Source organism: Bactrocera tryoni, chromosome 1 (genome assembly GCF_016617805.1).
Source record: "Bactrocera tryoni isolate S06 chromosome 1, CSIRO_BtryS06_freeze2, whole genome shotgun sequence".
Classification (NCBI taxonomy): domain Eukaryota; kingdom Metazoa; phylum Arthropoda; class Insecta; order Diptera; family Tephritidae; genus Bactrocera; species Bactrocera tryoni.
Genome location: NC_052499.1, coordinates 84,150,720 through 84,222,808, shown reverse-complemented (window position 1 = coordinate 84,222,808; position 72,089 = coordinate 84,150,720). Strand labels below are relative to the sequence as shown.

Genomic DNA, 72,089 nt, shown 5'->3' with positions numbered 1-72,089 from the left:
GAACTTGCCACTCGCTGCTTGTATGGATGGGAGAAGAAAAATAAAATTGGCAAAAACTACAAGAACAATTGCTAAACACATAAAACCGTAAGAGAAGTAACGGGCTCGAAAGTGCGCAGAGAGTGGAGAAGAGTGGAGAGCGACATAGTTGGTAAGTACTTGCAGCGCAAAGTACGAACACTTGAGGGAGTAACTTCGACAACTTGGACCGCAACTGTCAACACAACACAATGGGCATGGGCGAATGCAAACGGAAATGGGAAAAAGGCAATAAATAAAATCGGTGAAACAAAATTGCGACAACAAGCGGCAGAAACTTTTACTCTGGTAGCTATTTTTGTAGTAGTTGTTGTCGCTATTCTTGTAACTTGGTGGCTTTTGTTGAATTAAACTGCAAATAAAGTAGAAAAGTGAAGAGGCAAGTAGGCGAGGCAAATTATGTAATGAGTCGGCAGGTAACTAGGTAGCATGCTAAAGCCTTGGGTGCAAGAGTCAAAGTAAAGTTAAGCCAAAGAAGCTCAGAAGTTTTCATACTGTTGCTTCATTCACAAGAAAGTATATTCTGGTTTTTGTATCTAAATATGTAAGAAAAGTAGCATAAAGAGAGGGAATTACAAAATTATGTTAAACAATACAATCCAATTTCCGAAAAATAGATGCACCTCTATCCTATTGGCTCTCTATTCGCGCAGACTTTTTCAACCGCTAAAGCTAAACCATTAATCAAATCAGTACATCCATTCCTTAGGTGAGAAATTGTAGCCGTGAGGAGAAGTAGCGTCTTTGGTATACTTCACATGAGTATTACACTACGATCATAAGTAACTGCCTACATTTTGATATTAATCGACAGGATATACTATATGACTATTTTCAGTCCAAAATTAAGACGTACATTATCTCCTAAGATATAATCCTAACAGGTCAAAATTTCAGCCAGGTATAATCCGGAACAGCTATTCTATGAATTTTACCGAAATTAAATATTACCAAAACAAAATACCATTAAAAACTTGGCGACAAAATAGAGAAAAAGGCGTACTGTGTATTGAATTTTCTTATAGAATACGTCTGTTTGTTACCTAGAATTTTTTAAGATTTTGTCTATTTTTTAACTTGAATTTTGTAATCTATTAAAGCAATGTGTGGTTTGGATTTTAATTATTAAAACTTCATAGGTTTTGTATGTAGAATAACTTTGGACAATTTAAAATTAGTTATTGGCGTGTGTCTCAGCTAAGTAAAGACGCGCACCACTCCACTTAATAATGCCTGAAATTGAGTCTGGTGTTCTCGGTGACATTTGGTTTCAACAAAAGGCGCCACTTTCCACACATCGCATCAATCTATGGATTTATTGGGAGAACACTTCGAGGTAATGAACAGATTAATTCACGTTTTGCGCCGGTCGATTTGCCAACAATATCGCGTAGACTTTTAGAGACTAGACTTTTTCCTGAGGGGATATGTAAAGTCTAAAGTCTATGCGGACAATCCCGCTTCGATTCAGGCATTGGAGCAAAACATGTCATTCGCCAGTTACCAGTCGATTTGCTCGAACCAGGCATCGAAAAGTGGACTCAACGAATGGACCGTCTGAGACGTAGCCGCGATCAACATTTGAAAGAGATAATCTTCTAAAAAATAAATGCCAAAGAAAATTCTTTCGAATGATAATAAACATTCGCCATTATACTTGAAGATTCTGATTTTTTTCTTTAAAAAAGTAGGGGACCTCGGAATGGATCATCCTTTGTTTCTAGACTAGAATACCCTCTTAAGAAACTAATATAAAAGTTGTCCTTAATAGAAAGATATTTTACAAAGTCGATCAAAAGGTACCGTTTTAATTTTAATAACAGAGAAAATATTTCAAACTGAGCGAAAATGTGCTTTCTTTAAAAAAAAAGCAAAATTTCTGTGGAATATCGACAAAAATCAGATTTGGTCATAACAACCAGGGATTTTAGTTCAGCTTTCCCTTGGTTGCTTAAAAAACGACTAATGATGAAATTTCAACTGAAAGTGAATGTCTCCAACCCAAATTATATGTGTATGTGTATGTAGGAAGTAAAGTTCAACAAAGGTCAGCCGGTAATGGTGGTCATCGCTGAAAAAAGAATGAACTGTAGAAACATGAAAACGCAAAAAACTCATTAGTTTATGTACATAAATTTATTGTAGTATATTGTAGTGAAAGCACAGTCTACCAAAATCCACCAGCTGACCGCCACATTTCGAAGTTGACGCTTGACTTCTACTATCCAAATTCAAACTAAAACAATGAGTTCTTTGCCATTAAATTGTCTATATTTAGAAGGACTCTATTTCAGCACTGTTGTTGATGATGGGCTCTTAGCAAAATTTATGGCATTTTAATTAAGTAAGCTAACTTTTGACATATGCGGAGCAGAGGGCATGTCAGGAAAGAATATTTATATTTTTAATCACAAAAAATCATGAAATAAAAGGAAAACCTTTAGAGGGGAAAAGCCTAAAAATTTTCAGCCACAAAAATGTTTCGCTTTAACCGTTATAAGCGCACATACAACAACAAACATGAACCCAAATTTGGATGCTTAAGTAATGATATATAGGCAGCTGACGCACGCAACAACAACAAACGTGCATATGCGTCGATTTAGGAAAATAATAATGCCACACAATAAAAGCGAGGCGACACGAAAAGGGGTTGTTCACGGCGAAGGAAAAACGAGGGCCGAAAGGGAAAACATTGCTCAAAGCGGCATTTAACATATCCGTCTGACACATCCGCAAACTGGCAACCCTTGAGGACGAGACAAATAGAGACTACAGCCAAATAAGCGGTCGTGTGCGACGGCAAAGAGTGGCCGACAACTGCGTTTGTATGTACATATGTATGTATTATTTGTAGCCACAAGCATAGATATGCTAATGTGCATGAAAGAACGCACACTTGCGGGTCTATATTTTTGAGAGTGTGTGTATTTTTGGTGCCAAGAGTAATTGTGGAAACGAGGGAATCGCGTAGGCGACTGGCAGACCTCGACACATACACATGCGTACGAATAACGCTTGTCGTGGTGGTAAATTAATAGCTTTGATTACTGCAGATATATACGAAAATATACAACTATATTCTAACACTGACCCCACAGCATATATAAATTATAGCACGCTTTTAGGCGCTTCAACTATTATTTCGCTTTTAATGGCTTTGGTTTGCGTTTTTCTTGCAGTTATTACGCCGAAAACATGTTGTAGGCGGTCAAGGGGCGTGATCGTGCTTTTTCGTTAGTCTTTTTTATATTCACTTTAGTGCCACATTAGTGGTTATATAATTTAGCTGCAAGCGTTTCATAGCGAAATGTCGCGCATATGCTCATCTGATTAGAAGGTTTTAGTAGCAAACAAAAAAACACAAAAACAAAGAAACAGGAAATAGTTTTTCTTATATAAATATATATTATTTGCTTTAGCTTTCTTGGGTCAACGCCATGCCGGCAGTGAAAACTATACAATTTTTATGGCGCTACAAAGAAGCAGTAATGCTCATTGGCGCCGCCCTTTTCACGTCATAAGATTTCATAAATAAAGTGTTTATGATTTGTAAAATATTGTAATATTACACACAAGTTTCCGCCTTTATTATTGGCACTTTAAGCTTATAGATTGGACTTGAATGCATCTGAATCCATCAAGTAGTAGAAATATGAACGAATTAGATGATATTTTAAGTGAGCAAGTGGACTGGAAAATCAACAACTGACCAGATATCATCAAATCTTGGAAAATACCCGTGAAAAGAGGATCGACACACGCCACCTTTTTGTCGATTTCAAAGCTGCTTTTGACTGCTAGAAAAACATCAGCCTTTGCGCCACTATGCTTGAATTTGGTATCCCGGCAAAACTAATATGGCTGTGTAAACTGACGTTGAGCAATACCAAAAGCTCTGTCAAGATCGGGAAGGACCTTTTCGAGCCGTTCGATACCAAGCGAGGAAAATAATGCGAGCTGCACAGCTGCATAAAGAGGTACAATCTTCTATAAGAGTTTACAACTGCTGGCGTACGCCGATTACATCAATATCATTGACCTCAACAACCGCGTCGTTAGTTCTGCTTTCTCCAGGTTGAACAAAGAAGCGAAGCAAATGGGTAAAAGGCAAAATAAAACATCTTCCGTCATCAAACAAACATTCGTCCAAATCGCGACAGTCATAACTTCAAGGATAGATAATTAGACTTGGAATCAACATTAACAACAACAACCACGAAATCCAACGCAGAATAACCCCTGCCATCTGGTGCTACTTCTTACTAAGTAGGCAATTGATAAGTAAGGTCCTCTCTCGACGAACAAAGACCAAGTTCCACAAGTCACTCATCATCCTCCATATATATATCAGGGTGCAAGGGCATGAACGATGACAACATCTGATGAGCCGACATTGCGAGTTTTCGAGAGAAAGGTTCTGCGGAAGATTTATGATGCTATGCGCATTGTCAATGGCGAATACGGCAGTTGATGGAAAGATTAGCTGTATGAGTTATACAATCACATTGAAATAGTTCAGCGAGTTAAGAGAGAGCGGCTACGCTGGCTAGGTCATGTCGCCCGAATGGTTGAGAACACACCAGCGCTGAGAATATTCGACGCAGTATCCACCGGGGGAAGCAGTGGAAGAGGAAGGCCCCCACCCCATTGGTACGACCAACCGCGTAAGCGATGTCTACGCCAATAATGAAGAAAAATGTCTCAAATTTTGCACACGTTTTTTTCTGCTCAAGAAGGCGCTTATTTGTTGAAAATCTCGAAATCGTTTTGTATTTTCCTTGATTTCATTGAACATTTAGTAAATTGCAGGATTGTTGTTAGTGAGCTATGTAATTATCAGATCTGTGTAAGTCTTGAAGGATCTATAAGTGAAAATTCTGCTTGGGTGAACTAAAAGCTACGTTGGTCGTGTGACTGAAAATAAAACTCTCTAGCTCTAAGTTTTAGATGAGAAGGAAAGCTCATGAGATCTACGATTGAGAATAAAAACATTAAGCATCACTTGAACTTGAAACTGGTGGCGCAAAAGAATAGATAAGATGAATTCTATCAAGATTTTAAGTAAGATGGTAACAAGGCTAATTAAGAAGAGGAAGAATAAATTTAAAAAAATTATTTAATTTGGTTCAGATGCAGAAAATTATAATAAAACAAGTAAGGAAGGGCTAAGTTCGGGTGTCACCGAACATTTTATACTCTTGCATGATAAAGTGATAATCGAGATTTCATTATCCGTCATTTATATATTTTTCAAATACCATATTTGTGTAAAGTTTTATTCCGATATCATCATTGGTTCCTAATGTATATACTCGTATTATACAGAGAATGCATCAGATGGAATTCAAAATAGCGTTATATTGGAAGAAGGTGTGGTTGTTAACCGATTTCATCCATATTTCGTAAATGTCATCAGGGTGTTAAGAAAATATTATATACCGAATTTCATTGAAATCGGTCTAGTAGTTCCTGAGATATGGTTTTTGGTCCATAAGTGGGCGACGCCACGCCCATTTTCAATTTTTAAAAAAAGCCTGGGTGCGGCTTCCTTCTGCAATTTCTTTCGTAAAATTTAGTGATTCTGACGTTTTTCGTTAGTCGGTTAACGTACTTTAAGTGATTTTCAACATAACCTTTGTATGGGAGGTAGGCGTGGTTATTATCCGATTTCTTCCATTTTTGAACTCTATATGGAAGTGCCTGAAGGAAACGACTCTACAGAGTTTGGTTGACATAGCTATAGTAGTTTCCGAGATATGTACAAAAAACTTAGTAGGTGGCGGGGCCACGCCCACTTTTCCAAAAAAAAATTACGCTCAAATATGCCCCTCCTTAATGCTATCCTTTGTGCCAAATTTCACTTTAACATCTTTATTTATGGCTTAGTTATGACAGTTTATAGGTTTTCGGTTTTTGCCATTTCGTGGACGTGGACTTTGCTATATATAACCCTATATCTGACTCTTTTAGTTTTAGGACTTACAAACAAACGTTATGTGAACAAAACTATAATACTCTCCTTAGCAACTTTGTTGCGAGAGTATATAAAAGAAATAATTGCGGCAACTGAAAAACGCAGCTGGAAATGAAGTTTTGTTTCTAGCTAACCATAAATCGGAATATTACAAAGACTTAGTAAATGAACTTATTATAACGTTTAAAGGTTTGGGGTGTAATATGTTTTTAAAATTACAACAAGACATTTTAGTCGCATTAGATCAACTAGAAGGTGCTGCAGGCTTTCATGAGCACTATCAATTACCCACTTATCACAAGCATGGGCGTGTAAATCAAAAGCAGCTATCAGTTTTACATGTCAACCTGTGGCTACCTTTAGCGTCTAAACAGGTAACACTAGATAATGAAAGCTATTTGGTTTTTATAGACGAACATCTGTGATTTAATTAGAGATATTTTGCATGGGTCCGTGGTAATCATTGAAAAACCCAAACTTTCAATTTGGCTGACAAAATCCGTTTTCGCTGACCCTACTAAAAGGTGTGTGTGAGAAAAAGGGGGTTGACACGTAACGCATCACTTAGAGGACAATATAACTTCCATAACTATCATATGCCAACATCAAAGGAGGCGCAAACTTCTAGAGTTCTCGTCTGGATTTTTCCTGCAAATGTGGAGGTCCACTTAATGGGATAGCGCTATCAAGGGAAATGGAGCGCAAAAATGCTAGCATATTATTGGTCGACACTTTCCGAAGTCAAATTTTGCCGAAAATCATAAATACTTTTAATTTTCTAAAAATGTAGCTGATGCTTATACTTTTTGAGAAAATGTATAGTCTAGTGTTAAAAAAAACCTGAATTATCAATTTTTCATTCAAATATTACTGTTTAGTGGCCCTAGCACAGTCGAATTTTGATATGAGCGTTCATGCGACAAAAAAAGTTAAAGTTTGTAATCCAGTGTAATTTTTTTCTATTTTCCATAAAGAAATTTGAGCGCTACAATATCGCTTTCAACCTCGTATTTATCGATTGCAATCAAGTTTTGAGCGAGTTACGTCATTTATTTTGTATTCGACAGCTATTGAAAACAGTCGACTACCTAAAGTTCAACATAAAAGAGAATTACAAAAACTAAGAAAAGGGTACTTCTAAGGGTAATTTTAATTGAAAATGGTTCATAGAATTTTTTTTAATTCACGCCTTTGAAAGTTACAATGGCTTTTCAAGTCGTTTGGGAAGAGAGAATAAGTAAACTCGTAAAGCCGATAAGGTATGGCTGAGATTATTGCTCTTCAAGCTAAAAAACTCATCGTTGTTCTGAAAATAGAAACAAAAATATCAGGTAAAAACTTCTAAAATTTATTTTTATAGCTTTACTTTTTGTTACTACTTATTTTCCAAAGTAAAGCCACCGTTTTTGAATAATTCTTGGTTTCTGGAGTTAAGTAATGCTTATTTGAATAGATATCTAAAATTGTGTATTATTAGACGTCTGTGTGTCATCAATCAACTGCGACAACATTTTTGACCCGCCACTTGACGAGGTGAAAGCAGTTTTAAGAACAACAAAGCCCTAGAAGCCGATGGTTTACCGGCTGAGCTGTTTAAAGCCGGCAGCAAGGAGCTGGGAAGTTGTGTGTTCCAGCTGCTAAGCATGATTTGCTCGGATAAATGAGCGTCCAATAATTTGAATATGAGAGACTCCGCAGTCTGCGTTAATAATCGCGGTATTAGCTTTCTAAACATTGCATATATGGTTCTTTCGACAGTATTGTGTGGAAGACTTATTGGATCTTATATGTATGGCTTTAGATTTGGATTCAATATAGACTTTAGATTTTCACAAAACGTCTAATCGTGGAGAAGACCTTGACAAACAAATCGACACTCATAAACTTTTTGTCAATTTCAAAGTAGCTTTCGACAGCGCTGACAGGAGCTTCCTATTCGACGTCATGTCTAAATTTGGTATCACTGCGAAACTCGTTTGGTTATGCAGAATGACGTTGAGCACAACCACAGCTTCATCGGGAAGTACTTTTCCGAGTCGTGCGATACCAGTCGACATTTTAGACCGGGTGCTTATCTCTGCTCCGTGTTTTTCAATATAATGCAGTGGCAAAGTCCATTCCAAAAGTATAATGCGACTGGGTTACGCAGATGACATTAGTAACAGAGCCGTTAATGCAACCTGTTCCACTCTAGAAAAAGAAACGAAAGATGTTGTTGAACGGGTCTAGACTAAATAAACAAGACCACATACAAATATTCCTCGCATCTTGGGACCTGCATCATTGTTGGCAGCTACGCAATTGAAAAAGTCAAGAAATTTGTATTTCTCGGAACCAGCATATATTTCACCAATATAATATTACTATTCGGGGTAGAAACATGGGCAATGATAATCTGAGCTGAGAAAGCACTTTGAGTATTCGGGAGAACTGCTCTTCGCAAGATCTTTGGAATCGTCCGCGTGAGCTATGAATTCAGAGAAGATGGAATCTCGAACTGTATGAGCTCTATGGCGACATGGATAAAGTTAAACACATAGAAATTCAACGAATGCCCTGGTTAGACCGAACATGAAAGATGACATTTCAGCGAAATGGTCCCTCGACTCGAGGCTCGTGGTGAACAACGACCCAAGCCTCCAATGGAAAGACCAAGTGCATAGCAATCTGTCTGCACTTTGGATGTACGAGTACAATTGCGCGACCTCACAAAGGATAGAAGCAACTGAATTGTGACCAAAAAGAAGAAGAAGATATAACGTTTGCACTAGTGGCTTAGATAAGTATTCGCAAGGTGTGTAAAATTTTTTAATTCACCACCTTTTTTACAAAACCTTTAATTTGATTGGGAGACCACTTCCTACATAGAGCTCATAGAGTATAGTATTATGCCAATTGAAAGTAGTCAAAGTCTTACCATTATAGAATTATGGAAATATATAAGTATATACCAAAGACCAGTAAGATTTATCAAAAGCAAGAACAAATTTGATTTAGAGTCTTAAATGGAGTAAATAAAATGACAGAAAAAAACATTCACACCATTCTAAGAAAGATTAGAAAAAAGTAAGGCCAGGTATATAGTCTTTTCTTTTTCTTCAACTTCTTGCGGCGTGTATATGCAATTGCTTATTGATTGCTTTCTTATCCACACATCAACACATTATGCAAAAAAGCGGTCCGTGTCTATTAATCTAAGCAGCTGTGTGAAATATTCATAGCCTCTTCTTGAGTGCTACCCTCGTACATATAATTGGGTGCGCTTATTGTTTTGTCTGTGCTGCCACCTTCATCAAATATTCACAATACAACATTTGGCCTCATTCCGAAATTGCTTGTCTGATGAAATGCAAACACATATGCACATATTTACCAAACACATGCCAAAACAATGTTGGTACAGATGCCTGTAAATATGCATATTTATTCATCAATAATTTCGAAATGATAAACGTGAGAACTGCTTGGTTACCCATTAATTTTCAGTATGCGCAAAAGAATCCAATGACATGTGAGGATGTCTGTGAATTTTTGTTTTGAAGATTGTATGTTGCAACATAATTCCCCATTTTCTCAAAAATAATAAAGTGTTTACACTCAAATTCGGTCTTTAAGAGCGACAATCTGTTGAAGATTTATGCAATTTATGACATAGTATTGGTGAATTTGCGTGTTAGGTGACTTAAATAGGCTTGGTGCAGTCTACTGTGTGAAAGTGGGTAACTTAGTTTAGATGGCTGATTTAGAGAGAACGTACGTGGATGATGAGATGAACTCTTGTATTCGAACTTATAAATTAGCAAAACGCTTAGTAGCCAGTAAGTTTGTATGTGAGCAGTCGTTTAATCTCCTTTCCCGTTAGTTCGGTGGGTCTGAAGATATGCGCTCCTAAGTGTTTCTGTCCTGACCTCCCAAACGCAGGACAGTCAAAATGGAAGTGTTGATTTGTTTCCATTTCAACTTCTTTCCTACAGCATCTGTAGATGGCGTCTGGTAAGATCACCAGCATTACAACATGGACGCCAATAGGGCAATGACCTGTTAAAAGCCCCAAAACTAGGAAGAGGTCAGTCTTACTGAGGACAAAGAGGTTACTAAATCGCTTGCGATTGATCTTGTGTCAAAAGGCTGTTGCGACCGCACAAGAACCGATGGTGGCCCAGCGCTGGCCAATCTCCCGCGAAGCTCAGCTATGCAGTTGTAGACTACATAAGGAATCTATAGAACATAATAGGCTTGATTATGGTGTCGTAGACCCAGAGGACCACTTTCGGTGCGGGACTCCACGTTTTGCTAATGGCTTCTCTACAGCAGTGTAAGGCAATCGATGCGCTCTCTTCGATCTTCGGCTTCCAGGAAATAATTTTGGATGACCATAAAGTGAAGTTGTTCGAGAACGTGTACATCATATCATTTACGAAGCTCTGTTCAAAGTGATTGCTCACTTTTCACCAAAAACAACGACAAATTGATGATTCGGAGCAGTGTTTGGAGATGTTGAAGCGTAAAAAACCGGAGTCTTCGCGTCGATATGTGACAATGGATGAAATATGGCTTCATCATTTTACTCTAAAGTCCAATTGATAGTCATCTCAGTGGACTCACAAGATAAACACGCTGCAAAGCATGAAAAACGGCTCCACTTTGGAAGAACTTTAGTCGAATGAAGAGATGATCGCCGAAACCTGAAGTTTGCAAATTACATATTAGGTATATAGAACTATTGATCCCATTTTGCTTACTTTTGAAACAAGGGACCATTATTATCAAGAAAAGCCGCTTGCTGAATTTAATTAATACATACTTTAGACTGGCTGATATTTTCTTCTTCATCTTGTTTGACAGACAAAGACTTAGCTCCACATATTCCATATTTGCGGGCTTGAAAGTTTAGTATCCGATTTCGACCATTATGGGATAAGAGATGGCATTTCTTGAAGGCACTATTTGTGCAAAGTTTTGTTGAAAGACATACCTACAGAAATCAATCCGTCTGTATGGGTGCCAGGTAAACTAAATAATTATTTTGAAAGACCTGTTTTCACAGCTGTCGGGTCTACGTAACCGCAGCGCAGCCGATTTTTTATCAAAAAAAGCAATGTCATTAGAACAACAAACAAACAAACAGCTTCAGGCATGTTTTCTGTAGCGTAGGTTGCTATATATATTTCTGGCCTAATAATGTAAATAGGCATATTTATCAACGAAAATGTTTTTTTTTTTGTTTTTTTTTTTTTTTTCGATTGCTGTTTTGTTTCCGGCTCATACGCATAGATCCATGATTCGTCACCTGTGACGATCTTATAAAGGTCGTTTGAAGCACAGCGATCGTATTTTTTCAGCATTTCTTTACACCAATCCACACGAGCCTTTTTTTGAGCGATTGTCACATTGTGCGGGATCCAACGAGAACAAACCTGTTTTACGGCCAGGTGTTCATGCAATATCGAATGTATGCTGGTGGCAGAAATGCATAGGCATGCCTCTATCTGAAGGTATGTTACATGACGGTCTTGCATTATCAGTTCACTTACGGCATCGATGTTTTCTGGCACAACGGCTGTTTTTGGACGACCTTCACGGAATTCGTTCCTTGAGCGAGCGTCAGCCACGATTGAATTTGTTGTACCAGTTTTTCACAGTGCTATAGGATGGTGCTTCATAGCCATACAAAATTTTAGTTCATCGATGCACTCTTGTCGTGATAATCCACGTCGAAAGTTGTGAAAAATGATCGCACGAAAATGTTCACGAGTTAATTCCATTTTTTGGCCGAGATGAATTTTTTAATTCCCTGTAAATAAAACAATTCACGATTAAATGAAAAAACGTTCTGAGTGATGTTATGCTAAAAAATGTCAAACTTTCCAATGGAAATGTCAGATTGCACCTGGCAACACTTAGTGTTGCCCTAGGCTAGAATATATATAGCAGCCCTCGTATAACACACAAATTATTATTATGTAATCTTTTCAAATCAAATCTGTAAAAATGTGTATCTGATTAGAAAGATATGTAAGTAGTTTGGGTGACATCAGTTTTGGTATCTTGACAAAACTCTATAAAAAAGAAGTTTCAGCTTGTCAATGAACAACAATTCTGTGGTGTTATGACTTGTTGTAGCAATTTCCTCATCCCAGTATATAGTAAAAGTTTCATAGTCGCTTCTAAAGTCATGTATACATGAATCACAGGCTCAAGGCACTGGCATTGTTTAATGCTCCCAGTCATTTTTGCAGCGAGGTAAAAGAATAGAGTTATCAAGTTTTTAAAATTATTGTTGTGCTGTTTTAATGTCGTTTATTTTTTCTTCTGCACACAGCTAATGACTCGCTTTTGCCTTTCCGTCGACTTTATTATTTGTGTCTGTGCACTTGTTCGCTTCCTGTGCGGCGCTCCAAATCGAATTAAATATTCTCCGCTAAGATGTTTTGCATTGAAAATGTGAGGAATAAATGTGCATTAAATTTAATTAAGTATTCCATTGCCGACCAATAACAGCATTATCATTTTCCTAGAGTACTCACACACACACACACACACACACAAATTTAAATTTTTTGCTTTTTGGTACAGTTTTTATTTCATTGTTTGTTGTTGAGTTTAAACACAACGAGTAGCGGTTGTTTGTTCGGTTCACCGCTCGCTTGTTGCCGCAAAATAAATGAAATCAAAACAAAAGCGGTTCCGGCAAAGGCTCACTCAATAAAAGCCGTAATTGTGCATCCCTTTTCTTCGATGGCAAATGTTGCCGAACTGTCGGTGGCATCTGGTATTTCAACAACAACAAAGAAAGCAAACATTCTTGTAGAAAAATAAATGCTCGCATTCAAAAGTGAAAGAAGCGGATAAAATGCAGCATTGCTACGGTTTTTCCTTCCTTTAACTGGTGAAGACACAAGCGACTTCACGAAATACTCGCGACTTAAGTGCTTACGCCTTCATTTTATACTTTCCTGATGAGTTTTCCAGGGTATCGCAAGACAAAAGGTGAAATATCTCAAGTTAATGACACATTCGTACATTGCTTTGCATAACCGATTTACTCGCGACAGTGCACAAGGGAGGTGAGGAGGTGGTGCTTAAAGTTTGAGTTCGCGATTGTGAATATTTTAATGACGCCTTTTGCAACAAAAAAGTTATAAATATAAGAGTAGAATACAGGATTTGTCCGGAAAGTAATAGGACTGATTGGATTTAAAAAAATTTATTGAACCAATCGTCACCATTCTTTAAAAACTTTCAAAATAGGCTCCTTCTGCGTCGATACAGTGCTGCCAGCGCGATTACCAAGCATTGATGGCATTCTCCGGAATTGTCTTGAGTGCCGGGTGCATGCCGCTTGGATCCCCTCTGTCGTCTCAAGAAGAATGCCTCTTTGTCTCGGGATCATACTCAAAGATCCATGACTCGTCACCTGTGATTACGTTATACAAAAATTGGGGGTCACTTTTACACATGCTCAAATTTCATTGGCACACTTCCACTCACCGCAATTTCTCTGGTCGACAGTGAGCACTTTTGTGACCATCGATCAAGAGCAGTTCAAGAGCTCCGTTACAAAGTTATGAAACACAGATTTTGATAAATTTAACATCTGGGCAATTAAACGAATACTTAGTCGACGTTCTGAGTTCAAAACTGTGCGAAAACGAATCATATTGCCGGTGTTGTCTCCGAGCACGGTCTTCATCAACGACCTTCTTCTTCTTATCACAATTTGGCGCCAATTGAAGATACCAAGGGGGCCAAGTCCTTTTCCACCCGATCTCTCCAAAGTGGTGAAGATATTCCTTTGTTTCCACTAGCGGGTACAGAATCGAATATTTTCAAAGCTAAAGTTTTTTCCTCCACCTGGATAATATTAGCTAGCCATCGTAGCCGCTGTTTCTTGATTCATTATATGTCAATGTAGCCATATATCTCGTACAGCTCATCGTACCATGGACAATGGTATTCGACGTTGCCAATGCGCAAAAACTTCGGAAAAACCTTTCTCTCGAACACTTCTAAGGCCGACTCAACAGGTGATGTCCTTGCCCATGCCTCCGCACCATATAGCAGGATTAATAGGGTTTGGTATTTGTTCGTCGAGAGAGGACTTTACTTTTCAGTTGCCTACTCAGTCCAAAGTAGCACCTGTTGGCAAGAATGATTCTGTGTTCGATTTTCAGGCTAATATTGTTATTGGTTTTGATACTGGTTCCAGGATAGACGAAATTATCTACAACTTCAAAATTATACTGTCGACAGTGACGTGCGAGCCAAATCGCGAATGCGATGACTATTTGCTTGATGACAGGAAATATTTCGCCTTGTCCTCGTTCACAGACAGACCCATACGAGGGTCTACGTTCTGCAGACGGTGCAGAAAGAACTAATAGCCCGGTGGTAGAGGCCAATGATATCGATATCAACGGCGTAAGCCAGCAGTTGTACATTCCTTTAGAAAAGTTACCATTCTCGTACCATTTTCTCGAGATTTAAGAATTCAAACGATAGGGAGTCTTCTTGTCTGAAACCTTGCTTAACGTCAGCTTACATAGCCGTATTAGCTTTCCGAGGATATCAATGTCAGATATAGCGGCTTATAGGCAATTCCTTTTCGTGCTGTCAAAAGGAGCTTTAAAATCGACGAAGATGTGATGTGTGTTGATTTTTCCTTCACGGGTCTTTTCCAAGATTTGGCGCATGCTGAAAATCTAGTCGATAGTAGATTTTCAAGACCTAAAACCACACCGAGTTCCAATCAATTTGTTGACGATGGGCTTCAAACTTTCACACTCTACGCTCGATAGAACCTTATATGCGATATTAAGGAGGAAGTTGGCGCAGATTGTGGTGTCTCCATTTTTATGGATTGGGCATAGCACACTTAAATTCCAATCGTTGGGCATGCTTTCGTCCGACCATCTTGTGCAAAGAAGCTAATGCTTGCCCTTTGTCACCGCAGTGTTTGGCCCTGCCACTTTGCTGTTCTTCATGCTTGCTTAATTACTATTAAATTCGAGTGATTTACTTTAAGCTCATAATACGTGCAATTAAAAATGTCTTTAGCCAGTTTACTCAATTATTTATACGTAAGTACATGTACATATATGTGAATACACACAAGAAGAGAAGGTCACATGCAAAGTGCTTACATAAGTATGAATAATGCATGAAATTTACAATTTCTTAATTAGGAATTTTAAATTCGTCCTTCATTTCTTGATATAAATTTTACAAGTTAATGATAATAAGGCATTTGCAAAGGATTTAATTTTTAACACGTTTCGTAGATCTGACAGGCAAGACGAAGCGTTTAAATGATATTGAAAGCAATAACTTTTGAAACCTTAATTTAAGTCCTTTAGAAATAAATTTCTTCTTTAATGGAATATTGGAGAGCAGTGAATTTCATTTCAATTTATTTCACAATAAACATAAACAGTTTCTTCGTCAAGGACTAGATTTGTTGATAGTAGCTCGACAGAATGCAAATTCATTGGTTCATTGAAATGTATATTCAATTCAGTAAGCGAGTTTTTAGACTGAGAAACTCATGTAACATTTTTATTGGCATATTTTTCCGTATTAATAGACCCTTCAATACTCGCTAATGACTGTAGAATCGTTTTCATAATTAGGGGTTTTACATAGTCTCATAATGTTTTAAGTTATAACGATTCGAAAACATAGCGTTCAGAGTTGTATTTGCTTTACGCAGTATGCAATCCAACAACAAATTTTTTACACTAACCTCAAATTTATGATTTTATGATTTTACGATGCTTTATGACACGTTGTGAGTACCCCAAAGATATTTTCAAAGCACCTTTAGCTGGTGTTAGTTTCTGTATTGAATAACTCATTCATTTATTCGACTTGTATTCGTCCGATTCCGGTTTTCACAGCTCGGCAATCAAGAACAAACTTCCTAGTTTGAAAAAATTCTTGTAGAATTCCACTTTCTTACGAATAACTAATAATAGTATATGGAAACCCTTTATATAGTAAATTTACTTCAAAAAGTGTCCTACGACAAGTGGATGGACCCCCCGCCTACTATCCCATTTTGCGCTTGAAACGGTGATAAGGAACTCTGAAGTAAAGACCGAAGGCATTCAAATTTTCAAGTTAATACAAAATTTGTTATACGCTGACGATAAAGACATCGTTACGACATCTATAAACTGTTTTGTGTTTATACAAAAAGATAATGTCTTTAAATAAATGAAAAAAAAAACTGAAGTACCAATATTCTCAACGGCGAAGTCTGTGCACCACACTATAGGAGAAAACTTAAACATTGGTGAGCATAACTTTGAAGTAGTTGACGAGTTTAAGTGCTGTAAATATAAACAATGTGAAGAATTTATCTTGGAAATTTCTATCTACCGCGCACTAATTGTTTGTATGGCAACATAAGTCTTCCAAGCGTTGATGCAGAGCTGAAGAAAACAAGCAAGAAGTCTTTGAACGAAAGGTGTTGTGCCGAATTTTTTGAAGCAATTTGCGATGACGGCTCATGGAAGAAGCGGTATTATTACAGTCTACAGACTTTGAATAAGCACACCGATATTGTAGCAACAATTAAGGGATTACGTGGGTTTACGGGTTTAAGAAAATCTGTTTTTTTACTGTCTTATTAAATGCTACAAAACCTCTGGAATATTGTCCTAAATTTTCAAGTTGATCCGAGTAATAGTTTCGAAGATATAGCATTGAGAACTTGTATGCTCGAGGCTTGCTAGGCTAAGTGCGCCGTCTTTAAACGAGTTTTTTTCGAAACTGCGTTTTTGTAGTCGCTTAGCAAGACTTCTCAAGAACAACTCAACTGATCTTCACGTAATTTTACACTGGTTTTTGATATACAATTCGTAAAGACTTGGACTTTTTTCGATCTCAGCTATTTGTAAAAAACCGTGAAATTTTTATTGAAATTTTCATTTTTTGTAAAAATGTCTGCCAAAAATCAAATTTTCAGTTTTTCCTTCCTTCAAGTTCCAAGTTCAGATTTTAAAACATGCATTTTTTCACTTTAGATGATCCTGCAAGGAGTTATTTTGCCAACGCGGGTGCATCTGTTTTCCGAGTGGTCACCGGAAATGGCGTCGCAATGGCCGATTTTAAAATATTTTTTTCCAAAAAATTTCAAAATTTCTTTGTTAATAATGTATGTTTGTAATTATAAAAAAATTAAATAAAATATTTAATTTTTATAAGAGAAAAAAATTGTTGAAAAAGGCTGTTTTTTACCAGAGAAATCCCTTGTAACACCTTAAATTAAACTATCCTATGCAAATTCTAAATAAAAATGCAGCAAGCCAATACTCGTACTGGAGTGTGGGGCTGATTATGATTATATGAAAATAAAATCTAAATTTAGAGGTAGTTCAGATAATCGACACTCTAAGGATGGAACGTCATGTTACACCTGGAAACATTGTTCATAAATTTTCGGGTATGCCAAAGCTCTGCGAAAGGGTCTGCTTCGCGGGTTCACAATTTGTCAGTACAACGATCGAATCATTGGATAATCACATTCCTAAATACAAGCTGCTTTCCAAAGTAAACAGGACTTTTTGAATGTAGCGCCTCCTGGAGGCGCCATCTATATGTATGTCGACTGGTGCGTTAAAATCTGCTATCTTTATCGATTATCCAGTGAGAATTTCATGATTTCATCGATTGAAAGTGAAGTTATTGCGTTTTAAGTGTCAGTCTGTTTGTGTTGTCGGTGCAAAAATGAGCTTCGAACAAAGAGCCAAAATTAAATTTTGTTTTAAAATTGGTAAAACTTTTACCGAATCACTTCAATTGATGAAACAAGTTTATGGCGATGATTGCATATCCCGTAGCAGAGTGCACGAGTAGTTTCAACGTTTTCAAAGTGGTCGTGAGGACATAAATGACGATCAACATGTGGTCCAATCAAAATGCGTGATCACCGGAAATTCCATCGAAATTGTGCGTGAATAAGCCGTAATCATCATTGCAATTCATGGAAATGGAATTGAGCATCTCCAAAACATCGACTTATCGCATTTTGACCAAACATTTGTGCTTATGAAAGGTGTGTGCACGGTTTGTTCCGCACAAATTGACTGACGACCAAAAATTGCTCAGAGTCCAACATTCGAAGGACGATTAGTTGACCAAAAATAATATTTTAACCATTAACCACTCCCCGTATTTACCTGATATGGCACCGTGCGACTTCTTGCTTTTCGGAAAAATGCATTTGCCCATGAAAGGAAGGCGTTATGCAGACGTACGGGCCATTCGAAAGGCTTGCACCGGCATACTGGCTGCCAACGAGCTGAAATACTCGTTCGGCATGTTTTTGGACCGTGGAATGAAGCAGAAGGAGACTATTTTGAATAAAATAAATTGATTTTGCCAAAAAACCATTTGTTCAGTTTTTTTTAAGTACTGTTTACTTTGGAACGCACCTTGTATTATTTTATATGACAAAGAAACTCAACAATATTTACCTCGACAAGTTATTTGAAAATCAGAAAGCAATTTTACTAAAGACAATTGACACACGCTTTAATTAAAGCAATAGTTTTCTAACAAGCCAGTTTTCCAAAAAGCGTGGATATTTCCTTGTATTAAATGTATTTTGCATTATCCCTAGTGAAATTCTAATGATTGTTACGAGTATTAGGTTTTCACACTGCTTTCGCCATCCATCAGTGCAGAACTTTTAAAATTCGCAAGAATTACAGTTGGCGCTTTTGAAATTGCTGTGTTTGCATTTGCGTCTGAATTCGACGAACTTTATGCGCCGCTGCAAGCAGCACTTTACTGTTTACTTAATAAGTTAGTGGAAAGTGCGTGAAAGTAATGAATTCTGCCAAACAAGCAGCAGAGTACCGCTTTAAGACCAACACAGCAAAAATAGTTCGTTTACCAACATTACCAGACTAAGACGTATAAAGTAGTTTAATTAAAAGACAACGAAGGGGCTGAGAGGGGAATATGTTAACATAGACACTGCCTAATGGCTGAGTAGGCAAAATAGAAAATGATAAAATTATTTATTGAAAAGTTTCACTTTTCTTTTCTAGGAACTTAGTTGAGAGCGCTAGGCAGCTTTCAAGTACTTACGAGAATGGAATGGGTTTCTTCTCCTTCTTTATTGGCGTAAACACCGCTTACGAGGTTATAGTTTGGCGCCAATTAGAGATTCCAAGTGTAGCCAGGTTCTTCATCACTTGGTATTTTCAAAGGAGTGAAGATTTTCCTCTGCTACTCTCAGAGCAGAAGTGTTTTCAGCACAGCCGGTGTCCTTAATTTGCTGAACTATGTCAATGTCATCGTATATCTCATACAGCTTATGGTTCCATCGAATGCGATATTCGCCATTGCCAATGCGCAAAAGACCATAAATCTTCAGCAGAATCTTTTCTCGAAAACTCGTACCGCAGACTCATCAGATGTTGTCATGGTCCATGCCTGTGCACCATATAGGAGGACGGGAATAATGAATGACTTGTAGTATTTGGCCTTTGTTCGTTGAGAGTGGACTTTAGAAGCAAAAGGTTTAGTTTTTAACAATCTTGATATATGCAGATTATGACTAAAGACTTGTAGAAAGTAATTGAGAAGCTTTGCTTTCAACGTTGCTCTCCATCGCTTTCTATTTAACTACATAATACCGAACATCCGAAGCTCTCGAAGTCTATATTTTACTAAAAAAATTTTCCCACTTTTGGCCTTATGAAGATATGGTTTTGTTTCCCGGCTTAACAATCGGCAATATTAAAATAACATAATAATTAGCGAAAAATGTTACAGAAAAGAGAAGGTGCAAATGTTAGTTGCTCTTAAATGAACAGTGCGAAAAAAGGGAACATAGAATATTTTGTTGTAACATTAACATCATCTGGTTGAACTTTGCAAGCTTTTATCGACCATTATTTCGAATCTATTACAAAAGCACATTTGTTCTGAATATGTTTAGGTCTTTGCTAAGTAAATCGTACTTCAGAGCTTTAAGCTTTTAAAGATTGCTGCCAATGAATATTTCACTGAAAGCTTTAAATTTAAGACAACAGATGGCCAACTATCTAAACAATGTATTGAGTGGAGTCAAGATTTGCGTTATTTTTTCACCAAAACGTATGTACATACTGCAAATGTTTTACCATTTACAGCTTCGAACAGAACATGAAAGCAGACATTTGCTTAGAGCATTCAATTTCCTACAAAATCTAAGGAACAATATATTTTTTCAAGTAGTTGGAAGCGAGATATAAATTTTTCTATCTGATAATAAGAAAAAATGGAAAACTGTAAGTAGGAGGACCTTCCCGTTACAATTAAGAACTCATGCTTGGAGAGTCTTTTTTAGAGGTGTCTAGGAACCTATTTTTCCGAGTACCAAACGAAAAAAAAATATATATTTTTGTTTTGAATCACCCTAATATGTATATAGAAAATAGAATTTTTATTGATTAAACAGATGGAGTCAAATATCTACGAGTATATGCATTCCACCTTTTACCACATCCTTTACCAGGATGCTCATATCCAGAAAGTTGTTTTATTTCGTTCGAGATATTCCAATTTTCTAATAGAGCAAAACGTGGCTTTGTGGCCTATTTATCTGATTTTCGTTTATCGCTTAGTTCGTACCAAGCTCTAGAGCTCATATATATGTATCATATATCAGACGAATCGATACAACAAATCACCTCTGCTCTGATTGATCCACTTTTGAACAAAATTTCCAAATTCAATAATAATAGAAGGCTAATTAAATAGAATTAATGAAATTGAAAATAACTAAACGACTTCAACTTGATTAGTTTTGAAGAGTGTAGGATTAGTCTACTCTCTGTCTACTCCCACCCCTGCTCGCCAATTGCTGCTAATTCTATTTGCATAATTTTCAAAATTGATTCATTACAAATGTCTAACAATCGCGACGAGCTGATTGAGTTATTGGTGTGGGCAAACGGCTCATCCAATGGCATAAACGTGGAATATTGTTGTGGAAAAAATGGCTCAACAGCCAAACACAATCCAGCATGCGGCGCGCGGGATGAAAGCAAACAAAATGACCAGCATTTGATTAATTAAAACGGGCTTTGAAAATAGTTCACGCATAAATCGCTAATAACATGAAAAAATTACCGCCGCCAAGCGAGCACTTGAGCTCTTGTACCAGCGAGTGTGTGTGTATGTACGGCTGTGCAGTTAGACGGCGTTAGGCGGTGAGTAGCGGTAAATGGCGGCATATTTTTATAAAAATGTGTAATCGGCAAGTGATTTATTAAAAAATAATGAACTCTGCGAATATACATATGTAAGTATATTATAAAAAATATATTTTTTTTCAGATATTTCAAGTGTTTAAGCGCAATGAATAGAAATTAATATTGCATTTTACAATATTCGCCTTTGATTTATTTATTTAGAAATGTGCATGTGAGTGTGTGTGTGATTGCATTTAAAGCGCTATTGGCGGTTGCAATCAAAAATGCAAGTCGCATTTAGAAATCACAAGTCGAAATGACGTGGAGGCCTTCGGCTACAAGTGAGTCAACGAGCAGCGTTGTGCCAAGGTGTGTGTATGCGTGTGTGGATACAAATAGCGGAAAGATTCGGTTGTAAAACAGAAGCAAACAACTCGTTATTGCTTGATTTGGGTTCTGGTTTGACAGTTTTAATTCGGATCATAAAAATTCTAGTAAATTAAAATAACTTCGAGATCTCCGATGAATGATCTCATCTATAAATACAGGGTTTATCCGGAAAGTAATAGGACTCAGTCGTTACAAAATAATTTATTGAACCAATCGTTACAATTCTTTAAAAACTTTCAAAATAGGCTCCTTTTGCGTCGATGTAGCGCTGCCAATGCGATTTCCAAGCATTGAAGGCGTCACGGAAGGCATTCTCCGGAATAGCCTTGAGAGCCGAGGTGCATGCTGCTTGAATTCCCTTTCATCGGCTTTCACGCAAGGAAAGAAAAAAAGTCCGGGGGACCACATCTGGCTGTTGGGCGACTGCGGAAGCGTTGGAATGCCGGCCTTGGTTAGGTAGCTGTTCACAAGAATGGCGGTGTGAGCCGGGGCGTTGGCGTTGTGCAGCTTCCAATCGGCTGCGATGTCTTGTCGGCCCCGATTAACTCTTCGTTTGAGTCTCTTGAGGACTTCCACGTAAAACTTGGCGTTGACGGAGGAATAAATTTATGGTGGACGAAGCCTTTGATTTATGCAAGCTTGACTGTTATACCTCCTGAAACGAAAAGGTTTTGATTTACACGAATTGGGATTTGTTGAATCGTTTGACTTAATTGCTAAATGTGTCCATATGATAGGATTTTTTCGTTTGATTGTTGGGTTCTTCACAAACAAGAACTCGTGACTGTTCTCTCCTCTATATCTACAGTTCATTAACTTAAAAGAATTAAAGGGGTCACAGTTGTTTATCTTAATGTCTAGAGAGCCAAGCAGCAATCAAGGCAGTAACCTCGTATCGCATACCGGACAGAAGTGTCTTGGGAAGCGGGGCGGCAGTGGAAAGTCTTGTCACAAGCAAGCGGCTTCACTTCTATTGGGTGCCAGTGCACAAAACATCGAGTGCAATGAAATATTTGACGAGATCGTCGAGAATATTGTACGATTAGCACCCGAGAACGTAAGAAACATGGAAACATGCAATGTCTATACGACGACCACGACGGAAGTATGGTAAAGAATTTCAAAACCCGAAGGAAGGTGCAAAGCGGCGGATCGAAAAAGCACAAAATTCCTATAGGCACTGGATAAAAGAGACTGCATGTACATGATCGGAATTAGTTACTGCCTGATGCCGACACACGCCCGCAGAAATGGGTTGACGGATTGTGAAGACTGCAGGAAATGTCTAGAACAAGGCATCAGGAAAACAACTACGCTGTAAGCATTTGGGGTCCCCAAGGTTTGATACACTGGAGGAGGTATCGACAGTGTGGCCACAGAGTCTGTTGAAATGCGCGCAAGAAAGTCTTGCGGTATTATCGCTAGTTGGCGCTGAAAGCGCGTAGTTCTAGTTTTATTCGTCGCATCGGGTCATGCTACATATACCTTTTTGGAAAGCTCATTTCACGCGCTAACACGTGTTTGATTGTCGTTTCTTTTAAGTCGTTCGTGAGTTATAGCGTCGCAAACATGGAGCAAAATAAAGAGAAAATACGGCATATTTTACAGTACTACTACGATAAAGACAAAAATGCATCTCAAGCCGCCAATAAAATTTGTGCAGTTTATGGACCCGATACAGTTTCCATTTCCACCGCACAACGATGGTTTCAACGTTTTCGTTCTGGTGTAGAGGTGGTCGAAGATGCGCCACGCTCCGGAAGCCCTGTCGTCGAAAATTGCGATAAAATCGCCGAATTGGTCGAAAGAGACCGGCATAGTAGCAGCCGTAGCATCGGTCAAGAGCTGGGCATGAGTCATTCATTGCATGAAAAATTCATTTCAATTTCAATAAAAAAAAAAAAATTCAATAAAAATACTGCAAGACTTTTTTGACAACCCATTATGTTGAAAGTTTCCATATACATATAATATCCTCCGAATAATTCTTTATTTGTCAAGACATACTTGTATTGACGAAATTTGATATTTACCATTGTCTAAAGCAGTATTACAATGTTCAAACGTATTCTTAAATCAAACCGGAATAGCATATAACATAGCTGTTATGGAGATTTACGGATCAAAATCGAAGTTTTTTCTTGTTTTTTAAATCAAAGTTTGTAGAGCGCTAGATAACAGCACTCAGCTGACAGTCTCGTATTCAAATCGCTTATTTTCGGTTGGCAACTAATGTTATGATTATGGAGTATATGCCATAAGTAGCTTTAATTCGAGTTTTGAGTATCTAGTCAATCTGTAATAGTAATGCTCGTAAAGTTAGAATAAAACACTTCGCGTTTGAGAATCCGCAACGTCAATACTCATAGTGATATTCAGAGCCACACAGATTATTTTCGTATTTTCTTAATATTTAATACTACGTGAGGTCTGAATTCCCCCCTCATGAGTTGTGTGAACTTGCTTGACTCGAGTGGCACATGTTCGTTCCGTTCGCCGCAAGATTTTGTGTGTTGATAAACACTTTTGAAAAGCTTTCTGTGTAGTTGAAATGGATGCTTAGCCCGCAGCATATTTTCTTGATTTTCCAATTGACACCGACGACGAGGAAGTACACATTCACTGATGGAATGTTGCATTCGCACTGCAACAACAAATGCCAGCTAGTTAGTACGATATTTGTAACACGTGTTCAAGACGAATCTCGGCACCGCCACCACGATAGTTGTGTGCACCCTGCATGTGTGTGTGTGTGAGGATGTAAGAGTATGAGTATGTGAGGATGTGTGTGTGAGATAGTCTTACATTTTTAGATAATTTGCGGAAATTTGTCGTTCAAGGCGTGCATTTCAGAAATATCTTACGCATATACATGTGTGGGCGTGTATGTATGTGTGTGTGAGGTTTCTCTCGCTCCGCACGCTTTGGCTCAACTCTCACCGGTGTAGCGCGGTGTCAGCACGTTTCTTGCGGCCCCTTCAAATGCAGTGAATTTGAAAATTAGGTCATGTAAGCAACAATTTCCTTGAGAAACCCACACACGCACACGCACACACAAATAAATGTGTAAAAATGGAAAAATACAGAAAGTAATGATTGTATGCAAAAGTAACTGCATTCTGAATATCAAAAGTTGCATGCGGCAGGGGGTGGCTGCGCGTGTAGCCAAGTCGATAAGCGCGCGTTAGCTGGGGCACTTGAGCAGTAGTTCTATGCAGTTGCACACATACACACACATAACTATTGGTGGCAAGTGTGGGTGCTTGCAGCTGAAGGAAAGTAAAATCCCACAGTCAACAACAACGACTGCGGAAAGCAATTACAGATAAGAGATCTTGTCACTTTTCACGCCCCAAATCGTGGGCGCAATAGGCGTGCATCCACACATTAACGCGCTTGTGCAGCTGTGTGTGTACTTTTTGCTTCGCAACCGCACTACAACAGCTGAGCTTTCTATTAGAAATTTATGGAAAAAATTTAAATCGACAACCAAGCCGTTGCATGCAACTTTTGCGGCGACCAAGCTTCTCGGCGGTGAAAACAAATATATTTGCGCTTCTGAACTCTGGCCATTTATGGCACTCGGTGCATACTTTTGAAGAGTGCTGCTGATAAGATCAGTTATTTTTCTTGCTATTCTCTATTTCGTCGTGTCTCTTCTTCCTTTTTTAAGCTGAAAGCGGGCAATACTTTCTTTTACCCAGTGACATCATTAGATTTAAGCGATAAGCGCTCAAGGAAATAAATTTTCTTCACTCGGCTGTTTGACTTTATAAACGCGCATTAATAAGATACTGAATGCGAAGAAGAAGAAAATGTCATATGTGTATATACATATGTACATATATAAATGCCCGGTGAAATGAAATGTATCAAAAAGTTTTACGATGGTCGCATAAAGAAGCCTCTTTATTAGTGAAATAATCGTAGAGTTCACAGAACGGATCTATAATATTGCACTTGTAATATGTGCTGCAACAAAAAAAAAAAATAAATATATTTACAATTTACACAAAAAATAATAAAAATCTAACATTTAGATACCTAAATCTATGTTCTATTAATTATCCAGTTTTACGCAATGGAAATAAGTGAAAGCATAAAACTTCTTTACGAAAGTTATTTTCTCACAATAAACTATTTAATTTAATAAGTGATCAACTTAGGAATGAAAAAAGTAATTTCTGAAGCGGTGCATGGAATGGAAAGGATTGTATTTTAATTACGTTTGTAGAAAGTTTCCAAACTTGCTATGGAAACTTTGTATCCTCAAATACGGCGATTCATAAAAAAAAGATTTTATCAGCGTTCTGATTGCTCTGGAAATCGAAGCTTGGAAAAATTTAGTGTTGATAGTCGAGGTTTTCCTAAGTAACTCTAAAACATCAAATTAGGAAGGAATTGTGCCGAACATGTCGAGCTTTACAATTCTAAGAGCAAATATGTGTATAAAGATAGACTACCTTCACAATCATCTGTATAAATTAGTTAATTGTACTGAGCAATAGAGCGCGGGAATCCAAAAGATCTAAAAGTAATGGGAGAAATACATCAAAGTTGATGGGATCACCAGATCATAACAGATTACCGCCCATATTTAACAAGAAATTGTCATTGAAATTTTTAAAAGAAAAACTCATAAAAGTTGTTTAATTGATAAACATTGTGACAAAAAAGTACCCGGAAATTGGAAATAATTTTTTATCAATATTTATTTTGTCGCCTTCAGCGTAATCTCCACCAGATGTAATACACTTATGCCAACGATTTTTCCAGCCCTTGAAACACTTTTAATAAGCACTCCTCCAGCGAATTTTGTTTTTTGATCGATTGAAAACGGGTTCGAAGGAGCGCCAATTTCAATTTGGGGAACAAGAAAACTCACACGGAACCAAATCCGGTGAATACGGTGATTGATTGTTAGTATTCATTGCGTTTTTAGCTATCATCGTGTAAAATCCATGAATTGTTCTTTCACAATTCCGGTCGTTTTCGACGTATGTTTTCACGGTAACAACTCAATACGGCCAAATAGAACGCTTTATTAACCGTCTGTCCCTCCGGAGAATATTCGCGATGCACCAAACCACGAATATAGAAAGAATAATGAACATCACCTTGATTTTTGAGCGACTTTGGCGTGATTTTTTGGTCTCGGCCGGTTTTTTCTCACCATTCCGATGATTGTTGACTTGTTGCCATGTTAAATTCATAAACCCATGTCCCATCGGTAGTAATAATGCTTTCCATGAATGTGGGATCGGAATTTACACGTCCAAGCATGTCCAAAGAGACCTGTTTATGACACTCTTTAAAAAAAATTAGCTTTATTGGGACGAGTCGAGTAAAAACTCGTTTCATATCCACCAAAACCTTTGAACGGACTCGCGAGAGATTTATAGCTCCCTTGCCATCGCTCTTATATTTCCCTGTCGATTTTCAAGCACCATATTCTTCACTTTTTTAATATTTTCAGTTGAAGCGGTTGTACAGAGCGGTCCATGTCGTCAACAATCTCTCGACCGTCTTTGAAGGCTTTGTGTCACTCGTAGGCTTGTGATTTTTAATCATCGTGATGATTCCGTACACGAAATTTGGTTAGAAACACAAAATTTGTATGCATTTTGAATTATTTGTTGATTTTCAATGTTTCGATGACTTTTATACTCGGATATTACTTTTAAAGTACTTCGTGGTTCCTTATATTATTACGCCAACGTCTTTCTGTTGTCTCAGGAACCGTTGTGTTTATGGTAAAGTATTGTTTTTGAAAAATATAATCTGATATCGTTTTGAAATGTTTCTGTTGCTTTTCAGGCGTTGTAAAATTTGTGTCAATCTAGAGGCCTTCTGTAGCAGAGAAATCTATTGTTCTGTGTGGCTTAGAGTTGTGGATCATTACAACGAGCGTCTGCAATCTTTTCTTAACCGATGTCTTCGAAAGATTATGCTGGCATTTTGGATAAAGGTTATTAGCAATGTTAACTCTTGAACGCAATCAAACTGCTGCCTAAGTCTATGTGAAAAGTTCATTCCGTAAATGGTAATTGATCTACCATATTTTAAGAAAATCATCATGGATTCCACAATTGAGACGGTAAGTATAAGACGAAACTCAGGAGAGTGGCCGATGGTGGGGAGAAATTTGATTATATTGGGTTGTCAAAAAAGTCTTGCGGTATTTTTATTGATTTTTTTTTTATTGAAATTGAAATGAATTTTTGATGACTCATGCCCAGCTATGACTACGCCGGTCTCTTTCGACCAATTCAGCGATTTTATCGCAATTTTCGAGGACAGGCCTTCCGGAGCGTTGCGCATCTTCGACCACCTCTACACCAGAACGAAAACGTTGAAACCATCGTTGCGCGGTGGAAATGGAAACTGCATCGGGTTCATAAACTGCACAAATTTTATTGGCAGCTTGAGATGCATTTTTGCCTTTATCGTAGTAGTACTGTAAAATATGCCGTATTTTCTCTTTATTTTGCTCCATGTTTGCGACGCTATAACTCACGAACGACTTAAAAGAAACGACAACTAATCAAACACGTATTAGCGCGTGAAATGAGCTTTCCCAAAAGGTATAGCATGACCCGATGCGACGAATAAAACTAGAACTACGCGCTTTCAGCACCAACTAGCGAAAATACCGCATGACTTTTTTGACAACCTAATACATAATTTGTTTGTTGAGGCTCTATGTTCTCATCCTAGCACTGAAGGAAAATATACTATGTATATATATACATATATGTACATATTTCATACATATTTCATTGAAATATTTCATGAGACATATTTCAGCATGTTCAACTTGATCATGTGAATACTTTAGGAGCCTAAAATATATATTTATCTATTTCCATTCATAATACATCAAAATCATTCTAGGAATAAAAGGTATTTTGATGAGTTGAGCAGCGCTAGAAACAAGCGCTATCCGACAATCTGACTTAAGAGCGCTTTGGACTAATACTATTTCTATTCTCCCTCCCATCCAAAACCAAAAAAAGAAAACGCGAAAGTGCACGGAAGCTACATATAATACCCTTTACATTCAAATATAAAATTTTCTTACAAGAGCTTTGATGGGTCAGTTTGTATGGCAGATAATGCTATCGCTACTCGATCTGAATAATTTCTTTGTAGCTTACACCGTTGTTTCGAACAATAACGCATGCCAAATTTCGTGAAGATTACTCGTCAATTGAAAAGGTTCCCTCTAATCGTTCAGTTTGTAGAGCAGCTATGTAGTATTTATATGCCATAGCGGTCCGATCCATCCGACAAATGAGCACCTTCTTGGTGAGAAAATTACGTGCGAAAAATTCAGAATGATTTTGCTACAACATAGAGATTAGCTTATTTATATACGGACAGATTCAGACACTCTTTTTGTGTATTTAAACACCGGTGATAAACTTAATATACCCTGTACCGGGTTTAAAATACAAAATTAGCTTTTTCAAAGTCAGATAAAAATTGTTAATGATTTCGAGATTTTATATTAAGTTTAATTAGTACCTAATATAACAGATGCTATACGAAAAGTGAGTTTACGAACGAATCTGGAGATTTTTATTAAATATTTTTCCAAACTTGTATAAACTGTTCTGGAAGTAAAATTTTTGATAGAGCAGGTGACAATTCTTGCTGTGACTACTGTAACTTTCATATACTATGTAACATACATAAGTACATACACAATATATAAGTGTGTACATGGTTCGCATATGAAAATATTTTGGCAAAGTTGCTAAGAGTCTTCATTTGCTTGCGCTCGCCCCGCCTCCCACGTGTAATGCATACACAGTGTTTATTTTAAAAGTAATTATCATAAAGTAGAGTAAATGAAATGCAACAAAGCAAAAAGTGCACTGCGCTGCATTTATTCTGTTTCCAGCTTTTTTTGCTCCTTTTCGTGGGAATAATGTATTCCAGTGGTGTGTTGGGTGCATCATTAACGCACGCACATACACAGATACTGGCACGCAGGCACGCTTGCAACCGGAAGAGTTTGCATTAATGCATGCAACAAATTCAATATTCGTGACCAACAAAAACGCAGCGGAAACTTCTGTGCAGCGGCGGAGACGGCATACCGCAGGGATGCTCAGCGCGAATATGCAGCAAACTTTAAGATGCGTGCGAAGTTGCAGGGATCAGAGGCGAGTGGCGAGTGGCGGCGACGCAAACTACCCATGCTAAGTAGTAAGAACTAAAAGTTATGCAACTCAGCAGCAGCAACAACAGCAACAACAACAACAGCGCCAACAGCAACGCCAACTAAGCGAACGCAACATGCTGATGAGGCTAATTTACAACGCGTGGCAAGGATCAAAAGCAGCTCCAGGGACATGTGCCTGGAATGCGAAGCATAAATACTGCGTAGTGCGTTGCTTTCGCGAAAGAGACAAAATTGTAATAAATTGAAAGGAAATTCTATTAGTTTCGCGTTTAGTATCATCGAACAAATTGCGTTTGAACGCTCTGTCATGAGTGAATCTGCATCGGAATGTGCCGATAATCAAATGTGACAAGTGCTTTGAGCTCTTGAGTAGCGTCATTTGTTTGCTTTGCATTGGAATCTGTTTATTTGGCTTCGAAGTCAAAGCAAACATTGCAATCGAAACTTTATTTTTACGTTGGCGGTGATTTGAGAGTTATCAGTTTTGCTTTGCTAATCGCGAAATTTGAATATGAACTTTATGGCATGAAGCTTTCATATTTTTCCACAAATTATGCCTTTTTCAAATATGAAAATTGATTATATGATGAGATCTTTGATGTCATTGTTTATATGAAGAACATTTTGACAATTGATTAGTCGTTTTTAATTACAATATTAGAAATGGTTCTGTAGACAATGGGAGTCCACTCAACTTCTCAAAAAATAAACTAAATTCTGCTTGAATAGCTTGACACGCGATATTTGCTTATTGCTGGTGCGAGTCGGTAGCAGCCACCCACCTGCAGCCAGACTAAGGGTGTAGGCCTGTAATTTTTTGAAGGTTGTTATGCTGCAAGTGCAATTTTCACCATAAAAGTAAAATAATTTATAATTTTTTATTAAATTAAAATAATTTCATTTTCATGAAAGTCTTACTATTCGAAATACCCATTGAAAAATTTCAGCTGGATCTGGATCATTCATTTTAGGAAGGAAACATCTGTTTTTTAATGTGAGATACGTTCTGCCATCTGAATAGAATATGAGCCGCACATATCTACTATTAGAATTCAATAGGAACATAAAAGCACTGGTAAGAATGCCAGCAGGGCACTGTCAATTGTCAAATATGACAGCAGATTAGGAACAACATATAATGGCTATTAGTAGAAGCTGTCAAAAGTTATAAGAAGAAAAGACTAAAAAATCTTCTACACAAATGCAAGACTTTGTTTAGGAAAACTATCACAACTATTGGTCGAGGGTTCCTTGGATATGTTTTGGAGGTTGCACAGATACAACTTTTTGTACTGACGAACTTTATCGTAAAAAAATGGGGTGGTTTAGGGAGTAAGCAATGGGGTGAGGGATAATATTCGCCGCGGTTTGACAATGGGCCTCCTAAAGGTATAGCTGCGTCGTCATATAGCCAGTCTATGTACCTACTTACTTTCTACCATCTGATGGAACGTGATTTGTACAGATCTACTTAAACTGCACGCGCAAATCTAATCGATTAAAAAATGTTCCTGGTGTCACACGATTTTTTAATTCCTTGTGAAATTTGAACTTCAACGTCAAGTACTGTGTGTCTGACGAACATAGTTAAAGAAACAGTAATACTTGAAAATCATTCATCAAAGGACCTAAATCTTTTGCAAAACGACTTTGAGTAGAGATCGCAAAAGAGAAATCAGAGCTGAGTTCTTTACAATTATGAAATGCATCATTACTGAATACGAGACATAGGTTTATGAATACGACGTCGAAACTGTTCAGCAATCAAGCGAATTGAGCTCAAACCGAAAATTCAACATTCTAATAGTGAAATGGTGCACTAGCTCCGGTAATAAAGAATTGTATAGAAATACGTGAAAATTTAGTTCTTTTTGATTTCTGGTCAAAGTTTGATCAGATTGTCATATATGTATATAGTAAAAAATAAAAATAAAACTTACCTCACTCTCGCAGACATTTATTGTAAATCTACTGGCAGAGACGGACATAATTGAAGATAAGATTTCTCCTATGGCTGGAGCAAATTTTGTGTCATATCATTGATTTGCTATATTTCAAATATTTTTCTTTCTGACTGATTTATATCTTTTATAGTTAAATGTGTTTTGCTATGTTTGGAACTATCCTTAAGTACTATGCCAGATATGAACGCGATCGTTCAAACCAGTTTGTTAACAGCAGCTGCTTAAGGTGCACACCTCGTTAGTGACTTTCGATTTTTACAATGGATAAAAATATCGAACAAAGAATTTGTCTCAAATTTTGTGTATCTATTCAAATGTTGTGTTTAAAATCATTGAGAATGTTGGAAAAGGCTTACAGTGGTTCACTTTTATCAAAAACGTAAGGCTTCTAGTGGTTTAAAGCTCTCAAAGACGGTTGAGAGATCGTTGAAGACATGCCTCGTTCTGGAAGACTTTCGAGCTCTTCATCTCATGAAAATATTAAAAAGTGAAGGATGTGGTATTTGCTCAGGCAAATGTTAGAGAGGTGGAAAGTGAGCATGTTTCAATGATTTTGGTGAATATTTTGGGTGTTAAACGCGTTCTTGCTCGACTCGTTCTGACAAAGCTGAATTTTTTTTTAACAGTACCGTCTTTTTGGACAACGATCCGAACGAATTCCGATGTTACATTCATCGAGAGCATTATTATTATCGATGAGATATGGGGTTATGAGTTTAATATGCCGAAACCAAAACAACCACGCCAAAGCCGCTCAAAAATCAAGGAGACGCTCATTTGTTTTTTTTTTCGATATTCATGGTTTGATGCATCATGAATTTGTTCTGGAGGGACAGACGGTCAATAAGGAGTTCTATTTGGTCGTATTGAGGCGTTTGCGTGAGAACATTCGTCGATCACCAGATTTGGCTCCGTATGAGTTTTTCTTGTTCCTAAAATTGTGTATTATTTGAAGAAAAAATTAAAAAGTATAAGCTCAAGTTTATACTACAAGTATTTAATTTCTTTCGAAGTAAGCGGTAACTCTGTTCTAAACTTTTTTCAATTAAAAGATTTTGAAATAACTTTTTGGAGTAAACATATTACAATATTTGAAATATTGAGTATTTTGAAGTTAATATATATTCTTTACGTGTGCGGTAACTCTGGTTAAAATATATTTTAAGCTCAGTTTTCACAAAAATATCTCTCCATTATCTGTCATTCGATGTATGGAGATATTATTTACAAAACCAAAGTAAATTTATGTTCAGCGCAGTTGGCCACTCCTTAAAAAATATAAAACTACACAGGGAAACTCTCATGGATTCAAAAAAGCTAGCGGTTAACACGGTGATATTACTAAAGAAGCATATGTATATAAGCACTTATACAATTTCAAACCTAAATATATATGTATGTAAAATGGCTAAAATAATTTTTAACAGCTTTTGCATAGTAAATTCATTTACCCTTGGAAGAGCTAAATTGTCAGGGTTGTATTTGAACCTTATTCATTAAAATCTGTTAATACTTATCATAAGAGTACAGTACAGAACAGTAAATATGTATACTATTTAAATAAAAACTATAAGTTCTCATTATGCATGCATACATAATAAGTTCCATATTTCAATTAACTGGACCATAATTTTAATTAATTATTCTGACTACTCTAGGGAGTTGAGTTTTCCTCGCACGCAGTTAGAATTTTAAAAATCTTATTTCAAGGTTTCTCTTTGTCATATTTTGCTCTCCTTGCATTTTTTAGATTTGATATGATATTTACCCGCTGAAGTGCAAACACAGCCACTTCGTTGAACGTCCCCCTCCGCTTCGCTAAGCGCATAGCGCTAATGAAATAAGTTGTTTTTGTTATTTTTCTAAATCGAATAAATGAAATGTCCCCACGTCGCAAAGCTTTACATGAGTACATATAATAACTACATTCAAAAAAGCAACCATAAGTGGGTTAATAAAAAGGAAACCAAACCCTCTGCCTTTACACCCTTCAGAAAGTGCACTTTTAATGAAGTCTTTTAATTAATTATGCCATGAAAGCGATATGCACTCAAACTATTCAAAAACTTATATTTTTATCTTCTTTATTTATTAGCAGAAAAGCTGCCAGAATAGGGGACACTCAAAGCAAGTGGCTTTTTTTCAAATTTCAGATAGGTAAACATACACTTATAGTATAAGTTCTTAAGCAGTCACTCGAAACGATCAAGCCCCCACTCTGATATTTCCTTGTATGTACAGGTCTTTGCTTTGAAATTTTTCTTTTTGGCACATGCGGAAATGAGGCTTTGGGTTTTGCTGTGAAGTGTAGTAACTAATATTACAAAATAATGAAAAATAATCATGAGGAATGGTTAAAAGGAGTGCTATATACAAAATGTCTTGTACCGCTGGGATGATTAGTTAAAAAAATGCGAAATTTTGGTCTGAGGTTTCGTAAAAATCAATAGATCAGGTTTTTTATCTCTAGTTGGAAGCTATCTTTAACGTGTTGCGTCTCTTTGGTTAATATTCGAAGTTTCGCTTGACAAGTTTATCCAAAATATATTTCTCCTGACTTGTAAAAAAAAAAATGTTTTTTAAATAAATAAATAGACTCGGAGACTCATTGCACGCAGAACATATGTATGTTGGATATATCGAGGTCTATTCTGGATAAATAAAAGCAGGAGCAAAGGTCACTCTCGTTTCTCGCGGCAACTCGAGCTCTTCGTCTGCGATGGGTGGTGGTCTGACTCCAAATTCGTCATTCACTGTCGGAAGTTAGTTGCGTCCGAAGTCTGGTTGACGTATTGTCTGATGGCGCCGACGTAGTTGAGGAATGACCTCTTGATGTTCCTAGAATGCGGTTCTGCTTCAAGCAGGTGGCTGCAAGGATGATTTGTGCGAAAAGTTCATTATGCTCCTTAAATGGGAGTAAACAGGCCTCACTATGCAAGTGTTCAATGGGAGACATCAAGAGACATCCTGTCCTAGTCCGAAGTGCAGTATTCTGACAAATCTGGGGCTTCTTCGTCTGGGTTTCACTGCATATAGGCGACCACATTTATGTAACAACAGATCAACACCAACGGTATTGGGATACTAACAACACAAGGCATATTAAAAAGTTACTCGGGGAAGTGTTGATGGTGGTCAGACCAAACAGCTCATTCTTATAAGAAAAGGGAATTTAGCAATATTGTAGGAACCACCACTCTTAAGATCTCACCTTCACAAAATTGGAAAATTAGATTCGTCCAATGAGACAGGATACATTCCATGCCTAACAACTGAAAACTAGGAGATATTGCGTAACAGAGATGAAAAAAATATTTCACAAATTCCACTGAGTTGCTGGATTAGTGTTAGTTTGGTTACCACACGAGAGCCCAGTGGGGTTAATGATGGCTTAAATTGCGGCCGTGTGCGTTCTTGCGCGCTCACGCCTCCTCCTCAACCACCCAACCAATAACAACATCAGACCAGTTTCAACATTTATCAAACTAGCTGTTTACTTGTTTTCTCTTAAACGCGAGTTTAAGTGTTCGAGTTATTTTTGAATCTCTGGGTATATATTTGAATTTTTGAGTTCAAATATCTGCATAAACACCAAAAATAGTGTTAATTTGAGTTAGATAATTTATGAATAGAGTTTAATACTGAAACGAAAAACTATCAATAAAATCGGTCATGTGAGCAAAAATGTTGAATCAATCTTGGAATAAAATGCTGCCAATTCCGTTTATGCAGAAAACTTAGTCCAATAGTATAAGTCCCTTGAGTAAATTGTTCGTAGTTGGATTGGAATTAATATCTCCCTTAATTTAGCTTTTGCTTGGAAAGTTAAACATTTGTCAGTTCCTTTTTTTGGAAGTAACATTATTTGATAAATTTACGGTTGGTCCGACGTATACTTCGCGCCACGGTGCTCCTGGCAATCCTCCTTTATGTAAATGCCCTCACAAGCTTGTATTAAAATTAAGGGAACCACGTCACGTTGAACAATGAAGTACGGAGGATGAACAAGAACAAAAACCAAGAAACGTGTGTCAGTGCTCTCATGATGTGAGGTGTTGTCACAAAGCGGAACCAAACAGCCTGCCAAACAGGCTCCGAGTATCTGTAGGCGCGCATATGACAGCAGGTTTCATGATAGCTCCTCGGTGTGCTACCACATCGCGTCACCTGAGAATGGAAATGCTGCCACCAACTGACCCCACCACTGTCGCACCCGCTTTTGAAGTGCGCGTTTCGTTGGTTTTGTTCATTTTTTGACAGTTTGAGAATAAACGGAGAAATTAAAAAACAAAAACTTAAATATTCGCAGATATTTTTATTAAGTAAATGGAAGCTATGAACGCTTCGGCTACAACTGCCACAAAGGCGGTGCAAAGTCGAAGTTGAGTTAGGGAAGGAGCCCCGATGTGGGGATGGGCGAACAATAAAAGTGGAAATAAAATTAAAAATAGAATCAACCGAGCTGCTTTCTTCGCCAGCGCGAGATGCAATAAAAGCTGATGCTGATGCAGGTGCACGCGTCGAACAGTAACAGTAAAAGCAAACAACCAAAACGACAGCAAATCATATGAACAAAAGCAACATGCTCAACGACGGCGACAACAACTTTGAATACTCGCATGTCAAACAGGCGCCTGCGACAACCACAAGGCGGACCTGGGACAAATCTGCAGCACTGCAGCGCGCACGTCGTTGCATACTTCGCGGCGCCGCGAGCATATTCATCAGCATGCCGGCTGCGCGAACTGTCCCTTTGCACTCTATGCGGTAACGGGGTTTTCGGTTATGCATCGCCGTGTCACCTGTGCGCCGTGCGACGCGCGCGATATGTGTGGGGTCGGGAGCGCTGGTGTGTTGGGAGCGGCGCCTAGGTGCAAATCTGGCCAGGTGTAAGCCGCGCGCACGGCTCATGTTTGACAGCGGCGAACTTTTTGCAAATTCTCCCCCAGCCGGCTTAAGCATAGCCTTTTGATTTTTTGATGCGCCGTTTTTGTTGTTTTATTGCTGATTTTTATTTTAATTTGTTGCTTGTTTTTGCTTTTATTTCACAACAGTTTTAATTTTTACTTTTATTTCTCGCATTCTGTTTGCCATGTAATATTTCGTCTTACCAACAACGAGGCGTTTACATTTGCTGACTTTTGAAGGGCGCGTTTTTGTTGCTATCGTTATCGTGTTGCACTCTGCGTTGGTAAAGCGGCAAGCAGGCTATGTGGCACGAGTCAGGTGAGCAAGTGGCAAACAAATCAAAAAATTCAAGTGCATTTTCACTTGGTACTCTTGAAGGTGCATTCACATTTCCCACTGAGCGCACCGGAACGATGGTGACATGCTATGCTCCAAATGTGCGTACAACTGCTTGTATGTGTGGGTATGTGTGTGTGTGCCCGAGCATGCATACGCAGTTGCACCGTGTCTTGAATTTGTTAAATTATTCAGTTTTGCTAGACTTACTGATATTATATAATATAAGCATGAGATAAGTTTTAAGCTTAAGTTTAGTTTAAGTTTAAGTTTAAGTTTAAGTTTAAGTTTAAGTTTAAGTTTAAGTTTAAGTTTAAGTTTAAGTTTAAGTTTAAGTTTAAGTTTAAGTTTAAGTTTAAGTTTAAGTTTAAGTTTAAGTTTAAGTTTAAGTTTAAGTTTAAGTTTAAGTTTAAGTTTAAGTTTAAGTTTAAGTTTGAGTTTGAAGTTTAAGTTTTAAGTTTAAGTTTAGTTTGAAGTTTAAGTTTAAGTTTAAGTTTAAGTTTAAGTTTTCAAGTTTAAGTTGGTTAAGTTTAAGTTTAAGTTTAAGTTTAAGTTTAAGTTTAAGTTTAAGTTTAAGTTTAAGTTTAAGTTTAAGTTTAAGTTTAAGTTCAAGTTTAGGTTGCTTCAAGTTTAAGTTTCAAGTTCAAGTTTAAGTTTAAGTTTAAGTTTAAGTTTAAGTTTAAGTTTAAGTTTAAGTTTAAGTTTAAGTTTAAGTTTAAGTTTAAGTTTAAGTTTAAGTTTAAGTTTAAGTTTAAGTTTAAGTTTTAGTTTAAGTTTAATTTGAAGTTTAAGTTTCAGTCGTAGTTATTGTTAAAGTTGAAGTTGAAATTGAAGTTGAAGTTAAAATTGAAGTTGAAGTTTTAATTGAAGTTGAAATTGCAGTTAAAGTTGAAATTGAAGTTGTAGTTTAAGTTGAAGTTGTAATTGAAGTTGAGATTGGAGTTGAAGTTGAAAAGTTGTAATTGAAATTTAAGTCGAAGTTGAACCTAGTTGAAGTTGGGTATGTGCTGAAATCGGCTCTTGCGCATTCATTACTGCCTTACCGCTTAATAAAAATTCATCTCAGATATATTGCAAGAAACTATATTTTTCATTCACAAAACACTGTGCGCTGTTGTTGTTGTTGTATTTTATGCTGCAATGCATCGCTTCGCCGCTGATTGCGGTGACTGCCACACGCTGTTTAGCATGGAGGCTGGGAGTGTTTGTTGCAACAGCAGCGCCAGCAATTTGTCGTTGTTTGTAGCGCGTTTATGTTGGCGTCTTGCTGCCACACGACGCTTTTCAAAATTTGCTGAACATCTATTTTATTTCTTACTCTTATTATTTCGTATACTTTTTGTGAGTTTTCGGTTCCAGTTTTACTTTTATTTTGTTGCATTTGTTCTTTGGCTGCTGCGCTTCGTTGCGCATTTCACAGTGCACCCAAAGGGGCGGTGACGGAAGTGGACGCGGGGACGAGTGAGCGTGTGAGTCGTGGGTGAAAAGTTTTCATCGCGCCAAACGGCAAAAGAAAAGCGCCGAAGAGCGAAACAAAAAGCAGAAAACGTAAACAATTTGCACGTTTTGCGCTGTTAACGTAAAGTGAATTTGTGCAATGTTGCACATTTGTGCAATTTACGCCGAAAAACTGCAGTTTTGCGGTAATTAGATGCGCTTGCCTTGGCAACTCGCAAAACAACAAAACTAAAACTCCGCCAAACAAACAACGCGCTTCACCGACACGCCAAAGCAGCTGCCAAAAAGCAAAAGCAAAAACCAAAACCGACGTGCAAAAGCAAGAATACCGTTCATCATCGCTCACACTTGGTTTGCCGTTATTTTAAGTAGAGATGTAAATAAATGCCCTTTTTCAGACCGCATTCAATTCGAATTCTATGGACCACCTCCACCCTGCCGACACACACACCGACACACGCAAACTTGTCTCGCTTTGCTTTGGCACAACTTTTCCATTTCCATTTCCATTCCGGGGCCCCACAATTACTATACGCAGCAACGCAGGAAACATTAGGCAGTCATAAAACATTACGTTACATTAAGTACATTTGAGTGTGTCTGCGGCTGTGTCTCTGTATGTGTGTGTGTCGCGCTCGCATTAAAGCTGCGTGTGTTCGTTCGTACCCGTTGCGAGCGTCAGGCCTGTCTCGCCAGCGACCTTCTGCAGTCAAGTCACAAAGTGTCCTCCGCCACTTGGCTGTGTTAGTGCTTTACAGTTATTCGGGTTCATAAATAAAAATATTGTCGACTACAATTTTCATTTCCTTAAGAGTATCATTATCTTTAGCGCGCTTTTTTCATTGGTTTCTGGCCTCGGAGAAGCTACAGCAATATGTGCCGAAAAAGCCTCGGCTACGAGAGGTCATGTGTGGCGCAACTAAAGACTATAAAATCCGTACGCTTTGTTTCGCCTTTGATTTGTTGTCGCCTGAAATTTTATGAACTCTTCTTTGTTTCTTACGGTCTTGCGAGCCATTCAAATGTTCCAGCCATTGCGTTGCTGTACTCCAAGGAAGTATTCACTTGCTATATGTATTTCCATATGTATGCATGTTTGTGTGTGTGTCATCTCATGTGAGTAGTAACATTTGATTGCTAGTATTTTACGCCGTGTTCATGTTATTTTTCGCTTTCTCGAAAGCCATGAATAACGATTATTTTATATGTGTAAACAATTTTTGGAAAAGCTATAAACACTGTTGACTAACATAAAAGAGATCGATGACAGTGGCGTAATATAAAAATTTTTCGGAACACTTACCAAATTTTATATTTTTCTGGAAGTAATCGGAGAACTGTAGAAATTAAAGCAAAAAATTCCTTTACGCATAACCGGTTTTATACCCATAGTCTCTTAGGCAAAGTTGTTCAGAATGATGCTTAGCACATTTCCAGTTTTTCGTTTTAATATCTATATCGGTTAGATAATTTGCTATCTCTTACATCAGTTGCTTGGCCGAAGATATACTACTAATTGTGTTGTACAAAAGTAACAACTTTTAATCCGACGGAATGGTTTATGTTTTTTTGTATCTGAAGCTTTTACTTAAGGTGTATTCATTAATGATTTTCTAAAAATATTTTTGTTTTGGCATAGACGTACAAAGCTACCTATATGTACATATAACGAGAATATTCTCTGAAAATCCGAAGTTAAGCCCACAAATAGTTTCAGAAATAAAAGCTTATTTTCAAGGCTTTTTTAACTAAGTGTATTTGGCTCCTTTTAAATGGTTTTTTCTCGAAAAGCTGGTTTCTGAGTCGGTAGGGAAGATGCCTCGAAAAGAACCACTGAATCGACCACACGCGACCTTCTTTGATATAGGTACATAAAAATCGAAAGGATTAGAGTTTTAATAATAATTTTGATTTTTTTTAGCCTGAAGCCCTCTGTGCGCAAATTTTTACACAAAAGAAAGCATTTTTCAAAATTTGTCAAAAATCAAAAATTTAACTAGTCTTTCAAAGGTTACCAGTATTCACTTTTTGTAATATAATATTATATTTTTTTTGTTTTTTATTTGAGATAACAATAAGCACAAATATCTTACTCACTGCCATACACTTGTTTTCGGAGGTCATAGTGGAAATCGATTACGCGGATAAAATAATTCAAAATGATTCAAAGGTTATTAAATTAAATGGGATACATAAATAAAATGCCTTTTAAAAAAGTTCACCATCAAGGGCGATTTTTTTCTGACTTGCAAGTGGATATACTATAACCGCTCAATAGAAATGCGACCAATTTTTGGCCCCAGGAAACGGTTGACAGATATGACAAAAACCCCTTGTTTAAATGTTGTTAGGTATAGGGACCCAACGCATGCCTTTCATTGTAGTTGAAAGACCCTTAGTTCATTTTATCATGATAGTAATCTTCAAATATTTCAAAACTACAGTTTCCAAATTAAGATCTCTTTGAGTTGCCATATTAAAATGAAGTAATCCATTTTCATAAATCCTTATTATAGGCCTCAACAAATATGATGTTTCCTTTAGTGATTTGTTAGTGCTGCGCTTTTCTTTCACTTTACATTTAAAGAAAATAATACACACTTTATTTTGAGAAGTCGATTGTTTAATACCATGTTCAGACCGACACTTAATCACAAGAATTCGGCTGTTGAGTAGTTTATCCCACTAATCTTATAAATTTAGCCAGATTTCGCCATAAAAAAATTACAGTTCTTAATCTGGTCTCAGAGGTGATTTGAATCTAATCTACGTGACAACCCTCAGAGCGACTGTGATTTAGCACCATCTACTTGTCAGCATTAGAAATCTATTACATTACCACAGCTGATTTCAGCTGATTTAGACACGACAAAGAGAAAAAAAAACAAATGAATTAAACGCAATGAATCTGAATTCATCTGAAAATCGACTTCTCAAATAAAAAAAATTCGTCCATTATATAAAAGAAGACGGCTTTTATTACAAAATACTATATGACAATAGTGAATTCTTGAATGGCAAAAACATCTGTTTTATCATCTGTCCAATGGCAGTGAGAACGGGCTGATTAGTGAAAAGATTAAATGTAACCTAATTACTTAAAATTTTTATTTCATGAATAAATATCAGTTGGAATATGGTATGCAAGCACTTGGCGTGCGGTGAAACGAAATCCTAACATTATAAAAGTGCAAAAAACCAATCTCTTGCAATCACACCATAAAGTCTCTCGTGACATTGGTTAAGATTAAGAAAAATAAAATTTTAAATAATACGGTTGCGGTATAGCAGACAATGCGTTTACAAAAAAACTTTATTGTTGGCTTTAGGGTTTTTTTTTCCATGAGAAGAAGTTCAACCTTGATGATCCAGAAGGCTTTTTGGGATACTGGAGAGATTTACGAAAAAAGCCGCATTATTTTTCAAAGCGCAATTTCGGCGGAGACTCACCGTCACCGTTGGAATTCCCTTTTTGCCGAATCAATAGATCCGTGTACCCTATATACACAGTCATATGCCAAAATCTTTCTCTTTTCAACAACACAACGCAAGAACTCATACTCGCAGGTCAACGAAATGTGGCTTCAACGTAAAAAATATTGATCTTTTGAAATGACCAGCTTTTCCTGATGTAAGTTCTAATGAAAACATTTGGGGATGGCTAGTAAGTAAGGTTTATGAGGATTATAGTCAATTTAAAATGAATTCTGAACAGAAAACAGCTATTTTGCATACATAGTCTTTATTAACCTCAGGAATGCTTTCTCATTACACCTACTCAATGCCAAACGCATATTCGCCCTTATTAAAAATAATAAAAACACATTAAACTATTAGAAAAAAAAGAGAAATTTCTTTCTTTAATTTTTTTCGTAGTGAAAGGGCAGCCTTTATAGCAAAGAAACACCATTTTCAGAGCATTTCACTTACCAACTACTTTAGTAGGAAAAGTACCGTACAATTTTTTTTTTTATAGAATTTTTAGAGTTACCATAGAGCTTTAAATTGACATCATACGTTTTTGGAATGGGAACACACTTTTTTTCAGTATCTCACAGAAACATAACCTCTTTATGGAAATGAAGCAAAGTATATATAAAATCTATTTTCTTATAAAATCACCCTAATTTGAGACAATATACTAAATATATATATCAGGAAAATTAAAATACTCATGTTTAGACTACAATTAAAAAAGTAAGATGTCTATCTTAAACATTAGCTCCGCTTAACGGCTTATTTCCACAATTGACGGTGCGACAACACGCTTGGTGAGTGACGCAATTTATGTTTCAGCTCACACACCAACTTCCTACTCCACGCTTAGAAGGCGAGGAATTCGCAAAAAATAGAACACTGAGTCCCCAGACATATGAGCATAAACATGAACACATTGAGAAGTATGTAATATGCCTTGTTTACGAGGGTGTGGGTAAGGGGCATAGTTGGCGCCATTCGCCACATATTTCAAGAGCCGAACATATTCGAGCGTTATTTGCGTCAAAGAGGATTTTATTACGATTTGACAGCAGATACAAGTAATTTTGCCATTTACGAGCAATTGCCGAGGGTGGATTTTTTTAAGACTTCAAACACATACAGGCAGACATACACACAAACTAACATTCATGCACATATGTATGTGACGGCGCCCCACACGCTGGGGGAAAAATGCAAAGCAAATATTTGCACGACTTTTAATGTTTTAGTGTTGAGGGTACACGAAGGACCAATGGCGAAGAGGGGGGCGCAGGTGGAGAGTGTGAGGCATAAAAATTGATAGCGGCTTCAAGTTGCAACACTCGCTTTAACATATTTCAGCGTGTCTGTGTGGTAAGTATGTGTGCCGGTTATGACGCCATGCGAATGACAGCTGCAGCGCTTGCTGGCATAGCTTTGTTGTTGCAGTTCTACTGATGGCGTATACAAGCCTAAACACAGCTTATGGCGTGTGTCATCCGTATTAGCACGTGTTTGTTAAAGTTCATTTAAAGTTTTGCCGAAAGTTCGTCAAGTAACAAATTGCCTGCGAAATACGCTGCTAATTGCCGTGATTACGTATACGCCCCGCACACACACACACGCACTCACTTGAGAAGACACAGCATATGTTGTTGCAGGAAATCCTACAATACGCCGGTCAAGATGTGCGACAAGTAAATAAAGTGGCTATTTTTATTGGCTGTTCTCTGCAAATTAAATATGTAAGCGCCTGATTTTATGCAACACATTCGTATGCTATGAAATTGGGAAGGCGCAAACGCATTTCAGCTCGGCGGCAGTGACTTACAATAATTATTGTTGGAACTTGCCAACAATAAGGCTGCTTTGTTGGCACTATTCTCACTTCGTTTGAGTTTCTTATTCTTGGAAAATGTGCTTTCTTGTTTCATTGCAATAAATTAAATGGCATAAATCATTTAACGCGCCGGGAATGACAAACGCTAAGGCGCATTTAACCTTTGCCGTTAGTGAGCACTTACTACCTAAGCAGAATAAATTATTTATTCAGTTGTAGCAAATAAAAGCACAACACCAAAGCAACTTTTGTGGGAGTAGGCGAGAGTGGATCTGAGACGATTTTGGAAGATTTTGCTTGTTGTCGTTAAAGAGTAAACAGACTTGTTGTTAGAGCAATGTTTATTTAAGCATTTGAAGTGGCTCAGATCGAACAACACGTTTTTATGACTTTTTTGTCATCATTTTTATTTATTATTTTTTTTTATAAATACCTGAAATATATATTTTATATGTGATAACTTCATTCAAGGTTTGGTGCCTGATGGTTTCCCCAATATTTTGTGTGGAATTTGTGATAGAACTAATAATTCATAGAGAAACTGGAAACCGTTTACTTAATCCCTTGCAGTTTGCACTTGCGGCAACTATTGTTATAAAGCAGACCAATGCTCTCCAGCATGTTCTCCAAAAGGTCAGTGCCTCGAAATAAAAGTTGTAAGCCTGTATCTGCTATTTCTGTGCCAGATAGTGGATCCTTGGTTCTATTCGTGACATATTTGGGTCATATTTACTTTGTTATCCGGCAGCTTGTTGTTGTGCTCCATATGCACTGAGCAATTTCTACAAAATTCAATACAATCGATTTTTTCTGATCGTTCCTTGCGTGCATCGTATTAGCTTCACCTCGAATTCATATAAAGAGACTTTTGGCTTTGCCAACTCGTCTGCCTTTCCTGGCCGAAAATGTTCTTGCGACTGGGAACCAAAATTATGGACAAGTGGAGCCAGTGAGAATGAATCTGTGGTGTCGACAAAGCACTGCTGCCTGGATGTCCGTGTATGTGGTCCTCCTGTAGTTTTTTCATAGAACTTTACAGGCCTTCTCTATATCTAGTGCAGTCGCTTGGAATATGCGGACTGAGTTTTGTAGGCGGATAGAAATAAAAATTTCGAAGACATCCGCAGACCATTTTCGTACAGATATATAGATATTTTCAATCTAGGTAGAATGTGTACAACTGTACCTCTTCTAAATTCACGTTTGAAAAAAATGTTCATCCCCAAAAGTGACTCTTGAAATTTAACTTTGGGAGGATACGTAGGTGTCCTTTTACATTTTGGGTTCGACATATTGATGTTTTACATAGTCATAATGTGTTGACATACGAGCGCAAATTGCGTTGTTTAAAGTAACTTAAAATATTCATCTCGACCAAAAAATGGAGTAAATAGACAACATTTTTGCGCGACTATTTTTTAAAACTTTCGGTGTGGATAACCTCAGCAACAGTGCATCGATAAACTGAATTACATTATTGGCGCTGAGGCTTCATCAAAAACCCGTGTTTCTCGATGATATCCTGAATGAAATCGACGTCGTAGATCACTCGAAGACTAATTTCGGGAATATCGTTCAAAATAAGTTGCTGTTTCGAAAACTATTGATGCTGTGAGCAAACTAATATTGCCAGATCGTCATTTGACCCATCGAGAGATTTAGACAACTATAGACATTTGTAGGGCTAGCATTCTCTACGTACAATTTTGCATAAACATTTCATTGTAGAAATTTTTTTTTCTTTGGATTTTATACAATTTGTCAATCGCTCAAAAATGCTCTTGTCGATTGGTTGAGAGAAATGTTCAAATAATACGATAACAGTACTTCGAAACTAAAGACGGATCACTCACTCGGATTTCGGTTGCACTGAAACATCGACTGAAACAAATGCATTTTTGAGCATTCAAAACTTCGATTTGATGAGCATCCTGCCTTGGCATAGAACGTCTTCTTTTTATTCCCGACGAAAAGGTCAACGTTTTGCGACACCTGAACAGGCGGTTGATGCATTGAGAATGCATGTTTTGTAGATACCTCAACCAAGTCCTTCGGCTTTTGGTTCAAGGTCATCCGAAAGTGTATAATTCTTAATTGAGAATATTTTAAAAAATATTTATGCGATTTTCGATGATTAACATTTGTGTTGGTTTTCTAATCACAAAATATAAATGGTAACCAACGTGTAGACTGCTTTGTTTATATTTATCTGATTTAAGATGGCGTTATGCCCGTAGTCTTTCCGGCTTCATCCTCCTAATTCCTTAATTCTAATAGCAGAATCTGTTGCTTTTTTCAGAGTATAAACGTCTATGGACATTTGATTTAGGAGTTTGTTGCGGTACCCCCCCGTAACCTCTGCACAGGCTGTTCTTTGTATTCAATATGTTTCCTCATATTATATTGTTTCTTTAATGCTGGCCCCCAAACCAGTGCTCCATAAGTTAGAATTGGTCTAATGACGGCCATATACATCTACATGATATATTTGGATACTCGTTAATAGATATAAACCCTTAGGCAAAAATGTAGGCGAATTACTTATAAAATTGCATGGTACCATGATAGCGCAAATGAAAGGTTTTGGCTCTTGTCTATAAATATATTTTATTGAAGGTCGTTAGAATGCTTTTATTGCCATGAAAGGAGCCTAATATGCTATTAAGGTAAATATAGAAAATCTGCTATTTGACAGTTGCAAAAATTAAAAAAATTCATACATCTAGAAATGTATGGATAATACTATTTTAGACTGTTGCATTATTTTTTATATTTTTTCTATTTTTATTAGACTTTTATACATATTTTTAGTCTTGTTTCGGCAATTAAATATTTGTTTCACAGCGCAGTTTGACTGTTAAGTACATACTTCTCAGCTGGAAATTAAATTAATTTTATTTCGTTTCCGTGTAGTAATACTATTTACATGTATTGTATGTACACATGTATAAAAAGCAATTATTTTATCGTAAAATGTTATTCGCTCTTTAAAAGCGTGAAGGAAAAGAATGCGAAAACGCACAGTGTTTCGAGTTCATAGGAAATGAAAACAGTCAGTTTTAGCGAATATTCCTGCAACTATATCTTTGCATTTCAGTTTCATTACGTTAAGCAATTAAACCATTTGTTCAAAAAGAAAGCACCAAAAGTCTGTTTTCATCAGGGTAGCGCTAAAGAGCAAAAAGCTCAGTTCATATCTTTACGTTTTCCAGTGACTTTAATGCAAATTTTAGTTTCTGCCAAAAAGTAAGTTTTTACATTTCAATATTAGTTTCGTTCTTTCATTTCTGAGAGTTTTTACAATTGCTGTAGATACTTAATACCTGTAAAGATCACACTTAGAAGCGTACAATCGTTAGAGAATGTATGATTCTTTATTTTTTTTTTAAATCAGAAATTTTCCTAAAGGCATATTTCCGCCTTTCTACCTTTTTACTGCATTGGATGGTTATTTTCTATATTTCAAGCACTTTTGTTGTGTTTCGAGAACACTGTGCGACCGTGGCACACTTAAGCAATACCGCAAAAAGAAGAAAGAGAAGAAAAAATGTTGCGAAACAAACAAAATGTCTTGAATGTTGGAAATGTTTAACATTTTTATACCCACGGGGAATGTTTACGAGATGCTCTATCATTTGCGGAACGAGTGAGGGTCGTAATTTAAGAATATAACCAGTATACTGGTTACTTAATCTTTGGATTAGATATAATGACTGAAGAGCGCCGATATTTTTTGAAATATCAGAAATTGTAGTTTTTTACGTTTATGTGAAGTAAAAATTTGAGTTAATGCATGTTAATTTGTATAAAAATAATGAGCGATTTAACATTTTACTGGCACAACATTTCTCTACTACATATCATGATACAAACAAGCGGACTATGAGATATTCAAACTCCCAAAAAAGAAAATAAGGGACCACTTCTAGAGCAAAAAGATATTTTTCAAGAACTTGGTAGCGAGATAAGAATTTTTATCTAATAATAAGAAAAAATACAAAACTGTCACAGAACTCATTTGTTAAAGTACGAAGCAATAACCAAGGGACAGCATTATCAAAAGGGTAAACTTCACCAAGAAGTTCAAGGTTACTGCAGTAAGGCTCGATTCTCACGCAGTAGGGTTAGTACATTCAAGTGGTACACCGTCAGTTCGAAAACGTCGGATTAGTGCAATACCACGCACTAAACTCTCCAAACCTTTGGAAAGTTATCTGAAGATTTTTCTAGCAGATGTCTTTTCCATAAGTCGCTAAGTATGACCCTACTTACCGACAGTCAAGCAGCATTTGAAGCATTTGTTTATGAGATCAAATCGCTATTTGTGCAAGAGTGTAGAGAACGGCTGAATAGTCTAGCGGAAGGTATACATGTGAACCTCATCTGAGTACACGATCACAAAGGTATACCGGGGCATGAACTAGCTGATGAGGTCTTCCGCTCAGCAACATCCGCTAACATGGTAGGACCTGAATACTACATCACAGTGGGTCCGTATACCATAAAAGAGCTGCTCCGAAAGAAAAAAGGAGTAGGCATAGAGAAGTATCGGCTACAACTCCAAGGCATGCGCCATATCAAGTTGGAAATCAATTAGCCACCCTAGGGAGAAGCTCAGTCTACTTGTCGCATTCAACACTAGCCACTGTAAGCTGAAGAAGCACTTATATAACATGGATCTAGCTTTTTGTGTAAATTACCGGTTCTGCGGCAGGGAACCTGAAGCTTCAGAACAACTGCTAATTGACTGCATAACAGTCTGCAGACGCAGGATAAAGGCCCTTGGATCCACTAGCACCTAGCAGTATATTGGAATTTATCAATAGCATTGTATTTGTAAAAAGCGGTTGCACCCGAATTTCGTACTCTACTTTCTTTATTCGCTTCCGCTCTGCCGCGATATTAATTTAAGCTAAGAATACTCTCGGTGCATATACGAGTATGTTTCTCATTGTCGGTGTGTGTGTGTGTGCATGTGTAGACGTACAATTTAAACAATTTCATTTACAAGAGAGCTTGTTCCTCCTTTCTTCTGCCACATCTGCTGCGTTAGTTGCACGACTACAAACCGAGAGTTCGTTAGTGGCAAACAGCTTGAAGCAAACACACATACATATGTATATGAAGATGTCGGCTCATGCACATGAAGGGCCATACTTTTTAAATAATATTGTAAATATACTATATGTAGATAATTATGTATTATATATGTATATGTGTATGTGTGTTGGAGTTGTTTTCTTAGGCGGAATTAAGCGATTCGCCATACTTTTTGTACGTCGACACAGTCCTCCTCACTCGTCTCAATGTCTGCGGCTCCTAATGCCACAATGTACACCACACAAATACAATATATAAGCATGTGTATGTGTCTGTGCCAAATTAAAAATTAAACTTGTTTCTGTAATTAAATGTATTCACAAGTTTTTGTTGTTCTTGCTCTTTTTTGTATCATTTTCTTTTAGCCAACTGCTTTACGTGTTTGTCGTACGGTCTGCTGCGTCCTTTCCGTTCTTGCGAAGTTAACTCATTTACCCACACACTCGACATCTCGACAACAGACACACTCACGCACATAGCCATAAAAGCAGCTACGCACACATACATACGCGCTTCCCCTTTTATTCGTGCGCTGCTCGAAACAATGACAACTTAAAGATGCCAATTAAAACCGTAATCAACAAAAGCTCCAGTTCTTCAGTTGATGCTTTTTTCGCCTCTCCTTTTCGGCATTTTGATAGTCTTTTAACACAGCTGCTGATGAGCTGACGACAGCGGCACAAAAACAAAGCCAAAGCGCTGATGTTTCTTAAGCTCAGCAATGTATGAGTGTGTGTGCTTGTTTCAAAATGTGTTTGTGTATGTGTGTGTGTACTTTGCTTTGCAGCGTTAGCTGGCCTTCAACGCTGGCGTCCGTCCGCTCGCCGCTCATCGCTGCCCGTGCGGAGCGAGTTGCGCTTTGTGTCGGCGCTGGGCGCCGCTGGCGTATCCAATTAGGCTGTTTGTTCAGGATATTTACAAATGATTAGGGTGGCATTTGCGGCGGATTTATTATTGTCGTGACAATTGTTTCTGCTGCTGCTGCTCGCCGTGCTGAATTGGTTTATGGGCGTGGCCGGCGTTGACACGTTTCTGCTGGCCGCTCTGTGAGAATTTTTGATTTCGAAACCTTTTTGTTTGTTCAAAAACTTTCGGTGATTGTAATTAACTCTTGCGTACAATTACTGCGTGGTCTTCTGATTTCGGAAATTTATTTCCTAAATGTTTTCAACAAATTCAGTATTAAGTTCAGTGTAGCAATACATGTGTAGAATAAGTATGCACGAGGTGGTTGGCGCTAATCACCAATGAAAATTGAATGTTGGTTCATATATATTCGCTCTGATTTGTTGAGTTTGAAGTTTCAGATGCTAGAAGCAGGAAGTTGTATAGCCGACAGTTTTTGCTAGAAGATTCCATCGATCTTCCGATTTGAAGCCGTTAGACTATTTTCTGTGATGTTACGCCTACTCCATGGTCTATGCCAACAAGTCAGTGACAATAGATGAACTTCGTACGAAAAACGTACGCTTGAGGAATCTGATTTGGTATTATAGTTAATTATTTTCTTTGAAAATCTGCAGCAAGATTAAATACACAATATTCTCTCATATAAAATAATACCAGCTGATAAAATTTGACTTGGACTGACCAAATCTACACTTTAACGTATTTTCATAAAAATATTTATTATCACCTACAAAATGAGCCGGAACGGCATGCTTGTATAGATGAATCCAATTTTCCCTACACTTTTTATAAGCCTCGGCAGGGATGGCATACAGTGTTTTCTGCGAATTTCGGTTTTTACGACTTGGGCTGATTTTTGGGGCGCCATTGACTAGATTGTTGGACAGTTTTAGCGCCATATTCATAAACTTTTAACATCTCACCAGTAACGATGTATTTGATTGATTTGATTTGAGCCTCAGCTACGTGGCCAAGCATCTTTTTTCCGACCTCTACTCGACGTCGATTTTGTGAAAAATTCAGACGAGTCTAGCATTAACACGCTTCTTGCCCAAAACATTCATCAAAATAGTTGCGTCCATTCCACACAGCCTTGAACCAAATCCAAAGCGTAGAAAGTTCAACAGTACTTTGGTAAAGTTAGGACTATATTCTTGGATGCGTGTGTAATCATTTTCATCGACTTACTGGAAAAGAGGTAAATCCTCAACGCCTTAAAAAGTGATAATGAAAGTTTTTTAGAACAAAGCCATGGAAATCCAAGAGTTCAGAGCGCGTTGCGCTGTGCATAACGGGAGCTTTGAGAATAACTCCAACTGATGCTCTTGAACTGGTACTAAACCTGCCACCTATAGACCTCTTCGCTAAAAATCGTGCAGCAAAATCGGCGGGACGACTATTGGCTGCAGGAGAATTTACATATAGAACCTTCGGGCATAGCTCGGTGGGTAATGGTGGTCTGGCAAACACCGACTACGTGACCCCACTTTTCAACTCGAAAAAAAGATTCAAAGTACGAGTAAGCATAAAAAATATGGCTGGAGTAAAGGTATGTTAGTTACAAATCGAAAATGGACGTTGGAGTTGATGCATATACTGCTGGACAGTTAAGCATAAGGCAACCTTTTAAGTTACCGGACCACTGCAGTATATTTCAAGCTGAGGTCTTTGCTATTGCGATAGCCGCGGTGTTGGCCACAGTCAATATCTAATATCCAAGCAGCAATCAAGGCAGTAGCCTCGTATCGCATATGGGTCAGAAGTATCTTAGGAAGCAGGGCAGCAGTTGAAAATGCTGCCAGAAGTAAGCAACTTCGCATCTACTGGGTGCCAGGTTACAAATGCATCGAGGGTAATGAAATAGTGGACAAGATTGCCAAGAATGGTGTACGGATAACATCCGAAAACGTGATCAACATTATTAAACTCATGCATTATCTGTACGATGATCTCGACAGAAGCATGGTAAAGAAAAATAAAAACCCGATGGAACGAGCTACCTGGGTGAAATACTGCAAAAGTCATGTGCAAAACGGTAGATCGGAAGTACACAGCATTCCTATTGGCACTTGTTAGAAGAGACTGTAGGAATATGATCGGGGTACTAACTGGTCACTGTCTGGTGGCGACACATGATCGCAAGATGGGTCTGACAGATCGGGAAGACTGCAATAAATGTTTACAGCTGGGCAGCAGGGAAACAATGGAGCATCTCTTGTGCACTTGTGCCGCATTGGCAAGACTACTCTGTAAGCATCTGGGGTCCCCACGGTATGATATACTGAATCGATAGTGAGGCCACAGAGTCTGTTAAAATTCGCGTTAAGTGTTAGCATCCTAAAGGATGACTACTTCTCTTGGGCTAAGGAATTGAACTCCAACTGATATCGCAAGGGACCAAAATAGGTCTATGCGTGGGTTATTGGCCTACCAGATAAACCTAACCTTAGCTAAAACCATGGAAAACTTAGTTATTTTATTAGGAAGAAAGTGCGACGACAAATTTGAAACAATTGGGCTCTGAATTGTTTCGGTTTCAACAATAATAATATTAGCATAATATTTAGTTAGTTAGTTCCTCCTTCGGTAGTGAACTACAACCACATCAATATACCGACATATTGCTTAGATATCTCTCGCTTGAGTCTGTGGTTAGATCAAATTTACTATTCCCCGCTGCTGGCAACACAATGTTGCAACTGTCAACCACTTCTGTGAGCCATCAACACTTCATGGTCAAGTGGCGATTTGCCAGAAGCCCATTGAGCCTTGAGAGTTTGCGGAGTGTGGGCGGCGAGGAAGATTGGGTATCGCTACATCGAGCCGTTTGGCAAGCAACAAGCAATCGGCACAGCAATCAGCCAAGCGGTGAGGTGCCAACTGTCACACCATGCGGCAGCAGCTACAACAATTAGAAATTGTGTTAACAGTTGTACCTCTTGAGCTGAGCGCAGCGAGCATTAGGCGTCGCAGCGGCACAATTGCCATGCATTTGATGTTTTCGAGTTCATGCCTAGATAAGCACTCAGGTGCACATGTAGCACTTGTGGCGCCGTTGCGGTGGAGTGTCGTGGAATGGGGCACTCGTTATTGTTATTGCCTTGGCTACAGTTGTTGCTTGCTCCAGTTGTGCGTTGTTGCCTCCGCTGGCTGTTTGCTGCCGCTGGTGTTGCGACCATTGTCGTGCGTGTCTCAGCTCTCCGCGCTCCAATTCTCGTGTGTGTTCGTGTGTGCGTGCGTGAGTGTGTGTGCGGGTCACTTGGACGCTTGTGCGGTTGGGCGGTGCAGGGCAGCCTAAAAGCGTGCTTGCAATTGAATAAATGTGCGCATAAACATTTACCGTTATGGGTGAACACATATGTGTGACAGATTATGAGGCTGTGCGTGCATGCAACCGCAACGGCAAGCGCTACAACAACCACCAGCGTGTAATTTGCATCACTTGCCACCAATTGTCTGTGAAATTTTAGTGTGAAGACACTTCTCACATGCATGTGCTTGTGCTTCTTCGCCTCAAACTTGAAAATTCTGACACTGTCGCAGTCGCAGTCGCAGTCGGCGTCGTCGCAGCCTCAGTTGTCCACACGACATTGTCAATTGTGGTTTCGCGTTGGTGGCTGACGACTCTTGGTTTGGCGGTTAGTGGCTGCTGTTCGGTTCTGCCCTGAGCACTTCTCAAGGCGATTCGGAAATTTGTAGCCGGGGAATTGACGCGTCTTCACAGCTTGACTCGAAGTGCATTTCTAGTTGATAATTATTTTTGTTGTTTAGTTAACGTGAGCCGTTGTGTGTGCGTATGTGTGCAGCTGGATGTCGCAAATGCGGTTGTTTGCTTAGGATATCTACTTGTTGTACTTGCATTCTACTGACAATAAAAGTTTGAGTCCACATTCGTGTGCTTTAAAATGAAGTTTTTGATAGAATCCACCAAGCGGTATTTGCCCAACGATTGCTTAGGCGATATGTTTTACTAATATTGCGGTAAAGTGAGTAATATAATGAATTTCAAGTGATAATTATCAAATCTAATTCAAGCTATTAGACTAGCGCAGAAGTCTTTGAAAATTATAAAAAAGAAAGAAGATCATAGTAGTATGATACCCATCGAAAACGAAGGATAAAATAACAAACATTTAGAGGAAAATAATTTGCGGGCCATCTGAGATCGAGAAAAAAAGAAGAGCGCAGTGAATGAATTTTCAAGGGTTGCAAATGCTTTATCTCGATTTCCTACGAGTCCTATACTAAAAAGTTATATGGCAATGTTGTAGGTAATGACTTAATCTACAACTTTTGTATACTGTCTTTTTCCACAAAACCTGAAAATTTATGTAAAAAGTTCATAGAAATTCCTGAAAGCTTGTTTTGTGTACATTTGTATATTTCTATACATAATATTCTCTAATACTGATGTAAAATAAAAATGAAGTACTATTAATATTATCTAAAAAATAAGAGACAAGGACAGAATAACCCATGCACGTGATAAAGTGTGTATTTAACTAATAATAAATTCAGGGGTTACATGGGTTTCCTCTGGTAAAAATAGCCTTTTTTCAACCATTTTTTTCTCATATAAAAAATTAAATATTTTTTTAGAAGTTTTTATTATTATAAACATACACTTTTAACAAAGAAATTCTGAAAATTACTTACAGAATCATATAAAGAAAAAAACTGAAAATTAGATTTGTGGTAGACATTTTTACAAAGAATGAAAATTTTCGTAAAAATTTCGCAACATTCGAGAAAAACCCTTTTAAAGACGGTGGACTGAGACTAGCTAGCCTCGAGCGCACAAGTTCTCAAGGCTGTATCTCCGAAACTCTTACTTATAGCATTGACAGACGGCAGCGTTAAACCAGATTAATTGAATTTTTCGGGATTAATTCAGAAGTTACCACAGCTAACTCCGTTGCTGAATCCAAAAATAACTCTCAAAATTTTAGGGAGTTTGTGAGATTTTCGTTGGCATCATTGTTAAAAATGGCCAATTTTCATCTATTGTGAATGAAATACAAGCAACCCTGACAGCTGTTTATCAAATTCTCAATATAATATCAATAAAACTTCTATGTTATGATGCAGTTTTAAAAATAATGTGTTGATATGCTTTTGTAATAAAAAATGGTTTGGTAAAAATTGGTCGGCTAACAACCGTAATGATTATCTTCTATCAATTTTCATTGAAAATATTATAAAAAGGACAATGAGCTGTTTATGAGAGTTTCAAACTCGCATAGCTGCCGTCTGTCAGCTACAAATTTGGATCTGATTAAGTGCGCAGTTAATCCGGATTAACGCTGCCGTCTGTCAAGGCTATTAGATCAACTAAAAAATTTAGGACAATATTGTAGAGATGTTGTAGAATGTAATAAAACAATAAAAATATTCGATTTTTTTAAACCCGAAAAGCCATGTAACGCCTTAACTTCGCTTGCACACAGGCTGGAATACTCGTATTCTTCACAAATATGTTAACAAAAATGTACAAGAAATTGAAGAAGAATTGGTTTTGTTCGGTTGGTTTATATGGCAACTATATGTTATAGTTGAACAGTCTGTTCGGATAATATTGCATTTCCTGGGATAATAATCTGTGCAAAATTTCGTGTTGATTCCTTGTCAAATAATAACGTTTTTAAGCTTAGTATCCAGCTCTCACGAGATGTAAAAACTTCATATAAAAAATGTTTAAGAAATGGTCAAGAAAATTTCCTGAGGTAGTATGCAGCTCTGAAGAAATCTAGTACTAATTTTTAATACATTTTGTTTTATTAGTTCAATACACACTTTATCACCAATTACTTAAGAGCTGGATACCTACCTTTGCTACAAAAACTTGATACCAATCGTTCAATTTGTACGACAGCTATGTGCTATGGTCATCTGATATTGGCTGTTCCGACAAATGAGCAGCTTCTTGGGAAGAAAAAATCGTGTGTATTTCATATCGAAATCTCAAAATCTAGGGATTAGTTCGCGTATATATAGACAAACTGATTATATACAGAGGCTATGACTGCTGAATCGATTCAATTCATCATCGCTCATATATGTTTCTAACGTTTCCTTCAGTCTATTACAAGCTTGGTGACAAACTTAATATTCTCCGTTCATGGTATGAAAGCAATAGTCATCTGAAACCATGAAATTATCAAGAACTAAAGAAAAATTGGAAAACATTTTTCCATGGAATTACAAAAAACAACTTCTGTACCACTTTTGGTGAAGAAATATTTTTTTAAAAACTGAAAATTTGAAATTTGGGTGTAACGACTAGTTGCAGACAAAGACAAGTCTATAAAAAATATTTCCTTAAAATTTCAAGTAATTCCGACCAAGTTGGATGCCTCTGAAAATAACCGGCAGCTCTAGTATAACAGCGTAAAAAACGTAAATTTTTGGGAATTAAAAATAAATCTTTTACATTGATAGTTTTGAAAATTTCAGTGTTTCTGAATGTACAGTGAAATTTAAACAGTTATTGCGATATACGAGATTTAGCACGGCGCTAAAAAAAGGTCCTCCAAAAAATCAAAAATTGACAATTGAGCGGCGTTTAAAAAAAGTTTAATTTATATAAATTAATCAAAAACCAAATGACTAAATTGAGCTTAAAATAAATTTCAGAACTTTAAAATAGTAAATAGTTTTATGAAGAATATTTGTGGCAGCAATCACATTCGCAACTTCCTACTTCCTAAGAATATACTTGGTTTATGCCAGCAATGCATGCGGAGGTTATGTGTATTGCATTTGTCTCAGTCCGAGACTTTTTATAGATTCTCATAAAACTTTACTCCTCGAAAGAATAGCCTCTAAGCAATGCTTTGATAATTACCCATATGTTCACATCGAACTTTTATTTATTTTTATTTAAAAGTAAATGGACGGCACAATGTCACAATATTGTAGATAAATCAAGTCTTTGTTATTAAAGCTTTCAGTTCCTTACGCATCCTAAAACTTTTACCGCTAATGACTTTATATACATAAATATATAATGGAAAATGTTTGGCTAGTTCTACCTAGCCTGGTTGACTGACATAAAGCACTTTCAAGTCGAGTTAAGGTAACTTAATAAAAAAGATCATTTATATATCTAAAGGTCTAAAGGTCTCTTAGAAGTGGGTTACCGGTGAAAAGCCCTACTAGGTTACTTAGTTATTTTTCGAATAAAAATCAAAATTGTTGGTCTCTCTCCAAAGCACTTCTGTGGTGTGCGCTGTGTTGCTAGTTTTAAAAAACATGAGGTCTTCCGCCAGAGGCCATTGCTCCAGGCCATGCTGAAGCAACTTGAATTTTACTTAACACACTTCACATCTCCCACTTGTAAAAAAATAAATATCAATTATTTTTGTTTGAACAAATCATAGTCGGCCTCAAATTATCATTCATTCATTTATTATTTTTTGAAAGAAAATTGTACTAAATTCACCTCGGAGACTTTTTCTAATGATCCTATGCATTGTTTATTGCATGGCGAAGGCGCATGCGAGTGCAACTACCTGATTATGACTATACCCAGGTAAGAGAGAGCTTAAAGCAAATAAACCGCAAACTCATTCTTTAATAATTTCTCGCCGTAGATATGACCTCAACCAAGCTACAACCTCAAAACGTGATTATTTATCAGTGATCTGCAGTGATTTGAGAAAATATTCTTTAATAGCCATGTGTTCGTTTTTTGCAAGTCGCCGGAATAGTTGTTGTGCATGATCCACAAGAAAACTATATCTGGATAACGGACATGAACCACATTTTGTGCTTAGATATAACAATAACAATAGACATGTATTTTATTCCAATGTCGAATAAAATCAGTATATGTTAAACCAAAATTTGGCGTACATTTTGAACATCTTTACTAGAATAGATTATTGAAACATAATTTTTGAATTTCCAAATTTGCTTTTCCTAACTGTTTAAGTGAAGCTTATTCCATAACTTATCCTTACGAAGAATGTATTTAAGCTTAAGAAGCCTGTATTTCTAATCTCTTTTATTACAGTTGAAAGACGGCGAAATTTGTTTTTCTCCTAGACATACAACTATAGCTTTAGAAAAAATAGCGCATCGTAAAAGGGTAAAAATGTTTGCGGACTATGTGAACCTGCCCCCAAATCATGCTCCAACATACAGTGATGTGTCGGTGAATCCCTTTTCGGCCGCCACTGGCCTTGATATGGATCAATATTCGTAAGTATTCAAGTGCAACTGTAAAAATTTTTATCAAGATGACATCTAGTACCAGACATTAACGGTTTTTATTGAATATTGTAGTATAACTAAAAAGATTGAGCTATTGTATGGACTCCAAAAGTTAAAACCTCTTGAAAATATCAGATTTTGTAGACTTAAGAACGTAGAATCAGCCTATGTACCAAGTCTAACCTAAGACCAAAAAATATCCCACTAATAGTAACAAAGAATTTTACCGATGGGACAGTCCTTAACATAACTTAAGACCAGTTGCTTACCATTTACGTAGAGCCGACTGTCGGCCAGAACACCAGCGGATTGTGTAAGTTTAGTAAGAAACATCGAGACAGGAACAACATATAAAACAACTTTAGTGAGGCTGAGATAGAAATGCCGTTTCCTGGTTTCACTTTTAATGCCTAAATATAATTGAATATTTTAAATTGTTGACATTACTCGACGGTCCAACTTCCTATCACCTCAAGTTCCTTTGCAGAGGTGCTGAAGATCGCGCCAGGTATCCAAGTCATATGACGTATCCAATGTCACCGGAAATGGGCGAGATGGACGAAGCAACAAATTTGCGTGGCTTGTATCCAAGCGGTGGTGGCGGGGGAACAGGCTGGGGCGATGACCCAACAGGCACTGGCGGTGGTACTGGACCCTCAGGATATGGGTTAGTATAGAATTCTACAAAAATCCTGAACTCACTCAGCAGGCCCTAATTTTTTGACTCGTATCTCCTTATTTCTCGAAATGCTTTGCTAACAGTTATGGCGCCGCCCATGGCGGAGGAGCTGGCAGTTATGGCTATCATCCTGCACATGCACCGGTACATGTGCCTACCGGTGGTTCGTATTCACATCATGCCACAGCCGGTAGCGGTTATGGCGGCTATGCACCATCTCCGCCAAAGATCTATGCCCGTCCCCATCCGACCGTGCCGACCAAGGGCTTCAAAAAGAAGCATAGCACTAGCGACAGTAATGCCTCCACAATGAACGCACTAACTTTGTTGGCGTTCTTCTTCTTTGTGAATCTGCTGCAGAGCTGCCTCAAGGAAAATATGGAAGCCATGAATCCCACTGTGATGGTGATGACGACGAATATGGTGCGCAATCGCAACACGAAGCTGGCGGAAATGAACTCGCGTGAGCAGAGCAGTTCGCCGGCGTCGGCATTCACATCGGGCGCGAATATTGTCGTGGCCCCGGAGACTTTGGTGTCGGCGGGCAGCAGCTCAGTGGCGGCGGGAGCACCCGGTTTGGCCAGTGTGACGCTACAAACATCGCCATACAGTGATGGTGGCGGTGGTGCCGCAGCTGGTGCGTCCAGTGCTGCGAATGTTGGCAACAATTTTGCTGGTGGCGCTGGAGTTGCCAGTAGCAACAACCACATTGGTAATTACAACAATAACAATCACGGTGGCAGCGATAATGGCAATCGCCAACCCGGAGAACCCCAATACAGTTATGGCACCAACGGTGTCAGCAGTGGACAGCAACATCATGGTGGCGCAGCGGTGATTCAGAACCAACACAACCAGAACGTGCACAACAACAATAACAATCAAGCATACGGTGCTAGCCAACATGGTGACACTTATCCTTTTTCACCCACTCCAACAATAATAACGGCTAATCGCGATCCACGTCCAGAATTGTATGACCCACCCTATCTGTACCGCAATCAAACAATAAACTCCGCCACCAGCCTCAATCAACAACATTATTACCAGCAGCAGCATCAACAGCATCATCAGCAGCACCAGCAACAACGCCCATATCCACCCGAACAATTTGAAGAGGAGGAGTATGAAGCTCAGTCTCCACAACAACAACCTCCGTCTCAAATCCAACAGCCCCAGCAACATGAGCATCCCGTCCATAATCAGTTTCAACAACAACAACAGTACCATGAAAATCGTCCAAATGACAACTATGCACATCAACAACAACAAACGGATCATCATGAAGAATATCACGAGCATCACCATAATCAGCAACCGGTCGCTCTACCACCTCACGATCACTTTCAGCATCATTATCCCGCTCATCACCCTCAACAACAGTCTTCGTTCCAATCTCATCTACATCAAAGCTATGCCAGTCATCGTCGTCCATCACCTCCCAATAGGGGTTATAGTGAGGCATCGCATCCATGGTCTTACAGCCCAGCTTCTTCACCATTTAGACGTGGCTCAAGCAGCTCTCCACTGTCATCGTATACCTGGTCTTCAGACTCTTCAAAGGGTCACGTGAGTGGAAATAATAACTTTGGTGACCTCGACGATGATGACGATCGCCGATATGAAGACTCCTTTTATACACGTTCCGAGAGAAAATTATAGAAAACTTGCAACCTCGTAAAATTTTGGGAACATAATTATTAAAAATTTATATAGGGGTAAAACTCTACTTAGCTAACCAATGTTTAACGTCAGAACTTTTAAAGTGGTTTTCTCGAAGTTGGATGTCTGAAAAAAATAATAATAAAATAAAACGTCAGTTGGACAAACAACTCAAAACAAGTTACTCTAAGCTCTATTTGGTGAGATATTCAGATCATCGTGGGTCAATAGGTTTGGTTCCCTTGAGCCGGAAGCTACTTTGAACTAGGTTAGGTTAGAGTATACTGACGTGCTATCACATCATACATAGACCTCTGTAAAACCAGATGGAGGGTTCAGTTTAATTTGAGCAGAAGTGTTAGAACTGAACTCTAATAGCGACTTGAAATCTAATTTTGATACTTCATCTAGTCCTTTGAGCTGCGAAACTGCTGGATATCTAAGATGAGTTCTTGAAATGGTTGAACAGAGGTATAGAAGGTTGTCCAGTGACTTTCTCATGCTTACTTTCATGCACTTAATGCATGTATCATTGTTACTTATGCCCATCCGGTTCGCATGAGTTGTAGGTTGTAACCTGTAATGAGGCCAACAACGATCCTGCAGTCCTTTCGAGACTGTGCGAGTAAGAAGCGTGTGTGGCTCTTGTACATGCTGTATGTCAGCCCTATCGGAAATTTCTTTGTGTATCGTTTTTAGGGACTTCCATATTTCCTGTACTTGTTTGTTAGCCCTTGGTAGCCAGATGGATGACCGATATGGCAATCTTATCAGCTATTTCGTTTCATGAAATTTCTTTGTGGTCAAGCACTTGGTATATATATAGCTTCTTTTTATCAGCCGTTATATCGACTGCCTTCCCTCTTCTATTACATTATACTGTGGAACATTTTTGGGATTATTGTCTGGGGGGTGAAAAATTCCAAGTCAAGGTGATGGTACTAGGTCAGTATAGTAAAACTCTCAACGGGTTTGGCGTTCGTACGTGTCAGTTTTTTTTATGACCTTTTAAATTTTTTCCTTATCTTGATGTTTTTTCGCTTAGTTGTAACATTTTGGCAAAAACGTAATTTAACATAACTCGCGAACCACTTGTCCGATTTTGATGAAACAAATTTAGAAACTCCATTAGACATTTTTGATTAGGCTGTGATGTTGTAAGCTCTGCTGACAAATCCCATTCTCCTGCATCATCCATCCTCTTTTAATGTGACTAGAAACTTTCTCTCCAAAATGGAGCATTAAGACCGGATGTGATATGTGGTCTAGTTTATCCACCAACTGTTTGCTTATTGAGCTATGTTAGAAGGTTATTGTGAAGAATTCACCTAATATTGCCAATCTTGCAGATTTTTTCACTGCACAGCTTTTCACTGCAATGTCGATTGGTGGTAGGTTGAGTAACCTTTCTATTGGTGTTATTGGAGTGATAATTGGAAATAGTTTGTGGATATTATTTCAAGTTGTTTGGGAATATCCGACGATACATATGAACCAAAAAATGGACGGTGTGTAGCATTGAAGACACGAAGGATATAGTGAATGAAAATCTCTTTTTTCTATACTCAAATCGACCAAGCAATGTTTTTAGAATTAAAGTTAATAAAGTTAAATGTCATGGACTCTGCGGTGATAAACATTTAAAACGTAGCGAACGGAACTAGCTATTGCTGAAAATCAATATTTGCTAGATGTAAAGAAGAGCTGTCAAAAACAGCTGAAGGCAACAAATTTAACCCTTTACTTATGGTGATACAATATTTTAAGTTTGTCACAAAGTTTGTAACTCACAGAAAAAAACATCGGAGGTCCTATAAAATGTATATGTATATGTACAAGGTCTGTCGCAAAAGAAACAGGACTGTTAAAAAAAATAACAAAAAATTAATATTTTTCAAAAGTTATATTGTTTTATTCAAAGTAGTTTCCTTGTGCTTCGATACAGCGCTTAGCCCGGTCAATTAGCATTTCAAATGAGTGTTAAAGGTCATTTTTCGGAATGCTCTTGGTCGGTCGTCGAGTTTTGGATAGCTGAAATGTTCTGAAACCAGTGTCCTTTCATGGGCAAATGAAGTTTTCCAAATAGGTAAAAATCACAGGGTGCCAGATCAGGTGAGTAGGCGGAGTGATTAATGGGTAATATTTATGGCGAGTTTTTGTCAAAAATCAGTGACAAGCGTCGACCGATGACACGGCGCATTATCGTGCAACAGGCGCCAGGACCCTGCCTCACGGTATTGTGGTCGATCACGACGAATGCGTGACAAAAGACGCTTCATAACACCAAGGTAAAACACAGCATTAATCGTTTAGCCAGGTGGACGAACTCTCGGTGAACAATACCCTCGGAATCGTAAAAACAAATCAGCATTGTCTTTATTTTTGACTTCGTCACAGAGGTCCTCAGGACCTTCGTGGAATCGCTTAAAACACTCTTGCACATTACTACGGGATAGGCACTGATCACCATAAACTTTTTTCATCATTTGAAATATGTATTTCAGTAAACGTTTTCCCAAGTGTAAAACAAAATTTAATATTTGCTCTTTGCATTTTACGACCGCTGACCAAAAGCTGCTATCACTTTTTGATCGATAACATCGATTGTAGTTATCCAATTGGCTTAAAATTTTTACCAAATGTCAACAAGAGATCAAACTTTTTATTTCATATACCCACCAGAAACAGTTATATTTAAAAAGTTCTGTTTCTTTTGCGACAGACCTTGTATAAGTGATCAGCATGACGAACTGAGTCGGTTTGTATACATATGTATAAGCTTGCCAGTCCTTTAGTGTTTAAGATATCGATGTTAAATTTTGCAACCGACCTTTTCTCCTTAAAAGGCGCATCGTTTGTCCGAACCGCCAATATCAGATCACTATAATATATAGCTGCCATACAAACTGAACGATCGGAATCAAGTGCTTATGTGGAACGAGATATTTTTATCAATCATCTGGCCGACTAAAGTTCTTGTAAGGATTTTTTTTGTATTTCTGAAGCGTATTTCAGTTCGGATGCAACCGAAGTTAACTCCTTTGTTTTTTTAGTTGATTTTGAATTTGAATAACATGATAAAGTAGCAACTTTGTGTATCCCTTTCTTTCGGTTATAGCCACTTAATGATTTTTCCCGTTGAATTATAAAAAAAGTAATACTTTTTAAGAGAATCTGTACTTAATTCAGTGACATTTACTTTGTATAATATACACAAGCACTTCGATGTGAAGGTAATCTGAGCAAGAGAAAAGGATTAAAAATTTATCTTCTTAACTGAAGTGTAATATTTTCGAAGGAGTGATAAGTCAAACGCATAAAGTATATACTTAATCCGTAAGCTGAAACACAAAAGCGGTTGAGTACAAAGGTGAGCTCGATACTCGATCAAAGTCTTATTAATTTCCAGCTTATTGCCAGAAAAGAAAACCAAAAAGTCGAAGGAATTCTATGCAAGTGTGAGCACCCAAAAACTGCTGTCGACTGGGAGAAGGTTTTGGTATTGAGGTGAATTCACAACGCTGTGAATAGAAACATTAAAAGGGATTAGCATGCGGCGTAGTGTGTGACATTGCATGAGCCAGGACACTGGAAGTACTACAAAGAAGGTACAAGGTGGCTGCAACCCTGAAAGCAATTGCTGACACGGCCACAGCGATTGGCACTTGAAAGCGCCGGCGGCTTGTGACACGGGTGTTGGTGGTGGCAACGCCTTTGCACTTAGTTATGCAGATGCAGCGAATGTGCGTGGCAGCCGCACAAAGGCATGTGCTCCAAGCTGACGTTCGGGACGAAGGCAAAAGATTGCAATAAAAATTAATACGAAAAGGAATTTCCAAATACATATGTAAAAAGCAAAAAGTGCCATCACAGCTACATACTCATACACCGACTGCTTGCGTATGCATAGGGGCATGTGAGCGGCTTGCAACAGCTTGCGCCAGCATGGCTGGCAGTTGTCAGCTTTCAGTGGCTGCCGAGCGTCAGTCTCTATGCCACAGCACTTTTGTGTCCTCGCTGCACACATTGCCGAAAAAAGGAATTTTAAATTACCCTTTGAGTGGAATACTGTCGGGCGAAAATTTTATTTTATTTTATTCCCCTCACCGCTTTGGCCGCCCGCCGCTGCCTCTCTCGCGCGCATACATTTTATTCCACATTGGCATCTTTATTGATTATTGATGACGCCAAGTGGCGTTAGTGGCGCGCGGCGCTGCGTGCAACGACATTAACGCCACTGCATCAACTCGCACACACACCAACACACATACAGGCGCATGGTGCAGTGAGCTTCAAGTTTGTGAGTGGAGCGTCGCGCTATAAATTTTATTTATTTTTCATCCTTTAATTGCAAATGAGGTGTTGACAGTTGACATATAGCGCAATGACACATGCACACACACACACACACACGCACGCATGTACGCGAGCACACACTCTCAGTCATTGGCGCGTGATCGCACGCAACCGCAGCACTTCCGGTGCGAACGACATTTAATCAAATTTGTAAGACACGTTGGCATTTCGCTCGCTCCGCACAAAGTCACTTCTATTCACGGAGATTGCTCGCAGATAAGTAAATTGAAAATGCAATTCAGTGCGTTATTTTAACAATGTCTCCTGCCTCCGCGCCCTCACGCAGTCGATGTCGGCGTTGCTGCCGCTGCCACTGCCGCAAACGCAGTTGTCGGTTAGTGTGCGGCGCGTAAACACTTAAGAGCACTCACCGCATGCCCCTGTGCCGCGCGCCCCGCTCGCTTTGCTTGATTACGACGCGCATTAAAGCAGCGCTTGGGCCTCCGCCGTGCAAATGTGGGACTTATCGCATTAAAGTGCTGTTTTTCTTTGCACTTGCCGTGCTTGTTGCTGCGTACCGTTGAACTTTCACCGATTTCATATGAAGCCTTCCATTCGCATTGTGCGCAAAAATTAAAACTATGGCGAAACATAGTTAACTGCACTCTCTCATTTAAATTAGCTTGATGCCGATTTTTTGCCACACTTCTACTTCCATTAACGGCATTTATCAGCTGGCAAGCGCCTTAGTTCCCACAGGTGCTATAATCCGGTACACTGAACAGTTTTGGGGGAACCACTAAGTACAGTTTAGGTCTTTCGCTGAAAGGTAGTATTTAAGCGCAATAAAATTCCGTACAGATTGTGGCTGCTGGCATTCATTTATAACGGCAAATGTAAAATCGCTTCGTTACAAAACATATAATATACTTTGAATTCTGGGAGACTTCATTTCATTCCAATCATTTTTCGAACGATTCAATTTTTTCTTTCATTTAGCAAATTAGAGATTAGTAGCACTTTTATGGTGTGGAGCTAATACGTTTAGTCAGGTTTCTGCCCCAATTGTGGGTGTGAGTCTTCGCTTTCTTAAATATATACACTTTTGTTTGTAAAAATTGACGGTTCTATTAAATTGTGTAAGTTTGTCAGAGAAATCACTAGAAGATGGCAACTGCAGCTGTCGCACAAATATTGAGCCATTTTTATTTCAACGGTAACTGAAAATTTACACCTTTAGTCGAGTTATGCACCCTATAATAGGTATGTGACTTGACTTAAACAAACAATAGACTTTATTACCATTTTTGAACCGCTTTTGAATTTCAGGGAGCTATTGGTTTGATGATATCATTACTATATTTGCCTCGGATCCATACATTTAAGGGAGAAGTAAAAGAGAAATATTTTTGGATAACAGGGAGTTATTTAATGAAATTTTCCTTTTCTATATTTAGTAGGAGGAAGCATCGAAAATCGGAGTGCGGAACTTTAATTCGCTAAACCCAACATACTCTCAACTCAAGACTCTCGCAGGGAACCACCGGCTAAGTATTAAAAAATCCGTGAAAAATTCCTGCCTGGAAGCCCCAATTTTCGAGACCTTGGTTACTGATGTGGAAACTAATTATTGACAGCGTTAAATTTTATATTCTTTGGCTGGGTTAGGTTAAGAGGTTGTTACTAACAGTTATGTCACTTTGATAGCTTAGGACGTCGGTTCGTTGTGTTACTTAAATACTCTTGAATACTGGATCACAACACCATTACACATCGATGATGCGTCTACAAATATTGTCAGTTTCGGCTTTATCATCCGGTTTGCCGAAGGTAAGGCTACCCCTATGCTTCAGACTCAGTCATGCAAAAGCTGGACAGTGGAGGAGAAAGTGGCGAAGCTTTGAAAACTATGGTTCGACAAGATTTTTATCTTAAATGGATGTCTATTAGACAGTGTTCAGTAAGAACTTTAGTCGAGTTCTGCACTCTATAATAGTTATGTGACTTAACTAGAAAAATACCTCAAATCTACTGGGGCTAGCGTTGCCACCTAATAACATACAAACAAGTTTTTAGATAGTACGAAATACATCCATACACATCCTAAATTTTTGAAGGTCCTCCAATTTCACTTCCTATCATAAGGTACAAGGCTCTGAGCTACTAGCATCTACAAAACTGATAAAAATCACAAATTACAGTATTTATGAGCCCCACATTTTTTCTCAAAGTGTGCGCTTAGTGCCAACCGGTATATTGCCCTTCTTTTGCAAAGACAACAACTCAGCGCTGACATTGTTGCATTCCCCCTTTTGCAGCGCTCTCGAAGCGGATTTGCGGCATGCAACTACTGAAAGTAGATAAATGTAGGTGAGCACTTACACAGTCGGTACACATAACTGCACTCAACGCGATAAACATTTCACATAATTATTTTAAGGATTCCACATTTACCGCAACCCTTGCAGCGCCGCATTTCTCGCTTTGTGCCACATGCAACACTAGCCCGGCATTGCACTCATTTATGTTTGCTATTTATTCCTGCGTTGCAACACACCACAGCTGCTTATCTAACGCCGGCACACGCACACACGCTGCTAGAGAGATAAATATGTATCTATGTGTCTGTGTGTGTGTGGCTGTAAGTAAGTGCGTACTTAGTTTGAAAGTTGAGAATTGTGGCAAGTGCTAATGTGCGAAAGGGTTAAATATTTTACGTTTGCAGAAAAACTGCAAACGCACTTGCAAAAACTCACACGCATACACACACAAGTGCAAATACACATGGCACACACACAGAAGCACATAATTTCGCTTGCAACAGCAACGGCTGAAAAACTTGGGAAAACTAATCTGCAGCAGCAGCATTTCATAATGCAACATGCAACGCGTTGTTGTTGTTGGTGGTGTCTGCGTGTGGCATAAAAACGAAAATCCATAACTTCGACAAAAACAACAACAAGCGTATCGACAAAAACAAAATGTGTCATTGTTGTGCTGCGGCTGCCGAAAGCAAAAGCGAATGCGAAGGAGCATGAAGCTGCCACATGGGAAGCACAACGCCATGCAAAATACACAACAACCATCACGCACACACACACACGCACACATTGTTATCCATAAATTAGGGTTTTATTTCAGTTAAATTTCATTTGCAGTTTTACAGACATTTTCGGTTTCTTCGCTCGTGCGTTTATCTGTGTGTGCCTGCTTGCACGAATCTGCTTCTTTACATGTGTCTTGGTGGCCATAAGCAGTGTTGCACACGTGCGCCTTGTATTTCACAGCGTAAGCACATGCGCGCCCGCCCACACACGCTGGCACACAGCTGCCAGTATATCGACAAATAAGCCCTGCTGAGCTGGAAATACGACAAAATGACAATTTAGCCGAAATTCGCTCTTTTGCCGCACTCTTTGCGTATGTGGCAAAGCAGCTGCCTGCAGCCTGCATAACGGTGCATATGAGCTGCGTTGAATATCCGCATTTGTTGTGGCTGTATTTACACTTTCCGCAATAATAGCTGTGCCTTGGCTTTGTGTGCGTCTGTAGCTGCTCGTTTGGGTTGCTCATACGCCGTGTTGGGCGTGCGAAGTTTCCACCACTGTTGTTACGCTATTTGCAGTTTATTGCTCCTGCGTATGAGTGTATGTGTGTGCGTGGAAATTGTTGGGTGTTGCAATGTTGTGGTTCGCCTTGTAGTTTTGCTGCCAACAAATTAGCATTTATTTTAATTAGAAGACTACTAAAATTGCCATATTAAGTGGTCATCGAGCGAACTTTTACACGTTCGAGATAAATGTTGGTTGTTGTGCTTTGCCAAACATTGGATAACTGTAAGTTTTTGATCACACTGCGAATTGCTTGAATAATCTTATAAAACAGAGTGATTCTAGAGAGTACTGTAGAGTTGAGAAGGGAGCTAATAAAATCACTTACAGATAACTCGTTTTAGAAATTAAGATTTTTTTATAAGTAAGGTTATAAAACAACATTAAAGCCAATGAGAACAGATCCCATTTGGATAGCTGAAAACACCGATCCATTGCGGTACCTAATACTTCTAAGTATTGGTCGAAAGGACTACTGTGTTCGACTCTAGACCGGAAGAATATTGCTAGTTCGTGATCAGCGCCTGTGAATCAAACACGAAGTCCAGAGGTCCAGCCCTAAGACGCTAGACAACAACAGATACCCAGCGACATAATTGAGACAAACGTACTCTGTCATTCGAACTCATCGACTGTTAACATCGACACCCCTATGGCCAGGCATCCAAACTTGTCTGATAAGAAAGCGACTTTTGGGATATCAATGAAATTCCTTATACCTGCGAAAGTACATTCGCTTCCATTATGTATGGCACACGATTTCTTTTGCATGGTCACCACGGGCACACTTGCAAAAGTCGAGACGCTGAACCTAATTTTCGAAGGTTTTCAAGCATAAATCGGCCAATACTGCTGCAACTCATTTGATATTCGTACGAAATTCATCAATCGTTGGCTTGTTGACATAGACCATAGACTTGACGTAGACTCACAGGAAATAGTCTAATGGCGTCAAATCGCACGACCGAGACAGCCAATTAACTTGACTATTTCGTGAGATAATACGTTCACCAAACTTGGTTTCAATAAATCGATTATGACATTCGCTGTGTGGTCTGTGGTGCCGTTTTGTTGGAACCACATATTGTCCAAGTCCATATCATCCAATTCAGGCCAAAAATATTCGGTTATCACTGAGTGGTAGCGATTCCCATTCACAGTAACGTGCCGGTCTTGATCATCACGGAAGAAGTTCGTCCCAATGACGCCGCCAAACCCTAATTTTTTCGGGTTGCAATGATGACTCATGGAGTACGTGTGGATTTCTTCCTGATCGATAACGCATATTTTGCTTATTGACAAAGCCATTCAGCCAGAAATGAGCGTCATTTTTTCGATGAAAGTCCGGATCATTTTCAAATTATTGCTCAGCCCAATTCAAGAACATAGGACGATTCTGTAGGTCAAGCTTCTTCAATTCTTGCGTCAGTTTGATCTTGTAAGGATGTAGGCCGAGATCTTTTTGCAAAATTGGCCACAACGACGTCACAGAGATGACCAACGCTTGAGAAGGACATGTGAGAGACTGATTTGGATCTTCCTCAATTGATGCGCCAGCGGCAGCAATATTCTCGGCACTACATTTTGTACTGTGACTGTGGATTCAAATTTTTCCACTAGACCCTCAATTGTTGATCTGACAGTACGATTGTGACGACCATAAAATGAGCGTAGCGCTCTTAAGGTTGAGGCAACTGACTCCGAATTTCGGTAGTGAATTTTAATAATTTCGACTCGTTGCTAGATCCTATATCTTTTCATGCAAGATCTCACAAACGCACTCACACAGCCATAAAAATAGCACTTTTTTAATAGTAGTCAGCCAAAGTACAAAATGTCTGTCTGCCGCGTATATTAGTAACACATGATCAAGTTTCTACTGCATGAAGGTGGCTCAAAATTTGTTTTGCTTAAAGCATTGAACTTCGATTTCATAAATCAATCTTTCTTTTCTATTTTCCTCCTAAAACAAACCTCGAGAATTCATCCTCAGAACAAGCTTCACCTCGACGTCAAGCAGTTCAGCGCAGTTCGCAGCGATTTAACTGAATCCATGCAGTGAATTATAGTGACAAAGTGGCTTGATGACCCAGTTCGAGATTTATGGCTGACCAATACACTGTTATGCTAACACCTACACACATATGCACAAGTCACCCACACATGCAGAGTTTTATTCAAATAAGTGCCTTGTGTACAAATATATGCTTCGGATGAGCTTGAGGAAAATACTCGTATGTGTATAATTTTGTGTGGCAGTGACAATTGCGGCAGCAAGAAAATAGCTTTATTGTGGAAAATGAGAAAAATAGCCACAAGTAAATGCCATAAAGTTTTTCACTTACACACCGGAAATGGCCAAAGGATGACCCCAGCAACTGGCGTCCTTCCTCACTTGTTAAGGATAATGTACGAGCGTAAAGCACAAGGGCAGACCTACCTTATAATATGTGGAGAGTATAATGTCATGTATTTGGCGCAAATATGCCTGCTATGGATTTTAGTGTGAGTAATTATTAATTTATGATTTAATTAAATCAGTAGAACAGTTCAACACATAAAAAATAGAATTTAGAAGTTCAAGGACAATGACTTTCTCCAGCTTGGTGCTATGAAAGGAGGAAATTGAAAGTTATAATATACTATATATTTTTGGCTATATTGAAATTATTTTAATTATTAAAAAATTCAACTTTAGTCACATTAAAGTTCGAATTCAATATAGAAATTAAAAGGTTTCCATACAAGAACTTGATTTTGAACGGCCAGTTTGTATGGAAGCTATATGCTATACTAAACAGATCTGTACCATTTCTTCGAAGATTACGTAATTCTCTTAAGCAATAATTCATGTCAAGTTTCGGAAAGATATCTCGTCAAACAAAAAAGTTTCCTATACAAGAGCTTGATTCCTGTTGTTCTGTTTGCATAGCTGCTATATGCTATAGAGATGCCATCTGAACAAATTTTTCACAGATTGCAGGGTTGCTGTAGTAAATGATTTGTGCTGAATTTCGGAAAGATATCTCGTCAAATAAAAAGGCTTTCCATACAAGCACTTTATTTCGGCTATCCACGTTGTATAGCAGCTATGTGCTATAGTGACCCGATCTGAACAATTTCTGGGAAGATTGTATAATTGCCTTAAGCAATAACTCATGCCAAGTTTTGTGAAGATATCTCGTCAGATGACAAAGTTTTCCATACAAGCACTTGATTGCGATCGTTCAGTTTGCATGGCAGCTATATGCTGTAGTTAACCGATCTGAACAATTTATTCGGAGATTACATTGTTGCCTTAGAAAATAACATATACCAAATTTCGTGAATATATCTTGCCAAATGTGAAAGTTTTCCATACAAGCACTTGATTGCGATCGTTCAGTTTGTATGACAGCTATATGCTATAACTGTCCGATATCGACTGTCTCGGCATAAGAGCAGCTTCTGGGTGACAAAAGGACGGGTGCAAACTTTCAGATCGATAGCTCATAAACGAAGGGTCTACTTGGCGTTTATATAGTAGAGAGACGGGCATGGCTAAATTGACAGAGCTCGGTTTGGTGATATAATATGTACAATATAAATGTTCTCCGACGTTCTTTCTTTCGACGTCTGATCAGTGTTTAAAAATTTCTGGTATTTTTCACTTGCATCTCCTCGTACCCTTGAATGGTAATATACCGTTTTGGAAGAAGAGTTGACCGGTGGGGTTTCTACCTACAAACACTTTATTTACTTTATTTTCGAGTTAAAGAATTTCCATGATCCATGCAATTTTCCACTTTCACTTTTATTTTCTATTTCCTGTTGCTTATAAACTACACTTCACAGTGCTTGTTGTTGTTAGTGTTGTTGTTGTGAG

At 38.1% G+C, this 72,089-nt stretch overlaps 1 protein-coding gene and 1 long non-coding RNA gene across 2 annotated transcripts; both read left to right on the top strand.

Annotated features, from left to right (window-relative positions):
• The first annotated feature begins 57,136 nt into the window (after positions 1-57,136).
• On the top strand, positions 57,137-57,606 carry LOC120766588. The gene is made up of 2 exons (XR_005704609.1): positions 57,137-57,293; positions 57,355-57,606. It is a non-coding gene; the product is annotated as an uncharacterized LOC120766588 (long non-coding RNA).
• Positions 57,607-57,857: 251 nt separating this feature from the next.
• Positions 57,858-60,317, top strand: LOC120766547 (myb-like protein Q). The gene is made up of 3 exons (XM_040092127.1): positions 57,858-57,964; positions 58,464-58,643; positions 58,739-60,317. The coding sequence occupies exons 1-3, from the start codon at positions 57,858-57,860 to the stop codon at positions 60,315-60,317; spliced, it is 1,866 nt and encodes a 621-aa protein (XP_039948061.1).
• The last annotated feature ends 11,772 nt before the right edge of the window (positions 60,318-72,089 follow it).

Bases quoted from the DNA above. Each gene is read 5' to 3' on its own strand.
- LOC120766547 (XM_040092127.1), top strand. From the start codon at position 57,858: ATGTTTGCGGACTATGTGAACCTGCCCCCAAATCATGCTCCAACATAC. The intron at 57,965-58,463 runs GTAAGTATTCAA...GTTCCTTTGCAG, and splicing joins CTTGATATGGATCAATATTC to AGGTGCTGAAGATCGCGCCA. The intron at 58,644-58,738 runs GTTAGTATAGAA...CTTTGCTAACAG, and splicing joins ACTGGACCCTCAGGATATGG to TTATGGCGCCGCCCATGGCG.